This window comes from Hyla sarda, chromosome 1 (assembly GCF_029499605.1).
Source record: "Hyla sarda isolate aHylSar1 chromosome 1, aHylSar1.hap1, whole genome shotgun sequence".
NCBI classification, from domain to species: Eukaryota; Metazoa; Chordata; class Amphibia; order Anura; family Hylidae; genus Hyla; species Hyla sarda.
This window is the reverse complement of record NC_079189.1, coordinates 404,869,949-404,942,037: the sequence shown is the minus strand read 5'-3', so window position 1 is coordinate 404,942,037 and position 72,089 is coordinate 404,869,949. Positions and strand designations below refer to the sequence as shown.

The 72,089-nt window shown below is 43.1% G+C and overlaps 3 protein-coding genes across 3 annotated transcripts; all 3 read left to right on the top strand.

Annotated features, from left to right (window-relative positions):
- The first annotated feature begins 17,012 nt into the window (after nucleotides 1–17,012).
- LOC130368989 (olfactory receptor 6M1-like) lies at nucleotides 17,013–18,054 on the top strand. Its single transcript, XM_056573602.1, has 2 exons — nucleotides 17,013–17,917; nucleotides 18,033–18,054. The coding sequence occupies exons 1-2, from the start codon at nucleotides 17,013–17,015 to the stop codon at nucleotides 18,052–18,054; spliced, it is 927 nt and encodes a 308-aa protein (XP_056429577.1).
- An 18,264-nt stretch (nucleotides 18,055–36,318) lies between these two features.
- Nucleotides 36,319–37,370, top strand: LOC130368948 (olfactory receptor 6M1-like). Its single transcript, XM_056573485.1, has 2 exons — nucleotides 36,319–37,224; nucleotides 37,311–37,370. The coding sequence occupies exons 1-2, from the start codon at nucleotides 36,319–36,321 to the stop codon at nucleotides 37,368–37,370; spliced, it is 966 nt and encodes a 321-aa protein (XP_056429460.1).
- A 4,320-nt stretch (nucleotides 37,371–41,690) lies between these two features.
- Nucleotides 41,691–70,228, top strand: LOC130368900 (olfactory receptor 6B1-like). The gene is made up of 4 exons (XM_056573353.1): nucleotides 41,691–41,803; nucleotides 42,185–42,308; nucleotides 68,744–68,804; nucleotides 69,273–70,228. Exons 1-4 carry the CDS (start codon nucleotides 41,691–41,693, stop codon nucleotides 70,226–70,228), a joined length of 1,254 nt encoding a protein of 417 aa, XP_056429328.1.
- Nucleotides 70,229–72,089: the final 1,861 nt, after the last annotated feature.

Below are 72,089 nucleotides of genomic sequence, written 5' to 3'. Positions count from 1 at the left end.
AAAAGATTATCCCTTTTTTGTGGATAATTTTATATTTGTAGGTCTGGTTGGAAGTAGTAGTATTAAAGGTGATGACAGACTGGTGTGTAGTAGTAGCCAGCGGACAGCAGGAGGTTTTAAAACTGGTGTTTTTAAAATTAGCTCCCTAAGGACAACATACTTTTTTAAATTTTGCACTCTAAATTTTTCCTCCTCCTCTAATAGCCATAATGTTTTCATTTTCCACCTACAGACCCACATGAGGGCTTGTTTTTTGCACCCCTAATTTTACTTTGCAATCTTAATACAAAATCTATGGTGAAAAAAAAATATTTGTGGGTCAAAATGGAAAAAAAAATTAAAATTTTACTTTTGGTGGTTTTCGTCTCTATGTAGTGCACTTTTCAGTAAAATTTTGTAGGTCCATATGACTAAGATGATACCCAACTTGTATAGGTTTGTATTGGTTTTAAAACCATCCTCTTCTGACCTCTAAAACTCTTTTATTTTTAGATATACAGGAATGTATGATGGATTCTTTTTTGTACCGTGATCAGTAGTTTTTAGTGGTACCACCAGTGCTTTTGTTGTGATGGGACTTTTTATTCATTTTTTTATTATATATATATATAATATATATATATATAGTGACCAAAATTACACAATTCTGGATTCTGTTTTTTTTTTGCATGTAGGCCATTGACCTTGTGGTTTAATCAATGTTATATTTTAATAGTTTGGACATTTATGCACAGGATCATACCACATATGTTCATGTTTATTTTTGTTTACATTATTCTATTTAAAAAAAAATAGGAAAAGGGAATTAACCCCTTAAGGACGCAGCTCATTTTCATGTTAGGGACGCAGCCCTTTTTTGCAAATCTGACCACTGTCACTTTATATATTAATAACTCTGGGATGCCTTTACCTTTCATTCTGATTACGAAACTATGTTTTCGGGACATAATCTACTTTAACATAGTGGTACATTTTCATTGTTATTTGCATCCTTTCTTAGTGAAAATCCCCAAATTTCATGAAAAATTTTCTAAATTTTAAACTCTCTGCTTGTAAGGAAAATGGATTACACATACATGATTCACATATACAATATGTCTACTTTACATTAGAGGGCTTCAAAGTTCAGCAGAATCAGAATTTTTCAGGGACCAGTTCAGTTTGAAGTGGATTTGAGGGGCTTTCATGTAAGAAATACCCCATAAATTACCCAATTATAAAAACTGCACTCCTCAAAGTATTCAAAATGATATTCACTTGCATGTTCTTTTAGAGCCATTTTTATTTATTTTTACAAGGGGTAAAAGAAGAGAAATCCCCCCAAAATTTGTAACCCCATTTCTCTTGAGTAAGGCAATACCTCATATGTGGATGTAAAGTGCTCCGTGTGTGCACCAGAGGGCTCAGAAGGGAAGGAGCGACTATGGGATTTTGGAGAGTGAATTTTGCTGAAATGGTTTCCAGGAACCCCTGTTCTACTACCTTCCGGGAAGGTAGGCTGCTGCAAAGCAGGTGGTCTTCCCCAGGCATGTTTGGCTCCGGAATTTCCATTTCTGCCACCATGCTGACTGCCAACCATGCTACCGCCTTGCTTGCTCAGCTGCTGCCTCACGGGCAACCTGCAACCCTCTTCTCCTAATAATGATGAAGCCCCTTCTGCACCCGGCTCCCAATTGAGATCCGCTTCATCATCATCAACAAGTGTCTGTATTTCACTGATGTCATCCTCAGGTTCCTCAACAGTGTCTGCTTCAGGACTCTGAATGCTGTCAACACCGCCTCCCACGTCACTCTCCTCATCACTACTTGCCCGCCTAGGGGAGGAAGTGGCAGATGTCTTTTCCACTCCTTGGCTGGGCATTAGCTGCTGACTGTCGTCTATTAGATCGTCCTCAGTGAATAGTGGAGCTGAACCCACAGCATAAGATACTTCGTTTGGGGAGGGAACAGCATAGGACAGAGGCAATGGGAGGACAGGGACTGCTCCCGGGCCATGCCAACTGAGGTTGTGTCTGTGGAACCCACCGACTGTTGACTGGGGGACTCAGATGTCACTTGCGATGAAGTAGATGACCGCGTTAACCAATCGACAACGGCAGATGGGTTGCTGTTTGAGACACGACCGCCAGCTGATAACGGGAGCTGAGGCCTCTCGCTGCGACTTCTGCTGCCACTCGCCCCTAGTCTAATGCGACCTCTGCCTGAAGGATTTAGGCCTCTTCCACTTCTCTGTGCCTGTCCTGGCCCTTCTCTGCCTGATATACTTAGTGTATATGTGTGGGGAGTACAATACACTTCACTATGCTTAAAACAGTATTTGTCTAGAACAGCAGCAGGTGTGCACTTTTGGCTGGCCTTTCACAGTATCTAGGCCCTTGACAGATTAATAGGTACAAAATAGTACACTACTTAGATGTAGGTATGTGGTATACACTGATGAGTGCACAAAAATGCTCTACAGTATACTTAAAAAGTATCTGAGTACAACACCAGCCGGTGAGTGCTTTTGCCTGAACTTTCACAGTATGTAGGCCCCTGACAGATTAACAGGTACAAAATGGTACACTACTTAGATGTACGTATGCGGTATGCACTGATGAGGGCAGAAAAATGTGCTACAATATCCTTAAAAAAACATATTTTGTAAAACACCAGCAGTAAACAACAGTGTTGCAGCCAAAAAAAGCTGTGTACTAAACACAAAATTGCACTCAGTCAAAGACTATTAGTAATGGACTGCTGGGTATTATACCGTCTACAGACTAGTATAACCAGTAGATATATTTTTGTGGAATAAAGACACTGAATTGCCCTGAAAAATTATTCCTGCCTCCTCTGCTAAGGTTTATGAAGTTGAGGTAGCTTATTGAAATGTATGAAGCAACACACAGCTATGTGCCCCTCTCTATAACACTATGCCGGAGAAAGTGACTGGGAGGTTAATGCCTGCAGCTGCAGTAAAAATCCTGAAAAAAACAATGCTCTCTGTCACTAGCAACGCTGATGTCACTAGCAGGATGTTAAACGCTGCTGGACTGCGCTTTTCTCTGCTGTAACACACACACAGGCTGTCACGATTCGGCTCACAGGTTGTGGATCCACTGTGTCAGCGAGGGATTGGCGTGGACCGTGCTGGTGGACCAGTTCTAAGAGGCTACTGGTGTTCACCAGAGCCCGCCGCAAAGCCGGATGGTTTTGCTGCGGCAGTAGCAACCAGGTCGTATCCACTAGCAACGGCTCAACCTCGCTGACTGCTGAGAAGGCGTGGGACAGAAGGACTAGGCAGAGGCAAGGTCAGACGTAGCAGAAGGTCGGGGCAGGCGGCAACGTTCGTAGTCAAGATGGATAGCAGGAGTTCAGGTAACACAGGCTTGGACAACGCTAAACGCTTTCACTGGCACAAGGCAACAAGATGCGGCAAGGGAGTGCAGGGGCAGTGAGCAGATATAGCCTGGGAGCAGATGGAAGCCAATTAAGCTAATTGGGCCAGGCACCAATCATTGGTGCACTGGCCCTTTAAGTCTCAGAGAGCTGGCGCGCGCGCGCCCTAGAGAGTAGAGCCGCGCGCGCCAGCACATGACAGCAGGGGACCGGGACGGGTAAGTGACTTGGGATGCGATTCGCGAGCGGGCGCGTCCCGCTGTGCGAATCGCATCCCCGACGGCCATGTCAGTGCAGCGCTCCCAGTCAGCGGGACTGACCGGGGCGCTGCAGGGAGAGAGACGCCGTGAGCGCTCCGGGGAGGAGCGGGGACCCGGAGCGCTCGGCGTAACAGTACCCCCCCCCCCCTCAGGTCTCCCCCTTTCTTTGTCCGGTAACTGCTTCCCATGGGATGAGGACACCGGGAATGATTGAAGGGTTTCCTCAAAGGCAGGCCGTACAACAGGAGTGGGAATGGGGAGGGAGGGCAGAGGGTGAAGCTTGGCACGGGGCAGGGTGACAACAGGACGGGGGCCATGAGGAGGCACTGAGGCTTGCCTGACGGGACTGGGAGGGGGGAGAGGCATTTCTTGTGGCAAGCAGAGTCCCAGTTCTTGATCTCCCCGGTGGTCCAGTCAAGGGTGGGAGAATGAAGCTGGAGCCATGGCAGACCGAGGAGGACCTCAGAGGTGCAGTTGGGAAGGACGAAAAATTCTATCCTTTCGTGGTGGGGTCCAATGCACATTAAGAGGGGTTTTGTGCGGTAACGCACGGTGCAATCCAATCTAACTCCGTTGACCGCAGAAATGTAGAGCGGCTTGACGAGACGGGTCACCGGAATGCAGAATTTATTCACCAAAGAATCCAAAATGAAATTCCCAGAGGCACCAGAGTCCAAGCAGGCCACGGCTGAGAGGGAGGAGTTGGCTGAAGGAGAAATCCGCACGGGCACCGTGAGACGTGGAGAAGCAGACTTTGAACCAAGAGACGCCACACCCACGTGAGCTGGGTGCGTGCGTGCGTTTCCCAGACGTGGAGGACGAATAGGGCAATCCACCAAGAAATGCTCGGTACTGGCACAGTACAGACAAAGATTTTCTTCCCTACGGCGATTCCTCTCTTCCTGGGTCAGGCGAGACCGATCCACTTGCATGGCCTCCTCGGCGGGAGACCCAGGCGTAGATTGCAAAGGATACTGTGGGAGAGGTGCCCAGAGATCTAAGTCTTTTTCCTGGTGGAGCTCCTGATGTCTCTCAGAAAAACGCATGTCAATGCGGGTGGCCAAATGGATAAGTTCTTGCAGGTTGGCAGGAATCTCTCGTGCGGCCAGCACATCCTTGATGCTACTGGATAGGCCTTTTTTAAAGGTCGCGCAGAGAGCCTCGTTATTCCATGATAATTCGGAAGCAAGAGTATGAAATTGGATGGCGTACTCGCCCACTGAAGAATTACCCTGGACCAGGTTCAGCAGGGCAGTCTCGGCAGAAGAAGCTCGGGCTGGCTCCTCGAAGACACTACGGACCTCAGCGAAGAAGGACTGGACTGTGGCTGTGGCAGGATCATTGCGGTCCCAGAGCGGTGTGGCCCAAGACAAGGCCTTTCCTGAAAGAAGGCTCACTACGAACGCCACCTTAGACCGTTCTGTAGGAAACAAGTCCGACAACATCTCCATATGCAGGGAACACTGAGACAGAAATCCACGGCAGAGTCTAGAGTCCCCATCAAATTTGTCCGGCAGGGACAAGCGGAGGCTAGGAGCGGCCACTCGCTGCGGAGGAGGTGCAGGAGCTGGCGGAGGAGATGGTTGCTGCTGTAGCAGAGGCAGAAGTTGCTGTAACATGGCGGTCAACTGCGACAGCTGCTGTCCTTGTTGGGCAATCTGCTGCGATTGCTGAGCGACCACCGTGGGAAGGTCAGCGAGACTTGGCAGCGGCACCTCAGCGGGATCCATGGCCGGATCTACTGTCACGATTCAGCTCACAGGTTGTGGATCCACTGTGTCAGCGAGGGATTGGCGTGGACCGTGCTGGTGGACCGGTTCTAAGAGGCTACTGGTGTTCACCAGAGCCCGCCGCAAAGCGGGATGGTCTTGCTGCGGCAGTAGCAACCAGGTCGTATCCACTAGCAACAGCTCAACCTCGCTGACTGCTGAGAAGGCGTGGGACAGAAGGACTAGGCAGAGGCAAGGTCAGACGTAGCAGAAGGTCGGGGCAGGCGGCAAGGTTCGTAGTCAAGATGGATAGCAGGAGTTCAGGTAACACAGGCTTGGACAACACTAAACGCTTTCACTGGCACAAGGCAACAAGATCCGGCAAGTGAGTGCAGGGGCAGTGAGCAGATATAGCCTGGGAGCAGATGGAAGCCAATTAAGCTAATTGGGCCAGGCACCAATCATTGGTGCACTGGCCCTTTAAGTCTCACAGAGCTGGCGCGCGCGCGCCCTAGAGAGCGGAGCCGCGCGCGCCAGCACATGACAGCAGGGGACCGGGACGGGTAAGTGACTTGGGATGCGATTCGCGAGCGGGCGCGTCCCGCTGTGCGAATCGCATCCCCGACGGCCATGTCAGTGCAGCGCTCCCGGTCAGCGGGACTGACCGGGGCGCTGCAGGGAGAGAGACGCCGTGAGCGCTCCGGGGAGGAGCGGGGACCCGGAGCGCTCGGCGTAACACAGGCTCTGCATCCTATGATCCTTCTTCAGTGTATTGTAATGAAGTGAGGAACCAGATTTATGGCTGCAGATTATATAGGGCTGTGACATCACAGGGGTGACTGGCTGCTGATAGGCTGCATCCTGCATGTGATTCAGCATTCCCTTCCCGCCTTTCCAGCGTTCTTTGCCCCACATACTGACATGTGGATCCAACATTTTAGATACCCTGGAGCCTTAATGAAGCGATTTGCGCAATAGAATCACGGTGATGTTTGCATTCGTTGCGAATCGAATATTTCCTGAAATTCGTAACGAATTAGGGTTCGTCAGCTTCGATTCGCTCATCTCTACCTATGGTGCCAGAACAGCAAAAAAAAAAAAAAAACAACACATGGAACACTATTTTGGAAACTACACCCCTCGAGGAACGTGACAAGGGGTACAGTGAGCCTTAATTCCAGAACAGATGTTTGATGATTTTTCGTTAAATTCGGATGTGTAAATGAAATAATTTTTTTTACTTCTTTTTTTGCCCAAATTTTACATTTATACAAGGGGTAATAGGAGAAAATGACCCCCCAAATTTGTAACCCCAGTATGGAAATACCCCATGTATGGGCATCAAGCGCTCTGCTGCCGCACTACAATGCTCAGAAGTGAAGGAGCGCCACTGGGCTTCTGGAGAGAGAATTTGTTTGGAATGGAATGGGGCCATGTGCATTTACAAAGTCCCCATGGTGCCAGAACAGTGGACCCCCCCCACATGTGACCTCATTTTGGAAACTACACCTCTCACAGAATTTAATAAGGGGTGCAGTGAGTATTTACACCCCGCTGGCATTCGACAGATCTTTGGAACAGTGGGCTGTGCAAATGAAAAATAAAATTTTTCATTTTAATGGATCACTGTTCTACAAATCTGTCAGACACCTCTGGAGCGTAAATGCTCACTGCACCCCTTATTACATTACGTGAGGGGTGTAGTTTCCAAAATGGGGTCACATGTGGGGGGTTCCATTGTTCTTGCACCATGGGGGCTTTGAAAAACACACGTGGCCTTCAATTCTGGATAAATTCTCTCTCCAAAAGCCCAAAGGTGCTCCTTCTCTTCTGAGCATTGTAGTGCACTAGCAGAGCACTTTTCATCCACATATGGAATATGTTCTTACTCAGAAGAAATGGGGTTACAAATTTTTTTTTCTTATTTTCCCTTGTAAGAATGACAATTTTAGGGTAACACCAGCATTTTAGTGACATTTTTTTATTTTATTTTCCCATCCAACTTTAACGAAAATTCGTCAAACACCTGTGGGGTGTTAAGGCTCACTATACCCCTTGTCACGTTCCGTGAGAGGTGTAGATTCCAAAATGGGGTCACAAGTTGGTATTCATTATTTTGCGTTTTTGTCAGAACCGCTGTAAAATCAGCCACCCCTGTGGAAATCACCAATTTATGCCTATAATGTACATGGTGCGCTCTCACTCCTCAGCCGTGTTATGTGCCCACAGAGCATTTTTCATCCACATATGGGGTATTTCCGTATTCAGGAGAAATTGCGTTACAAATTTTGGGGGTCTTTTTTTCCTTTGACTTCTTGTGAAAATGAGAAGTATGGGGCAACATCAGCATGTTAGTTTATAAAATCTTATTTTTTTAAACTAACAGGCTGATGTAGACCCCAACTTTTTCTTTTCATATGGGGTAAAAAGAGAAAGAGCCCCCCAAAATTTTTAAAGCAATTGCTCCCGAGTACGGAAATACCCCATATGTGGCTGTCACGATGCCGGCTGGCAGGTAGTGGATCCTCTGTGCCAGAGAGGGATTGGCGTGGACCGTGCTAGTGGACCGGTTCTAAGCCACTACTGGTTTTCACCAGAGCCCGCCGCAAAGCGGGATGGTCTTGCTGCGGCGGTAGTGACCAGGTCGTATCCACTAGCAACGGCTCACCTCTCTGGCTGCTGAAGATAGGCGCGGTACAAGGGAGTAGGCAAAAGCAAGGTCGGACGTAGCAGAAGGTCGGGGCAGGCAGCAAGGATCGTAGTCAGGGGCAACGGCAGAAGGTCTGGAAACACAGGCAAGGAACACACAAGGAACGCTTTCACTGGCACTAAGGCAACAAGATCCGGCGAGGGAGTGAAGGGGAAGTGAGGTGATATAGCGAAGTGCACAGGTGTAAACACTAATTGGAACCACTGCGCCAATCAGCGGCGCAGTGGCCCTTTAAATCGCAGAGACCCGGCGCGCGCGCGCCCTAGGGAGCGGGGCCGCGCGCGCTGGGACAGAACAGACGGAGAGCGAGTCAGGTAGGGGAGCCGGGGTGCGCATCGCGAGCGGGCGCTACCCGCATCGCGAATCGCATCCCGGCTGGCAGCGGAATCGCAGCGCCCCGGGTCAGAGGACGTGACCGGGGCGCTGCCGCGGGGAGAGTGAAGCGAGCGCTCCGGGGAGGAGCGGGGACCCGGAGCGCTCGGCGTAACAGTACCCCCCCCCTTGGGTCTCCCCCTCTTCTTAGAGCCTGAGAACCTGAGGAGCAGACTTTTGTCTAGGATGTTGTCCTCAGGTTCCCAGGATCTCTCTTCAGGACCACAACCCTCCCAGTCCACTAAAAAAAAATTTCTCCCTCTGACCTTTTTGGCAGCTAAAATTTCTTTGACCGAGAAGATGTCCGAGGAGCCGGAAACAGGAGTGGGAGGAACAGACTTGGGAGAAAAACGGTTGAGAATGAGTTGTTTGAGAAGAGAGACGTGAAAGGCATTAGGGATACGAAGAGAGGGAGGAAGAAGAAGTTTATAAGAGACAGGATTAATTTGACACAAAATTTTGAAAGGACCAAGATAGCGTGGTCCCAACTTGTAGCTAGGGACACGGAAGCGGACATATTTAGCGGAGAGCCATACCTTGTCTCCAGGGGAAAAAACGGGGGGAGCTCTTCTTTTCTTATCCGCGAACTTCTTCATGCGTGATGAAGCCTGTAAGAGAGAATTTTGGGTCTCTCTCCATATGATGGAAAGGTCACGAGAAATTTCATCCACAGCGGGCAGACCAGAGGGCAAGGGAGTAGGGAGGGGGGGAAGAGGGTGACGGCCGTACACCACGAAAAATGGGGATTTGGAGGAAGACTCAGAGACCCTGAAATTATACGAGAATTCGGCCCATGGGAGGAGATCTGCCCAGTCATCCTGGCGGGAGGAAACAAAATGTCGCAAATAATCACCCAAGATCTGGTTAATCCTTTCTACTTGTCCATTGGACTGGGGATGATATGCAGAAGAAAAATTTAATTTAATCTTGAGTTGTTTACAGAGAGCCCTCCAGAATTTAGACACGAATTGGACGCCTCTATCCGAGACAATCTGCGTAGGCAATCCGTGAAGACGAAAAATGTGTACAAAAAATTGTTTAGCCAACTGAGGCGCAGAAGGAAGACCAGGAAGAGGGATGAAATGTGCCATTTTGGAGAATCGATCAACGACCACCCAAATAACAGTGTTGCCACGGGAAGGGGGTAAATCAGTAATAAAATCCATACCAATCAGAGACCAAGGCTGTTCGGGGACAGGCAGAGGATGAAGAAAACCAGCGGGCTTCTGGCGAGGAGTCTTATCCCGGGCACAGATAGTGCAGGCTCGCACAAAGTCCACAACATCCGTCTCCAGAGTCGGCCACCAATAGAAGCGGGAGATGAGTTGCACAGATTTCTTGATACCCGCATGACCTGCGAGATGGGAGGAGTGACCCCATTTGAGGATTCCGAGGCGTTGGCGAGGAGAAACAAAGGTCTTTCCTGGAGGAGTCTGCCTGATGGAGGCAGGAGAAGTGGAGATCAGGCAGTCAGGTGGAATGATGTGTTGCGGAGAGAGTTCAACTTCTGAGGCATCCGAGGAACGAGAGAGAGCATCGGCCCTAATGTTCTTATCGGCAGGACGAAAGTGAATCTCAAAATTAAATCGGGCAAAGAACAGAGACCACCGGGCCTGGCGAGGATTCAGCCGTTGGGCAGACTGGAGGTAGGAGAGGTTCTTGTGGTCGGTGTAGATAATAACAGGAGAACTTGATCCCTCCAGCAGATGCCTCCATTCCTCAAGTGCTAATTTAATGGCTAGAAGCTCTCGATCCCCGATGGAGTAGTTCCTCTCCGCTGGAGAGAAGGTCCTAGAGAAAAAACCACAAGTGACAGCATGCCCGGAAGAATTTTTTTGTAGAAGAACAGCTCCAGCTCCCACTGAGGAGGCATCAACCTCCAATAGGAAGGGTTTGGAAGGGTCAGGTCTGGAGAGGACGGGAGCCGAAGAAAAGGCAGACTTGAGTCGTTTAAAGGCGTCTTCTGCTTGAGGAGGCCAGGACTTGGGATCAGCATTTTTTTTGGTTAAATCCACGATAGGAGCCACAATGGTAGAAAAATGTGGAATAAATTGCCTGTAATAATTGGCGAACCCCAAAAAGCGTTGGATAGCACGGAGTCCGGAGGGGCGTGGCCAATCTAAGACGGCAGAGAGTTTGTCTGGATCCATCTGTAGTCCCTGGCCAGAGACCAAATATCCTAGAAAAGGAAGAGATTGGCATTCAAACAGACATTTCTCAATTTTGGCATAGAGTTGGTTGTCACGAAGTCTCTGAAGAACCATACGGACATGCTGGCGGTGTTCTTCTAGATTGGCAGAAAAAATTAGGATATCGTCCAGATATACAACAACACAGGAGTATAACAGATCACGAAAAATTTCATTGACAAAGTCTTGGAAGACGGCAGGGGCGTTGCACAGTCCAAAGGGCATGACCAGATACTCAAAGTGTCCATCTCTGGTGTTAAATGCCGTTTTCCACTCGTCCCCCTCTCTGATGCGGATGAGGTTATAGGCGCCTCTTAAGTCCAATTTAGTGAAGATGTGGGCACCTTGGAGGCGATCAAAGAGTTCAGAGATGAGGGGTAAGGGGTAGCGGTTCTTAACCGTGATTTTATTAAGACCGCGGTAGTCAATGCAAGGACGTAGGGAGCCATCCTTTTTGGACACAAAGAAAAATCCGGCTCCGGCAGGAGAGGAGGATTTACGGATAAAGCCCTTTTTTAGATTCTCCTGGACGTATTCGGACATGGCAAGAGTCTCTGGGGCAGAGAGAGGATAAATTCTGCCCCGGGGTGGAGTAGTGCCCGGGAGGAGGTCGATAGGGCAATCATAAGGCCTGTGAGGAGGTAGAGTCTCAGCTTGTTTTTTGCAGAAAACATCCGCGAAGTCCATATAGGCCTTAGGGAGACCGGTTACTGGAGGAACCACAGAGTTACGGCAAGGGTTACTGGGAACCGGTTTTAGACAGTTCTTGGAACAAGAGGACCCCCAACTCTTGATCTCCCCAGTGGACCAATCCAGGGTAGGGGAATGAAGTTGAAGCCAGGGAAGTCCAAGGAGAATTTCCAAGGTGCAATTGGGGAGGACCAAAAGTTCAATCCTCTCATGATGAGATCCGATGCTCATAAGAAGGGGCTCCGTGCGGAAACGTATGGTACAGTCCAATCTTTCATTATTTACACAATTGATGTAGAGGGGTCTGGCGAGACTGGTCACCGGGATGTTGAACCTGTTGACGAGAGAGGCCAAAATAAAATTTCCTGCAGATCCAGAGTCCAAGAAGGCCACTGTAGAGAAGGAGAAGGCAGAGGCAGACATCCGCACAGGCACAGTAAGACGTGGAGAAGCTGAGTAGACATCAAGGACTGTCTCACTTTTGTGCGGAGTCAGCGTACGTCTTTCCAGGCGGGGAGGACGGATAGGACAATCTCTCAGGAAGTGTTCGGTACTAGCACAGTACAGGCAGAGGTTCTCCATACGGCGTCGTGTCCTCTCTTGAGGTGTCAGGCGAGACCGGTCGACCTGCATAGCCTCCACGGCGGGAGGCACAGGAACAGATTGCAGGGGACCAGAGGAGAGAGGAGCCGAGGAGAAGAAACGCCTCGTGCGAACAGAGTCCATATCTTGGCGGAGTTCCTGACGCCTTTCGGAAAAACGCATGTCAATGCGAGTGGCTAGGTGAATAAGTTCATGTAGATTAGCAGGAATTTCTCGTGCGGCCAGAACATCTTTAATGTTGCTGGATAGGCCTTTTTTGAAGGTCGCGCAGAGGGCCTCATTATTCCAGGACAATTCTGAAGCAAGAGTACGGAACTGTACGGCATACTCGCCAACGGAAGAATTACCCTGGACCAGGTTCAACAGGGCAGTCTCAGCAGAAGAGGCTCGGGCAGGTTCCTCAAAGACACTTCGGATTTCCGAGAAGAAGGAGTGTACAGAGGCAGTGACGGGGTCATTGCGGTCCCAGAGCGGTGTGGCCCATGACAGGGCTTTTCCGGACAGAAGGCTGACTACGAAAGCCACCTTAGACCTTTCAGTGGGAAACAGGTCCGACATCATCTCCAGATGCAGGGAACATTGGGAAAGAAAGCCACGGCAAAACTTAGAGTCCCCATCAAATTTATCCGGCAAGGATAAGCGTATCCCAGGAGCGGCCACTCGCTGCGGAGGAGGTGCAGGAGCTGGCGGAGGAGATGACTGCTGAAGCTGTGGTAGTAACTGTTGTAGCATAACGGTCAGTTGAGACAGCTGTTGGCCTTGTTGCGCTATCTGTTGTGACTGCTGGGCGACCACCGTGGTGAGGTCAGCGATAACTGGCAGAGGAACTTCAGCGGGATCCATGGCCGGATCTACTGTCACGATGCCGGCTGGCAGGTAGTGGATCCTCTGTGCCAGAGAGGGATTGGCGTGGACCGTGCTAGTGGACCGGTTCTAAGCCACTACTGGTTTTCACCAGAGCCCGCCGCAAAGCGGGATGGTCTTGCTGCGGCGGTAGTGACCAGGTCGTATCCACTAGCAACGGCTCACCTCTCTGGCTGCTGAAGATAGGCGCGGTACAAGGGAGTAGGCAAAAGCAAGGTCGGACGTAGCAGAAGGTCGGGGCAGGCAGCAAGGATCGTAGTCAGGGGCAACGGCAGAAGGTCTGGAAACACAGGCAAGGAACACACAAGGAACGCTTTCACTGGCACTAAGGCAACAAGATCCGGCGAGGGAGTGAAGGGGAAGTGAGGTGATATAGGGAAGTGCACAGGTGTAAACACTAATTGGAACCACTGCGCCAATCAGCGGCGCAGTGGCCCTTTAAATCGCAGAGACCCGGCGCGCGCGCGCCCTAGGGAGCGGGGCCGCGCGCGCCGGGACAGAACAGACGGAGAGCGAGTCAGGTAGGGGAGCCGGGGTGCGCATCGCGAGCGGGCGCTACCCGCATCGCGAATCGCATCCCGGCTGGCAGCGGAATCGCAGCGCCCCGGGTCAGAGGACGTGACCGGGGCGCTGCCGCGGGGAGAGTGAAGCGAGCGCTCCGGGGAGGAGCGGGGACCCGGAGCGCTCGGCGTAACAGTGGCCCTAAACCGTGTCCTTGAAATACGACAGGGCCCTGAAGTGAGAGAGCGCTATGTGCATTTGAAGACTAAATTAGGGATTTGCATAGGGGTGGACTCGGATGCAAGTGTTACAATTGGCTCCGCTATCAAAAATATTCTACGCCAGTGATTCCCAAACTGGTTGCCTCCAGCTGTTGCTAAATTCCCAGCATGCCTGGACAGTTAATGGCCGGAAATGCTGGGAGTTGTTGTTTTGCAACAGCTGGAGGCTCCGTTTTGGAAACACTGCTGTTTGATACGTTTTTTATTTTTATTGGGGGAGGGGGGACAGTGTAAGGGGGTGTATATGTAGTATTTTACTTTTTATTGTGTGTTAGTATAGTATAGTGTTTTTAGGGTACATTCACACAGGCAGGAGTTTACGGTGAGTTTTCCTCTAGGAGTTTGAGCTGCAGCAGAAAATTTGCCACAGCTCAAACTTGAAGCAGGAAACTCAAAGTAAACCCCCGCCCATGTGAATGTACCCTGTACATTCACATGGGGGTAGGAGGGGTGTGGGAAAACCTCCAGCTGTTGCAAAACTACAACTCCCAGCATGCACTGTGCATGGTTGGAGTTATACTTTTGCAATAGATGGAGGCACACTGGTTGGAAAACCTTCAGTTAGGTTCTGTTACCAAACTCTGTATTTTCCAACCAGTGTGCTTCCAGCTGTTGCAAAACTACAACTCCCAGCAAGTACTGATTGTCAAAGGGCATGCTGAGAGATGTAGTTTTGCAACAGCTTTCTGGGCATGCTAGGAGTTGTAGTTTTGCATAGTGGTCTCCAAACTGTCGCCCTGCAGATGTTGTTAGGCAACCCGTTATGGGACCTCCGACGCCGACGCCGCTCACATCACGGTTCCCCTGCTCTGCCCGGGTTACCGTGGGTGGGCAGAGCAGGGGAACCGAACTTTAACCCCCACCCCTGATCTGCTATTGGTCAGTCGCTTCTAACCAACCAATAGCAGGGATAGGAGGGGTGGCACCCCTGCCACCTCACTCCTATCCCTTTCGGGGGATCAGGGGTGTCTTGTACACCCCCAATCCCCCTTATTTTCCCGGTCACCAGAGACCCGTATGAAAAGGAATCGCTGTAGTTTGCCGGTCTGAATTGACTGGCGTTGTATGATTTCAGCAGGCATCCCAGTCTGGTCCCGACCGGCTAGCAGCGGGATCCAAAACTCCCATGGGCGTACCTGTACACCCTACGTCCTTAAGGGCTCAGGATTCAGGGCGTATGCATGCGCCCTGCATCCTGAAGAGGTTAATTCATATTTTTATTAGGGAACAGGTTAATTCACATATATTAACTTTTTTTTTATTTAACTTTTTTTTTTTTTTTTTTTTTTTTTTTACAATTTTTTTATTCCCCATAGGAAACTGTTACTTGGAATCTTCATATTATATACACTGTTCAATGCTATTGCACATCATTAATCAGTGTTATCGGTGCTCCATTGCTTCAGGCTGCCATGGCTTCCTGGAGCATTGGAGCACCGATTGGATGGTAAGAAGTCAGGTAAGGGACCTCCAGGCATCCTCTCAGCTGACCAGGACACAGGTTTTTCCCATTTTAGATGCTGCAATCAACTCAATCATGTTTTCTAAATAGTTAATGCTGGCCATAGGCTTGATCAACGATGTCCGGAATTAGACGTGGGTCCTGGTTGCTTATAGCACCAGGTATGAATCGTGCTTAGCTTCTGAGCGTGGTTCATTCAGTGGGAGCCGGCAATGGGCATAAAAGTGGTTAAAGACTAGGGATTATGAACACAGTTTTTCAAATTTTTCAAAGCCTGGCTTAAGGTAGCAGCGGCAAGTGTGATGGCAGACTAGAGAGAATTGAATTATTCAGCGTAAAGCAGTAAAAGGGGGACTGGTAAGAGTAGTAGTAACTAGCAGACAGCAGGAGGTTTAAAAGTTGAAATTATTTAACATTTTCAAGGCCTGTCTGAAGGTAGCAGCAGCAAAGGTTATGGCGGACTAGAGGACTTGTAGTACCAGTGGACAGCAGGAGGTTTAAAAATGTAAGTTTTTCAAATTCTGCTCTGCATGCACTGTGCATCACACCGACAACTGCATGGAGTGGCCCTCCCTATGCAACATAGCCAACTGACAGCAAGCAGTGGTACAGTTGTGTTAGCTGTAGCCACCAGACAGCAGGCATTGGTGGGCAAGGGATACTTGTAGCCAGGCCTTGTGATGCCTCTTCACGTGTTTACGTAGAGGCCTAATTCCTAAAGTCGGACCCTGGCTGTACCTTACTTTCTCTCTGCAGATACAACAATGTGCCTGGTTTCCTAAATCTAGTAAGATAGTAAGGAATTTCCACACAGCAGGATGCGGAAAAGAGCTAGGTACACTACCATCCGATTACAGATCCGGCACCAACTTCACCTGCTTCTGAGCTGCTCAGACCAACAAGCCTGCTGCCATCCTCATCCTCAAACTCCTCTTTGTTCTCCCCTTTACTCCCCTCAGTATGAACTTGTGATGATCCTTGTTCCCCCTCCGCATATCCACAGAAGGATAGCATTAGAAGAGAAGTTGTGTCATGGTCAGTCTTTAGAGTATGTTGCTGAGGAGGGGAATGTGGTGGCCGAGCATAGCACTAGTGGGACTAGTGGTAGAAGGCATAGTGGGAATACTGTGCATTATTGTGGATATGCGGAGGGGGAACAAGGATCATCACAAGTTCATACTGAGGGGAGTAAAGGGGAGAACAAAGAGGAGTTTGAGGATGAGGATGGCAGCAGGCTTGTTGGTCTGAGCACGTGGATTCCTCACCATGTAACTGAAGATGGTGAGGAATCCACGTACAGATGGCTCACCATCATATTGTCAGTTTTATTTCCCTCCTCCTAAAAAGGCCCTTAAATGAGTCCACCAGTCCACAAGTAGTTTAATACTCTACCATTGTATAAAGACTTTTATGGATATTTTGATATAAGGCATAGTCCCAATAAAGTATAAGTACTTATTGTTAACTGTGTCTATGATTAATTTTGAGAAACAAACACTACATGGGGTGAAAGTGGCTCATACATTTAGCAGCCATGTTTGGTACTGAAAAAAATAGATACTACTGATATCTAACATATTATGAGAATATTCAATATTCTATTTTTATAAAACTCATTTTACAAAATATAAAATATATTTCAATATTTAAAGGTTTATAATGATCAGGAAATCTCTATAGAAATAAGGGTCTGTATAATTGCAATTCCCGAAAGCAAACAACAGTGGTGAACTAAGATATAAGATGCGTAAATCCCACAGCTTAGAGTCAAGAATTGAAAATGGATCGCTGGATTGATTGATAGCTATATATTTTAGGGGAATTTATTTTACATCTATTTAAATTTCAGTTAATTTGTAAAAATCCATGTTATACATTATCTAAACAACAGATTTCCAAAACATTAAAACACACTTTCTTTACCAATATTTTATGTATATGTTCAAGATGATTTGGTATTTAGAATAAATTCACCTTACTCCAGGCCTCAATGGCGTTTAATAACTTGACAAGTGATCTGGAATTTCGTATCCTCAGCTTCTCTGCACTCTTGGCTACCCCCATTCTATCTTTTTGTATTGTACTAGCCATTTACATCTTCAATGTTAGTGGAAATTCTCTCATTATTGTGGTCACGCGGATGGACTATAACCTATACAAACCCATGTATTTCTTTCTGGGCAGCCTAGCACTTGTGGACATGTCCTATACAACGGTGACTTTACCTAAATCATTGGAAATTTTTCTCTCCCCCCAAAAAACGATTTGCTTTGTCTGTTGCATGATGCAAATGTATTTCTTCTGTTCGGTTGGAGTAACTGAGTCTTTTCATCTTGCAGCAATGTCCTATGATCGCTATCTTGCCATTTGTAATTCTTTACAGTATAACCGTATTATGACAAATAGAGTTTGTGTTTTTATGGTATTAGGTTGCTGGATTAGTGGTTTTAGCAGTGTCCTTTTGCCGGTTATTCTGATCTCTAGGTTACAAATTTGTAATTTACACATCAATCATTTCTTTTGTGACGTTTCTCCAGTTATTCAGCTGTCATGCAACAAAACAAAAAATCTTGAGATGTTTATTTTTTTCACAGCTTCTACAGTTATTCTTGGAACCTTTTCAGTAATAGTGTTTTCTTATGTTAAAATTGTCATAAGTATTCTGCATATTTCCACTTCTTCAGGCAAAAAGAAAGCTTTTTCAACATGTGTCTCCCATCTCATAATTGTTCTCATTTACTATGGAACTCTCATTTTTATGTATGTACGTCCCAAATCTAAAAGTAATTTAGATCTTGACAAACAAACTGCAGTTTTTTATTCTGTCGTCACTCCAACTCTTAACCCTCTCATCTACACCCTAAGAAATAATGAAATTAAAAACTCACTGAAGAGGTTGTTTAAAAAAAAATCAGTTTTATTTCTATAAATGTATAAGGTATATTTGATTATTTGTACCATGGTTGTCTGCTCTGACCTCTCTAACCTCCTCTAATATCTTCTATTCCAGGTTTAACAACTTTATCTCATAACTCATAAACTTTTTACATTTTTACCACACCTGTTGCCCTCCTAAATTAATGTGAGGGTCTGACTTTGTGGTCTGAAATAATTTTTGTCTTTCAGTATAGGGTCTGAATTATTAAGGGTGATTAAGATAGGGGTGTGAATTAATTTTTGGGTGAACTTAATGGGTCCGAATTAATCTGGAGGTTTCAATCTGGGATCATCTATTAGTATCTAAAAACACTGAAGGAGTGTTCTAATCCAAATTTATCTCCCATCCACAGGACATGGGACAACCAGTTGATCTGTGAGGGTCCAACTGCTTAAACCCCTCCTCATACTGAAGACAGAGAACAGACACATGTACTGCCAGCACACAGGGCTTGCGAACATTGCCAAGCAGCTTTTCCACTCACCTCGTAACTATTTTCCTTGTAGATTATAAGGAATTGCACATGTGAGCAAAAACTTTACCAGTGTGCAATACTGTGCCGCAGTTCACATGTTTAAGATGACAGGGTCCTGTCCTGAAGATCTCATTTATTTCAATGGTACCTTCAGAGTAGGACTACGCAGAAAAAAGTGACGTGTCACTTCTTTATCTATGTGGTTTAACCGTATGGATTGTGTTGTTTTTGACCATTTGAATACACAAGTTCTCTTGGGCAGGGCCACTTCTCTTTCTGTGCTTATGTTTATTGATCTGGCTTATTGTGCGTGTCCTATATTCAAAAGTTATCTAATCCATCAGCATTATGCTGAGCATATGGATCTACATATATTTGTGAGAAAAGATTCAGTATATTGGTTGAAATATTTGATCTTTCCATGTTTAGGGGTCCAGCGGGAGATTCTATTATTGAGTGACACTGTCTGTTGAACCCTTGAAAATAAAAAGAGCAGAAATTTTAATTAATAAGTTAAAACTTATACTGAATATTTTTCCACATAGATATATATCAATGTGCTAAGCTGTTTCTGCTGTATAACAGGATGCCAATAGATTAGATAACATTTTTATGGTGATTGATTTTCTTGAATCCCTTAAGGGCGTGGTCTGTCTTGGCCTTTATGCAGCCTGTTTTGGCTATTTCAAATTTGAGCAATGTTACTTTATGCATTAACCCCTTAAGGACCAAGCCCATTGCGGCCTTAAAGGGCTATTCTGGCTTTAGACATTTTATCCCCTATGCTTTGGTGTAATTCCCCCTCCCTTGTCTATGGGAGGGGGTGTAATGGTTGCTACGCCCCCTCCCATAGACATGAAGGGAGGGGGTGTGACGTGACGTCACAAGGGGGCATGGCATTACGTCACGTCTCCAGTCCCAAAAACTTCCGGTTTCTGAGCCTGAAGATGCAGCTCCGCACATAATGCGGGTGCTGTAGGGAGATTGGGAGGGGTCCCAGTGGCGGGCCCCCCGCAATCACACAGTTTATCCCCTATCTTTTGGATAGGGGATAAAATGTCTAAAGCTGGAATACCCCTTTAAGGACCAGGCCAATTTTATTTTTCTATTTTAGTTTTTTCCTCCTCGCCTTCTAAAATTCATAACTCTTTTATATTTCCATCCACAGACCCATGTCAGGGCTTGTACTTGTACTGGCATCACTTATTTTACCCAAAAAATATTATTTGTGCAATAAAATTTAAATGACCGCAATTTTGCAAATTTTAGAGACTTTCACATTCACGCTGTAAACTTTACAGTAAAAAGTACATGCCATCTATATTCTGTGGGTCAATATGATTTAGATGATACCCATGAGTACATTCTTTTCTATTATTGTACTGCTTTAAAAAAAATCTCAAACTTTTTTTTTTACAAAAAAAGTATGTTTAAAATCACCCTATTTTGACAACCTATAACTTTCAGTATATGGGGATGTATGAGGGCTCATTTTTGTGCCATGATCTGTAGTTTTTTTTTATTATCACCTTCATGTATATATGACTTTTTAGTCGCTTTTTATTAATTTATTTGGGAATGTGATGTGATCAAAAAGCAGCATTTTGGACTTTTAAAAAAATGTTTATGCTATTCACTGTACAGGATCATTAACACATTAACATTATCTTTTACGCACGCAGTGATTTCAAATTTATTTATTTACTAACTGAGTACCCGGCGTTGCCTGGTTTTTCCTTCCTAATCCTTGTCGGGGAGGAAATAAACAAAGGAGGAAGCTTTTGACTTCATATCCTGTCCTCATATATTGTTGTCATATCCCAACCCCATATCCCGTCCTCCTATCCCGTCCTCCTATCCCGACCTCCTATCCCGACCTCCTATCCCGACCTCCTATCCCGTCCTCCTATCTCGACCTCCTATCCTGACCTCCTATCCCATCCTCCTATCCCATCCTCATATCCCATCCTCCCATCCCTTCCTCCTATCTCAACCTCCTATCTTGACCTTCTATCCCGACCTCCTATCCCAACCTGCTATCCCGACCTCCTTTCCCGTTCTCATATCTCGACCTCCTATCCCGTCCTCCTATCTCATCCTCCTATCTCGACATCCTATCCCGACCTCCTATCTCGTCCTCATACCCCGTCCTCATATCTCATCCTCCTATCTCGACCTCCTATCTCAACCTCCTGTCCCGACCTCCTATACCGACCTCCAGTCCCAACCTCCTATCCCGACCTCCTATCTCAACCTCCTATCTCAACCTCCTATCCCGACCTCCTTTAACAACCTCCTTTCCCGTTCTCATACCTCGACTTCCTATCCCATCCTCCTATCTCAACCTCCTATCTCGACCTCCTATCCCGACCTCCTATCCCGACCTCCTATCCCGTCCTCATACCCTGTCCTCATATCCCATCCTCCTATCTCGACCTCCTATCTTGACCTCCTATCTCGACCTCCTATCCCGACCTCCAATCCCGACCTCCTATCCCGACCTCATATCTCGACCCGTAATGTGTACCAGGTATTGAAATATCTCCAGCCGTACAGAAGTTATGTGGGAACATACATTTCCCATTGATTTGCATGGGACTTTAAACAAAAACCCTGACTCTCACAAATGGGGGTAGTTAAGGGTTAAATTAACCATCCTATATTTTAAGTGGACATTTAAGTAACATGTGACCAAGTATTATCAAAATATCTCCAGCCATTTGGAAGTTAGGCAGTAACACATATTTCCCATAGACTTGAAAGTGACTTTAAAAAAAAACCCTGACCCTGGCAAATGGGGGTGAGTAAAGGTTAAATTACCTATCCTATGTTTATTGTTGACATACAAGTAACATGTGTGCCAAGTTTCATGTTAATATCTTTAGCCGTTTGGACACGATGCTGGAACAGACACACACACACACACACACACCCATACACACACCCATGCACACACACACATTTGGGGAGATTTATCAAAACCTGTGCAAAGGAAAAGTTACCCAGTTGCCCATAGCAACCAATCAGATCGCTTCTTTCCTTTTGCAGAGGCCTTGTTAAAAATGAAAGAAGCAATCTGATTGGTTGCCATGGGCAACTGGGCAACCATTCCTCTGGACAAGTTTTGATAAATCTCCCCCATTGACCCTTATTTACTAAGAGTGTTGTGTAGGTTTCTTTGTGGGTTTTAATTCCCTACAATTTATTTTCCACGGTATTTACTAAGGTTTCCCTACATTTTCCACTTTCCCTACACTTTGCTTTTGTTTACACATGTTCTGATCTGTCGGGTTTTCCTCAGCTGAAATCCACCACATTTTCTGTGGGTACCTTGGTAAATATGTTGGGGTTTTGTGAAAATGTCGGGATCAAGCTCCTTTTCGGAGACCACACACCCTTTTCTCGGTGGCCACACCCCTTTTTGGATTTTCTTAGCAACATGGAGAGTTAGTCGGGGTTTTTTCAATTCTGGCGCAAATTCTGGCGCAAAATCTGACGCAGACAGAATTTCTGGCACAATGTGACAGAATCTGGCGCACAACCCGACAAAACATGTCGGGTTTGCAATAGTAAATGAGGGCCACTGAGTTTTACATTTATAGATTTATTGCTTTTTGGTGGTAAAAGGGGGAAAAAGGGGTATTTACATTTTTATTGGGGGAGGGGATTTTTCTATTTTTTTAAACTTTTTTTTTCATTTGTTTATTACACTTTTTATGTCCCCATAGGGGACTATTTAAAGCAATCAATTACAGTAATTGCTAATACTGTTCAGTGCTATGCATAGGCATAGCACTGATCACTGTTATCAGCGGGAGAGCGGCAGAGGCAGGTAAGGGGACCTTGGGCCGCCATTTCAGATGATCAAAGTCCCCCGATCCGATCATCCATAATAACGCCTGCATTGCCGCAGATGCCGTGATCTGTATGGATCACAGCATCTGAGGTTGAGGGGTCAATGGAGGACATCAGCGCGATCCCTGATGTCCACTATTACTGGCAGGTCACTGGCTGGTTATAGCAGCCAGGACCTGCCGTGCATGATGCGAGCACTGGTCCTGGTGTGTTAAGTGCCAATGAATCAGGTCTTACATTTAAGTCCATTATCCTTAAGGGGTTAATAACTCTGGGATGCTTTTACACATATCATATGCCTACTTTATGTTGGTATGATTTTACTTTTTGAATACTGGACACAGAGCATTTTGGCCTTGAGGACACAAAAATTTTTCATATTTGCATCTTCACTTTTTCCTTCTTGCTTTCAAAGAGCCGTAACTTTTTTATTTTTTCGTCCACAGACCCATATGAGGGCTTGCTTTTTGTATATATTGTACTTTGTAATGACACCTTTCATTTTACCATAAAATGTCCACCAAACCAAAAACAAAGTATTATTTGTGGGGGGAAATTTTTAAGAAAACACAATTTTGTTTTTAAGCAGTGCATTTTATGGTAATAATTATATATTATCTTTAAAACGATACCCAATTCATATAGATGGACATTTATCAATGGGTTTAGTCAGGTTTTCTTTACTATAATTGTCGCAAAATCGTCCCAACTGCGACTACATGTGTTTTCGCGCGACAATTTGCATGAAGAACAAGAAAAGCAAGAAAATTAAAACTTGCTTACGTAGTAAATTTTTCAAAATGGATTTGCTTTAGTCGGGAATTTATCAACTGCGACAGTCGCAACTGCGCAACAAGGTTAACAAGGTTAAAAATTTACTAAATTTACTCCAGATCAAACATGGAGCAGAAAAAGCTACTACCAAAGTAAAAAAGGAAAAATTCCTTACGTGGAAGAAAATTATCAACAGGCTGAAAACAGTTGATAAATAAGTCACACATAAGCAAAAAAAAAGTAAGGAAAAAAATTACTAAAAAAAAAAGAATACATAAGCAAACATTGATAAATGTCCCTCATAGTTCTTCTATTATTGTACTTCTTTCTTTTTATTAAACAAAATCGGTATATTTAAAATTGTCCTTTCTGCCACCTAACTTTTTTAATTTTCCCTATAGAGGTTGTATGAGGGCTCATTTTTTGTGACATGATCTGTAGTTTTTATCAGTACAATTTTTGTTTTGATGGGACTTTTTGATGGCTTTTTATTCATTTTTTTCTGATATTTTGTGTGATTAAAAATTTGTATTTTAGTTTATCATGCGGGATTATAAACATTATATTTTAATATTTCAGACAATTACGCATGCAGTAATTGTCAAATATCATAATCTTTGAATTTTTTTTTTTTTTTTTTGTAAAATGGGAAAATAAGAGCAATTTAATTTTTTATTAAGGGAGAGGGTTTTATGTCATTTCGGAGACAGTTTTTTACACTTTTTTTTTGTCCCCACAGGGGACTTTCATATGCAATCATTAGATTGCATTCACTGTGAAATGCGGTGTCTATTGCATACCATTTCACAGTGTGATAGACAATCCACTGATACAGCCTAGCTAAGCCAGGCTGCATTAGTGTATTGGCAATCGACAGCAGGAGGAAAGTAGGAGGACCCTCCTCTGCCATCTTAGATTATGGGACCCCCTTGATCAAGTCGCCGGGGTCCCATAGACTCCTCTGAGCTACCGCAGATGTTTTAATTCCACTTTAGATACCCTGAACATCATTGATCATGGCGTCTAAAGAGTTAATGACACACACTGTGATGAAGCAAGTGCAGCTCCTGCACACGCTTCAGAGTTACTTGACACTCCATGGTGTACAGATACTCCCCGGTTTGTTAAGTCCCAGCCAGCAAGGGTGTACTTGTACAACCTGTGTCCGGAAAGTGTTAGAGGGCTTAAAAGTTTTCAGAATTTTCACTAAAATTAAAAAATCTGAACTTTTTAGGGATTAGTTCATTCTTAAAATGTATTTGAGGGGACCCTTATGTATAAATTAGAGATGAGCGAATAAAATCTGATAAATCGGAATTCGTTAAGAATTTCATGAAAAATTTGATTTGTACCAAATATTGCCGTGATTCTATTGTGCAAATTGAATCATTAAATTCCATTTAGTGCGTTCCAGGCTCCAGGGCATCTAAAATGGTGGATCCACGTGTGAGGACATGGGGCAAGGAATTCTGGGAAAACGGGAACAAGGGTAGGCAGGATGACCCTGAATCACATGCAGGATGCAGCCTATCAGTAGCCAGTCACCCCTGGGATGTCACAGCTCTATATAATCTGCAGCCATATTCCGGCTAGTCACTTCATCCTTACACTGCAGAGAGATAGTTAGGGAAAGACAGCCCTGTGTGTTACAAAGAAAAGATTTTTCCAGCAGCGATTTACCTCCTAGTCAAGTCAGCGTTCTGTTGGACAGAGAGCAGTTTGTTTGTCCCAGAAAAGCATTTTTACTGCAGCGATCCACCTCCCAAGTCACTGTCTACAGCGTTCTATTATAGAGAGGATCAGAGAGCAGTGTGTTGCACAGATGAACAGTAATGATTCAGCTCAAGCACAAATCCTGCCTAAAAGCACTGATAGGGAATGGAGAGAGATTGTGAAAGGGCAATTTTGGCTGTAGTACACAGCGACTGTGTGCTGCAGCACTGGTGTCTACTGCTGGCGCGCCCCCCAAAAAAATTATGCGCACTTTAGCGCATTTTTCTGCCCTCATAAGTGCATACCACATACGTACATCTAAGTGTTGTACCATTTTGTTCCTGATAAAGTCTCAAGGCTTAAATACTGTGAAAGGAAAGTTGAAAGTATTCACCGGCTGGTGTTGTACACATACTTTTTTAAGCGTACTGTAGCACATTTTTCTGCCCTCGTAAGTGCATACCACATACATACATCTAAATGGTGTCCTATTTTGTACCTGTTAAAGTCTCAAGGGCCTAGATACTGTGAAAGGCCGGGCAAAATTACTCAATGGCTGGTGTTGTACACAAATACATTTTAAAGCGTACTGTAGCGCATTTTTCTCCCCTCATAAGTGCACACCACATGCGTACATCTAAGTGGTGTACTTTTTTGTTCCTGTTAAAGTCTCAAGGGCCTAACAACTGTGAAAGGACAGGCAAAAGTACTCACCGGCTGGTGTTGTAAAGAAACACTTTTTTTAAGCGTGCTGTAGCGCATTTTCTTCCCTCATAAGTGCATACCACACATGAACATCTAAGTGGTGTACCATTTTGTTCATGTTAAAGTCTCGAGAGCCTAGATACTGAGAAAGACCAGGCAAAAGTACTCACAGGCTGGAGTTATACACAAATACTTTTTTTAGGCGTACTGAAGCGCATTTTTCTCCCCTCATAAGTGCATACCACATGCGTACATCTAAGTTGTGTACTATTTTGTACCTGTAAAAGCCTAAAGGGCCTAACAACTGTGAAAGGACAGGCAAAAGTACTCACAGGCTGGTGTTGTAAAAAAAATACTTTATTTAAGCGTGCTGTAGCGCATTTTTCTCCCCTCATAAGTGCATACCACATGTGAACATCTAAGTGGTGTACTATTTTGTTCATGTTAAAGTCTCGAGAGCCTAGATACTGAGAAAGGCCCGGCAAAAGTACTCACAGGCTGGAGTTATACACAAATACTTTTTTAAGCGTACTTTAGCGCATTTTTCTCCCCTCCATAAGTGCATACCACATACCTACATCTAAGTGGTGTACTATTTCGTACCTGTAAAAGTCTCAAGGGCCTAGATACTGTGAAAGGCCAGGCAAAGGTAGTCACTGGTAGTGTTTCTCGGGAATATTCGCAATTCGAAATTTAATTTGCGAATATTGTGAATATAGCACTATATATTTGCAATTACGAATATTTGCTTTTTTTCACAGTACACATCACAGTGATCCCTGATCATCTCTCTCTGCTCTTCGCATATGCGCATATTCGCGAATAGTGAGCCCTTCCTTCTTTAATGGTATAGGGAACTAACGGGCTAGTGCATTAACTCTGTGATTTTTTGCCCATTGTGGTCTATGGGGATCTCACGGTATGTAAAACTGTAAGATAAGCAGGAGGGACTTTGCAATACAGTGTATGGGAGACCCGTGCGGTGGTTCAAGTCCCGAGGTGGGACAGATTGTTACAGTGTTGTGGTTCAACATTTTTACACGTGATTGACAAATGTAGGTCAATTGGTAATTAAGAAAGCCTTTGAACCATGGGAACTAGGTCAATTGGCAATTAACTGAGTGTTTGAACCGTGGGAACTAGGTTAACGGGGTACCAAATCTGGGTATTGGGGTTAATTGAAACTGGATGTAATGTGTAAGGCTGGGTATGAATAAATGAATGGGAGGTTAAGGAACGTAGAGGGAGATTCATGAAAAGCAGTGTAGAGTTGCCCATAGCAACCATTCAAATTGCTTCTTTCATTTTTAACAAGGCATTTGAAAATTGAAAGAAGCAATCTGATTGGTTGCTATGGGCAACTGGGCAACCTGTCCTCCTATTGCCTCTGTCCTATGCTGTTCCCTTTCTCATAGAAATATCTTATGCTGTGGGTTCAGCTCCACTATTTAGTGAGGACGATCCAGAGGACAGTCAGCAGCTACTGCCCATCCAAGAATTGAAGGAGACATCTGCCGCTTCCTACCCTAGGCGGGCAAGTAGGGATGAGGAGAGTGGCGAGGGAGGTGGTGTTGCATTCAGGCTGGGGTTCCTAGAGTCAGCGGCAGTAGCAGTCAATCAGTGCAGACTGTTGGTGGGAAATTCAGCTACTCGGTGGTTCAGAAGTTTTTCATCAAGCATCCGGAGGAGGTTAACCTGGCCACATGCAAGATGTGTCGGCAGAAGGTGAAGTGTGGCTAGGGTCCCAATGTTGGCACCACGGCCCTGCGTCAACATATGCAGCGTTACCATAAAGCGGCCTAGGAGAACCATGGCTCAGATGTGTGGTCCAGCCTGCTGCATCACCCAGTGGCACGCCGCTCCCTGTTTCAGCCAGCCAAGGCTCCACCACCTCAGCCAAAGGGAGCTGTGTGTCATACCCATCTTCTGTCGCTTCAGATGCTCTTGCCTCTCCTATTACTAGTCAGTCATTCCGCCAGCAATCCATCGGCGAAGGCATATCCAAGAGATAACAGTATGCCCCCACTCATCCAACGGTGCAGAAGTTAAATGTGCTCGTGTCCATGTTGCTGGTGCTGCAGTCCCTTTTCAAGTGGTGGATTTGGCACCTAAGATAACTGATGGCTTGTGCTGTGCCGAGGTGGAAAGTCCCAAGCCATCATTTCTTTGTGAAAAAGGCAGTACCAGCCCTGCATAATTTTGTGGAACAGAAGGTGGTCCAGTCCTTGAGTCTGTGGGTGTGTACCAAAGTGCACCACCGACTGTAGCTGTAACTACAATCAGGGACAATACATGTTCTTTACGGCTCACTGGGTGAATGTGGTTCCTGCACAGCCACAACAGCAACTTGAACAGGTCACGCCTCTTCCACCTCCACGCTCTCTGGCCGTTGGTCCTGTGACAGTGTGCGACTCCGCCTCCTCATCCTCCACCATGTCCACAGCCTCCACTGCACGGACAAGTCTCAGTACCCCTATAGCATACCATGTGTGCATGGCACAATGGTGTCACACTGTTCTTCAAATGATTTGCCTTGGCGAACGGTGTCACACAGGGGAGTAACTGCTAAAAGTCATTAATAAAGAAATCGAATCATGGCTTACTCCACAAAAACTGGAAATGGAAACCATGGTGACCGCAAAAACGGGAAGGACATCTTGTCTGTGCTGCGACAAGGAAGCCTGAGACATGCGCCCTGCATGTTCCCCCATCTGCAAGACATCTTAACAAAGGGAAGGAAACTTTGCATGCACTTCAGCCACTCGTAAACCGTGAAGCACACTCTCCTTGAGCTGCAGCGTATTCCACAACATAGTCTGATTTGCGACGTTTGCACATGTTGGAATTCCACCCTCCATATGCTGGACCGACTATATGAACAGAGAAAAGCCATCACTGATTTCTTGATGATCCAAGAGGATAGGGGGACTCTCCTGTGCAACTGCAACGTCAACCAGTGGCAGCTCATACGAGTCCCTCCGAGTAATTTGCACAAATGGCACGATGCATGCTCACTTGCTTGCGTAGTTACTGAAGAATTGTCACCATTTGGCAGGGGGATAACTTCTGGCTCTCCACCTTATTGGACCCTCGCTTTTTCACAACCACTGAGAGGGAGGACAAAATGACCTACTACAGAGACATCCTATGTGGTCATTTGGCCGATGCCTATCTGAGCCATCGTCCATCCTCTCGCAGGTATGAATCGGGGGGACCTCAGTGCTCACCTTCCACTGCCATGGCTGCTGGGGAGGGGTGGGGTGGAAGGAGCAGCAGAAGGAGTCAGCAGCAGCAGAATGAGTCTACAGTCGCTCATGAGCAGCTTTCTTCACCCGCATTGTGAAGCAACTCATCAGCAGCAGGTAGACCTAGAGCAGGACCTGAACCAGCAGGTGATGGCATACCATGACATGACCATGCCAACACACCTTGAAGATCCACTGGACTTCTGGGCAGTCAAACTTGATTTGTGGCAGCAACTAGCAGAGTTTTCTCTGGAAAAGCTGTCTTGTCTGGCCAGTAGTGTGCCATCAGAGTGGGTGTTTAGTGAACACGCCTGTCCACGATAAATGTGAAGTGACTGACCTTTGTGAAGATGATGTGAGATGAAGATTTCATTCTGCCACCACATGTTCTCTTCATGCTGATGCCAGCTCCAAGCTGTCTCATGCTGTCACTATATGTGCTCCTCATGCTGCTGCCAACTCCAGGCTGTGTCATTCAGCCACTATGTGTTCTCCTCATGCTGCCGCCAGCTCCACGCTGTGTCATTCAGCCACTTTATGTTCTTCACATGCTGCCCCCACCTCCACGCTGTGTCATTCAGTCACTATATGTTTTCCTCATGCGGCCGCCACCTCCACGCTGTGTCATTCAGCCACTGTATGTTCTCCGCACGCTGCCGCCAACTCCAGTCTGTGTCATTCAGCCACTATATGTTCTCCTTATGCTGGCGCAAACTCCAGGCTGTGTCATTCAGCAACTATATGTTCTCCTCATGCTGCCGCCATCTCCCCACTGAGTCAATCAGACACTATATGTTCTCTTCATGCGGCTGCCACCTCCACGCTGTCTCATTCAGTCGCTATATGCTTTCCTCATGCTGCCCCCAACTCCAGGCTGTGTCATTCAGCCACTATATGTTCTCCTCATGCTGCCGCCACCTCCATACTGTGTCATTCAGCCACTATATGTTTTCCTCATGCTGCCACCAACTCCAGGCTGTGTCATTCAGCCACTATATGTTCTCCTCACGCTGCCGCAAACTCCAGGCTGTGTCATTCAGCCATTACATGTTCTCCTCATGCGGCCGCCACATCCACGCTGTGTCATTCAGCCACTATATGTTCTCCTCATGCTGCCACCAACTCCAGGCTGTGTCATTCAGCCACTATATGTTCTCCTCATGCTGCTGCAAACTCCAGGCTGTCATTCAGCCACTATATGTTTTCCTCATGCTGTCGCCACCTCCGCACTGTGTCATTCAGCCACTATATGCTTTCCTCATGCTGCCACCAACTCCAGGCTGTGTCATTCAGCCACTATATGTTCTCCTCATGCTGCTGCAAACTCCAGGCTGTGTCATTCAGCCACTACATGTTCTCCTCAAGCTGCCTCCACCTCCACACTGTGTCATTCAGACACAATATGTTCTCCTCATGCGGCCGCCACATCCACGCTGTGTCATTCAGCCACTATATGCTCTACTCATGCTGCCGCCAACTCCAGGCTGTGTCATTCAGCCACTAAATGTTCTCCTCATGCTGCTGCGAACTCCAGGCTGTGTCATTCAGCCACTATATGTTCTCCTCATGCTGCCGCAAACTCCAGGCTGTGTCATTCAGCCACTACATGTTCTCCTCATGCTGCCACCACTTCCACACTGTGTCATTCAAACACTATATGTTCTCCTCATGTGGCCGCCACATCCACGCTGTGTCATTCAGCCATTATATGTTCTCCTCATGCTTCCGCCAACTCCATTCTGTGTCATTCAGCCACTATATGTTCTCCTCATGCTGACACCAACTCCAGGCCCTTGTCATTCATCCACTATATGGTCTCCTCATACTGATGCCACCTCCAGGCTCTGTCATTGTACTGCCATGTGACTGCCAAGTTCTCCTTTTTTCACCCACCTTCATCCCCGGGTACTGGTATTTCCTGCCACCACTCTGTCACTGGGTAACTTTCAGGACTCCTGATGCTGCTGCCACCTACAGGCTGCCTCATTCTGCCACCATATGTTCTTCTCATGCTAATGCCACCTCCAAGCTGTCTCATACTGTCACCATATGTTCTCCTTATGCTGCTTCCACCTCCAGGCTGTGTCATTCAGCCACTATATGATCTCCTCTTGCTGCCGCCTCTCCAGGCTGTGTCATTCAGCCACTATACGTTCTCCTCAAGCTGCCGCCAACTCCAGGCTGTGTCATTCAGCATATGGTGACAGTATTAGACAGTATGAGACAGCTGGTGACAGTATGAGACAGCTTGGAGCTGGCATCAGCATGAGGAGAACATATGGTGGCAGAATGAGACACCCTGGGGGTGGCAGCAGCATCAGGAGTCCTGAAAGTGACCCAGTGAAAGAGTGGTGGCAGGCAATAGCAGTACCCGGTGATGAAGGTGGGTCAGAAAAGGAGAACTTGGCACTCACATTTCACATGGCAGCACAATGACAAAGCCTTGAGGTGGCATCAGTATGAGGAGACCATATAGTGGCTGAATAAAAAAGGCCTGGAGTTGGCGGCAGCATGAGGAGAACATATTGTGGCTGAATGACACAGCGCGGAAGTAGCGTAAGCATGAGAAGAACATATAGTGGTTGAATGACACAGCCTGGAATTGGCGGCAGCATGAGGAGAACATCTAGTGGCTGAATGACACAGCCTGGAGGTGGCCACCGCATGAGGAGAACATATAGTGGCTGAATGATACAGTGTGGAGGTGGTGGCAGCATGAGTGTAATAGATGTATACATGTGTATATATATATATATACTTGTATATGCTTATGTATATTTATGCATAAAATGTTCATTTAAGAGCCACCCCTCCCCCTAATGCTATTTTGATCCTTCCTGTCTGACCTCCTCCCATCGTGTAGAGTCTTTAAACAAAGAAGCCCACCAAACTTTTCAGGCAAGGCATACCTTCCCCCCCTAGAAAGGGGTGGGAACTTATGCTAAATAAAGAGGTGACATAGCCAAGTGGACGTTGTAATAAAGGGGAAGAAGCATTTGAAACTGACATAGGCTATGTTTGATTTACTTTGGTATACTTCGGTATATAAATTCTGTATACGGATTTGGCCGGGAGTAAGATAGTTACAAGAGCACTGATAAAATCCATATCAGGTGGCGCCGATCAAAGTGGGGCCTGGGTTTTTTCGATCATAATGCAGTCGCGCCGATGGGGCATCATTTTGAACCAAAAGAGAAGGCACAGGGGAACAGCAGGCAGTGGATTATCTTCGGAAGTGTGGTAAGGACACCTTCTATTACATCTCTCCTTTTGGTTTATCTTGATGCCTTAAGTTGACTGGTTTATGAAGAAGCCGAGACAGGTAATAATCTCGCCCAGTGTCACGAACCTTGTACCTGTCATAAAGTAACTATCTACTGCCCCAGTGTGTATGAAATGTGAGTGAGTGAGTACGCAGGATCCTGGCGGGAGGGACTGGGTCATAATCGAGGAATGAATTGCAAAGTAAAGTGTTGTAAGTAGCCAGTTGCATGTCTGGGATGAGTAGGCTTGGCATGGCTAAGACAAGGTGTATACACAGTCCATTTTAAGCAGGCGGCAGGTCTAGAACGGAGTGGCACAGGATGCCAGGTATACTGTTATAAACAGATGCTGGATTTGAGCCTAGGAGAGGGTGTATACACTGGACTTTCTGCAATATTCCTGGGACCTGTCCCATTGCAACTGATGGTATATGTGCTATATGTGTCATGTCATGTCTTCTTTAATTCAGTCTTTGAGAGGGAGTAAATCTACCCTTTCTAATATTAGACTTAGTTGAAAAGAACTGAAATTAAATGTATTAGTGTTTTAAAGATATCTCCTAAAGGCAGGAGGGTTTGAGAGGTTTTTAGTTTTGCAACAGCTGGAGGCCCATGAACAGATCCCACCAGGTAGGGGGGCAGTGGGCTCTATATGTAGTCAGGGACAAGTAGAGGGCTGTGGATTTTGCAGATGTAACCTGACCTCACTGATAGAATTGCTGACAGGAAAGGGGGGAAATTAACTGTAGAGAGTTGTGCTAGAGTAAGGGAAAAATAAAGTTTTGATGGAAAACATGGTGAGTTCAGAATGGAATGGATGAATTATAGATATTAAGGCAGTTGCAAGTTTGAAATATATTGATGGTTGATGGACAAGAGTATTCATATTTAGCAGTGTTATATACAGTCATATACAGCAGTGTTATATACAGTCATATACAGCAGTGTGATTCTTGAGAACAATTGGGATTTGACTTAGTTATATTGTAGTCATCTGAATGGGTATAAATAGACAGAAGATGTTGTTGGCTGAAAGTATGATGAAAATATTTAGGTAATGAAATTAACACCGATGTACAAACATACATTTTTTATAAACTATTGATAGGATAGTGAGAAATATCATATGTTCAATGAAGAGAGCCTTTGTTTTAGGGCGTGGGATACCATGAATGGAAAATGGACATTGAGTGAGGGAAATGAAGGCATGTGAGGGGGGGGAAGGGAATGTGAAAATAGAACTGTCTGTATAATGCTATCATTATGGAGCTAAGAATCCCTTATGGAGTGATATTTGTTACAGCTGTGGCACACATCAACTGCACTCTAAAATCTCAACCCCAGATAATGTTAAGATTTTACCTTTTTTCATCCCATGCTCTCTCTCTCTCTCTCTCTCTCTCTTTTTCTGGAGATAGCCATGAGGCTGCTAGTCTCTGCCCCATGCTTACTCCGTATGGGGGGCAGCCATGGTACCACCCCCAGAAGTGAAGTTCCTCCCCCAGCAGCCATTTTAGCTCACCCAATTATTCCCACCTCCACTCCCCGGCAGCCATCTTAGCACACCTAGTATAGTGAAGTATGTATGATGTAGAATAACCCCTTAAGGACCAGGCGTTTTTCGTTTTTTGCACTTTCGGTTTTTCCTCCTTACCTTTAAAAAATCATAACTCTTTAAATTTTGCACCTAAAAATCTGTATTATGGCATATTTTTTGCACCACCAATTCTACTTTGTAATGACATCAGTCATTGTACCCAAAAATGTACGGCGAAATGGAAAAAAAATCATTGTGCGACAAAAATTGAAAAAAAAATGCCATTTTGTAAGTTTTGGGGGCTTCCATTTCTACGTAGTACATTTTTCATTAAAAATGACACCTTTTCTTTATTCTTTAGGACCATACAGTTAAAATGATACCCTACTTGTACAGGTTTGATTTTGTATTACTACTGAAAAAAATCATAAATACATGCAGGAAAATTTATACGTTTAAAATTGTCATTTTCTGAGCCCTATAACTTTTTTATTTTTCCATGTTCAGGGAGCTCTGAGGGCTCATTTTTTGCGCCATGATCTTAAGTTTTTGTCGGTACCCTTTTTGCATTGATCTGACTTTTTGATCGGTTTTTATTCATCTTTTCATGAAATAAAAAGTGACCAAAAATACGCTATTTTGGAGTTTGGAATTTTTTTGCGCGTACGCCATTGAACGTGCGGTTTTAAAAGCAGTATATTTTTATAATTCGGACATTTCCGCACGCGGTGATACCACATATGTTTATTTTTATTTTTATTTACACAGTTTTTTTTTTATTCTTGGAAATGCCAGGTGATTCAAACTTTTATTAGGGGAAGGGATCATCGAAAGGCTTAATGATTTTTTACACTTTTCTTATGCCATATTATAGCCCCCAGGGGGGGCTATAACATTGCATGTACTGATCTTTACCACTGATTGATGCATCTCCATAGAAAGACATCAATCAGTGTTTTCGGCGATTGAATGCTCAAGCCTGGATCTCAGGCTTGAAGCATTCATTCGGCGATCGGACTGCAGGAAGGAAGGTAAGAGACCTTCCTCCTGAAGTACAGCTGTTCGGGATGCCACGATTATACCGCGGCGATCCCGAACAGCTCCCTGAGCTAACCGGCACATTTTACTCTCACTTTCAGCTATGCGGCTCAGCTTTGAGCGTGCGGCTAAAGGGTTAATAGGGCGCGGCACCGCGATCAGTGCCGCACGCTATTAGCGGTGGGTCCCGGCTTCACTATGATGCCAGGCCCGCCGTGATATGATGCGGGGTTACCGTGTAACCCCGCGTTATATCACGGGAGCCGGACTAGGGGCGTAAGTTTACGCCCTTGGTCCTTAACAGGTTAATGCACTAGGAATACATGGAGTATGACCAGTGAAAGTTTTCTGGTGAAGCTGTTTATGTAAGTGTTTATGTCGTAATGAATCTTTTTTAAATTGGTAAAGAACAAAGGAAAAAATCCAAGTGGTATTCATTGAACCTAATTGAAGATATTTTATTAATTTCTGAATAAGTTTTGTTTTCACAGGTGTGCAAGATGGATGAAAAAAAAAAAGAAATGTATAAGGAAATGCAATTAATGGTATGATTATATTATAGGAGTAACCAGAGAAGAAGTTTGGGCACGGAAAATAAAATTAAACGTGAAATAAATGTAAAAGTTTTCACTATTTAATTAATGAATATTACCTTAAGCATTTAAAATCAGCTAATGGTTTATTGATTAGAAATAATGCGTATTGAAGGGGATTTTTCCAAATTTTTTTTGAAAGAGCTCTGTATATTTATTATTCTTTTACATTTTTTTGGGGTGAGAATGTGGGTCTTGTGTTTTGTACGTAGAGTATTTGTAAATGTTGGTATTGTTACATGCTACATATGTATTGTATGTCTCCTTGTAAGGTAACACAGGGATCAAGGCAGACACCTAGACGTTCGATTGTGATTGAGGAATGACCAAACCGGAGGGAGAACAAAAAGCCAGACTCAAAGGGGTGGGGACCAGTGACATAGAGGAGTGGAAGGAGAAAGGTGGGGCTTATAGGAAGATTGACAGAACAGCCTTGGTCTTCTGAAACACAGTCACATTAAATTGAGGAAACTACATCTCTGCTGTTTAACCTTGAATGTGTTATAGTACCTACATAGTGACAGGTAGTTGACAGTTTGTTGACAGGTATTCTTTAACTTAATTTCCAATAAGGTTGGTTTGGGAGTTGATACAAGGTGCGACTTATATCTTTACCTCAATGTTTCCAGTTGCTCTTATAAATCTGTTGAACACTTTTAAGACATAACATAAAAATAGTTAGATACTGCTTACATCTAAAATATTTTAAGCAAATTGAACATTATAATATATGACTTTGCTTTATAACAAAATAAAACCTTTAGAGAAACTTTAAAGAAATATGGAAAATATATTTCAATACCCAAAAATGTATAATGATAACTGCAAATCTCTGTGGGTCTGTATAATTGCAATTCCCAAAAGGAAAAATGATGGCGATCAAAGATATAAAAAGAGCAAATCACACAGCTTAGCGTGAAGAGTTGAAAGCCGATTGCTGTATATTATGATTTATTTTAATAGGGCTTCTTTCACATCTATGTGAATTTAATTCAATTTGTATATATAAGCAAGAAAACATAGAATTCCAAGTTATGTAAAAAGATGCGCCAAACGCTAAGAGTGAAATTCTGTACAAATACATTATGTATAATGTTCAAGATGGTCTCATTTTTACACAAGTATTCAGTGTGATGAATCCCCCCTTACTCCAGGCCTCAATGGCGTCTAATAACTTTACAAGTGAACTGGAATTTCATATTCTTGGATTCTCTTCAGTCTTGGCTACCCCTTTTTTATCTTTCTTTATTTTACTAGTCATTTACATCTTCAATGTTAGTGGAAATTCTCTAATTATTGTGGTCACGCGGATGGACTATAACCTATACAAACCCATGTATTTCTTTCTGGGCAGCCTAGCACTTGTGGACATGTCGTTTACAACGGTGACTTTACCTAAATTAATGGAAATTTTTCTCAACCCTCAAAAAACTATTTGCTTTGTCTGTTGCATGATGCAAATGTATTTCTTCCTGTCGGTTGGAGTGACTGAGTCTTTTCATCTTGCAGCAATGTCCTATGATCGCTATCTTGCCATTTGTAATTCTTTACAGTATAACCGAATTATGACAAATAGAGTTTGTGTTTTTATGGTATTAGGTTGCTGGATTAGTGGTTTTAGCAGTGTCCTTTTGCCAGTTATTCTGATCTCTAGGTTACAATTTTGTAATTTACACATCAATCATTTCTTTTGTGACATTTCTCCAGTTATTCAGCTGTCATGCTGTAACACAAAAAATCTTGAGATGTTTATTTTTCTTACAGCTTTTATTGTTATTCTAGGGACATTTTCAGTAATTGTGTTTTCTTATGTAAAAATTGTCATAAGTATTCTACGTATTTCAACATCTTCAGGCAAAAAGAAAGCATTTTCAACATGTATCTCCCATCTCATAACTTTTCTCATCTACTACGGAACTATTATATTTATGTATGTACGTCCCAAATCGAAAAGTGATTTAGATATAGACAAAAAAACTGCAGTTTTTTATTCCATCATTTCTCCAACTCTTAACCCTCTCATCTACACCCTAAGAAATAATGAAATTAAAAACTCACTTAAAAAAGTATTTAAAAAAAAATATTTCCAAAAATAAAAATAAAAACTTGGCAGTTGGCACTCACCAAGATAGCTTTTTCTCTCTATTCATAGAATACATATTGCACTCGAGAGTCAGAGAGTGTGACTGATAAAATAAGTGTTAGCACATAGGCATGGTAGAGCTTAAAAAGGGTGGATTGCAGATTCCAAAAATGTTAATCTTAAATTCATTTAGACCCAAATAAATTTATATAACAGGCCAATCCCCAAACTTAATTTTGATCTCTGGCCAAGCCCCAAAATAAATTAAGACCCAAGACCTAAATGAAGGCCCCTAATCTCCAACCTTACTTAGCTTACAGAATCCTAAATGAATTCTAATTCCTGTCAGACAAAAGTTAAAGGGGTACTCTGGTGAAAATTATTATTTTTTTAAATCTACTGGTGCCAGAAAGTTAAACAGAGTTGCAAATTACTTCTATTTAAACATCTTAATCCTTCAAGAACTTATGAGCTTCTGTATGCTCCACAGGAAGTTCTTTTCTTTATAAATGTATTTTCTGTCTAACCACAGTGCTCTCTGCTGACACCTTTGTCTGCCTTAGGAACTCTCCAGAGTAGGAGCAAATCCCCATAGCAAACCTATTCTGCTTTGGTCAGTTCCTGACATGGACAGAGGTGTCAGCAAAGAGCACTGTGGTCAGACAGAAAATACATTAAAAAAGAAAAGAACTTTCTGTGTAACATACAGCAGCTGATAAGTACTGGAAGGATTAAGATTTTTAAATAGAAGTAATTTACAAATCTCACCACCAAAAGAAAGGCCACACAGTAACCATAAATACGACCACATTAGTATCTTTATTAAACATATCATTAAAATTAGACATACAGTATTAAAATCAGAAAGGCAATACAGATATCAGAAAAGACAGGTGAGAAATAAACTCAGAAAATGGACTTACATATTGTATCAGGGACACAAAAATATATCAGTAGGGGAATAAGGTGCATAAAATATCTGGAACACTGCATAAAGCCAGCAACAAAAGATATATCAGCACAAACAAACCCAATATTAAGGAAAGTAACAAGTAGAAAATGACCAAAGTATCAGATTGTGTACCCTGTGTGGAGATATCTCACCTCAGCCCTGGGGGTACACAATGGCCCTAATTTAATAAGAATGCAGTGTAGGTTTCTTTGTGGGTTTTAATTCCCTACAATTGACTACAACTCCCAGCATTCCCTTACAATAAAGGACATGCTGGGAGTTGTAGTTGTGCAGCAGAGGGCAGATGACAAGCTTGTCACCCTCCCCACAACTAGGAGTTGTAGTCATGCAAGCCAGGGAAGTGAACGGTAATGGACTCCGCTCCCTGGCCGGCGGTGATCAGAAAATCACTATAATCATGGGTCCAGGCAGGAAATTAGAAATTTCAGTAAATTCAGTGGCGCCATGGTAAAGAGCCCAGGCTTACATAACACTGCAGCCACCTGGGCTGAGGGATAGCAGGGACAGTTCCTATACATCTCCTGGCCCGGCTGCGGGAGTCCCTGGCAGCTACAATTTGCCCAGCCCGGGCTCTTTTTAACATATAATGGAGTCGCAGAGTGTTTAGTCCCTACTTTAAGATCAAATTTCTCGCCAGGTTCAGTGATTGGCTGCTCGGTCCCGGCCAATCACAGGACCCAGCGGTAAATATGAAATTACAGTAGGGGATATAGAAACTCCGCGGCGCCGAGGTATGTTAAAAGGAGCCCGGGCTGGCATCACTCTGCAGCCGCCGGGCTCAGTCTGATTCTACCTCTGCTACCCTAACCTAATGACGGGGACGGGGAAACTGCTTTACATCCCCCCCCCCTTGTCTCCTGCCCACGCCACACATCTCCCGCCCGCTACCTGCTACAAGACTACAATTACCAGCATGCCCTCACTGTAAGGGCATGCTGGGAGTTGTAGTCTTGCAACAGGTAGCTGGCAGGAGATGTGCAGCGCATGCAGGTGGGAGAAGTGGGGGGGATGTAAAGCAGTGTCCCCGTCATTAAGTTAGGGTAGCAGAGATAGAATCAGATGGAGCACGGTGGCTTCAGAGTGATGCCAGCCCGGGCTCCTTTGTACAGTTGTTATATCATATTTCCCGCTGGAGCTGTGACCACTGCCACCAGCAGGAAGTATAAAAATCTGCTCTCCAAAGCCACTTTGTAAGCCAGCTCCAGGCTGGCTTACATTTTTACATTAACGCTATTTTGGAGGGCTTGCAACTTTTTGTGTGACTTTCGCACTTGATAAATCCCTGACCACTGCAAAGTGAAAAATAAAATTTACCTTTGTAAGCTCTTTTGTAGCTTTTTGCTTATAGCCAAAAGTGGCACAAAATTTTGCTTAGGTGCTAATGCGACTTTTTGTGCAACTTTTGTAAGCAAAAAAAGAGATCTAAATCCCGTCATCACTACAGCCGAAGCAGCGGAACTAAGTAAGAAAAGCTTCCTGCCCAGGGGACTGCTTACAAGGTGGTGGGGGTAACTTCCAAACTTTATATCCTTACCATCCCTGTGCACAGAAATATCCCTCGGGGATGGTAAGGATGAAGATTTTACCATTTATAGCACGTTGCCAATCCTTATATATGGTAAAATCTAATGCTTGGTTCCCTTTAAAAGAGGTTATCTGAGCATTAAAAAGACAATTAGATTTTGCTGCGGGCAACATGAAAATAAAAAAAAACATACTCATCTACCCTAGTTCCCTGGAGCTCTCGCTATTTCCTACTTCCAAGACAAACTGCTTGCAGGAGTGACACTGCTGTAAGCACTCCATCTCAGAAGCTCACAAATTACTGCGCAGAATCGGAAGACAACTTAGTGGGAGGTCTGTGGAACTGAGGTAAATAAGTCCATATACACACAGAAGAACCACCTGGCACTACTGCAATTGATAGGAGATGTAAACCTCCCCTGAAAGGTCTCTCAAAGCTGCTCTTTTCAATGCCTGTTTCTGGCGGTGCTCAGCCGAGCACCGGCAGAAACAGGCATTGAAAAGAGAGGCTGTGAAAGACCTTCCAGGGAGAAGGGAAGGCTTATATTTAAAGGACATCTTCAGTGCTGGGCAAAAAAACTTTTTATTAACCAAATTTAATAGGTCTTTGAGAGACCTTTCCAACGATGTCTCCCCGTCAAAATTGGCCCAGCCGTTCTCCTGTTATCAGCACACGAATTACTGAGAAGTGAAAGTGAAACTACGTCTCCCATCATGCCTTGTGCTTACTTCCTGTAAGCTGCTGCCCTCCCCCTGTTCTATCCCCCGAGCAAATTATTATATTGTAACGCCCACATCTCCCTCCCCTATGCATATACCCTCCCCTTCTGCTCATCTCCCCCTCCCCATGCTGGCTCCTATCCAGTGATGAAGCAGGCTACCTCCGTGCTCACTGTAGACAGACAGTCTGCATAGCTAGAATCAGCAGTGTCGGCACTGGAAAGTGGATAGTGAAAGTAAAAATGGTAAAAAAACATAATTGTTTGTCTATAAAACTGTCCTGATAGGGGTCCCTCCATCTTTTTCACAACTACAACTCCAAGCATGCCCAGTTATTTTTTATGCTGTTTGGGCATGCTGGGAATTCCAGTGGTGCCTTCAGCTGTTGCAAGACTACAAATCCCAGTATGCCCTGACAGCTTTCTGCTGTATGTGCATGCTTGGAGTTGCAGAGGTGACTCCAGCTGTTGCAAGACTACACATCCCAGCATGCCCTGACAGCTTTCTGCTGTATGTGCATGCTTGGAGTTGCACTTGTGCCTCCAGCTGTTGCAAGACTACAAATCCAAGCATGCCCTGTCAGCTTTCTGCTGTTCATGCATGCTTGGATTTGCAGCGGTGCCTCCAGCTGTTTCAAGACTACAAATCTCAGCATGTGTTATCCAGTGTATACAGCAGAGCTGGGTGTGGGATCGAGTGTTTACAGCAGAGTCGAGTGTGGGATCATATGTATACAGCAGAGCTGAGTGTGTGATCGAGTGTTTACAGCAGATCAGAGGCTTTGAGAGGCTGATTTTATTTGCAAAAATCTCATATTCGTAATATTCGCGTTTTACTTTCGCATATGCGAAAAATTCGCGGATGCAAAAATCAGCATATGCGAAAATTGCCATATGCAAAATTAGCATATGCGAGAATCCGCACGCTGTATTAGAGCCTTCTTTACACCACACAAGCTGGAAGCAGAGAGGGGTGATCACTGTGATGTGTACTGTAAAAAAAAAAAAAAAAAAAAATATTCGTAATTACGAATATATAGTGCTATATTCGCAAATATTCGCGAATTGGCGAATATGCGATATTCGCGAAATAAAATTTGTATTGCGAATATTCGCGAGCAACACTAGTGGAGATACATAGATGACATTTTTGTTATCTGGGGAGGCACATCCATGGAACTCAAAACTTTTTTTGATTTCCTTAATGACATTGATCGTGACATCAAATTCACGATGGTGTCATCTGACAAGGGGATCCAATTCCTAGATACTTGGACGTTCATCGAGGATTCTAGACTCAAAACCGATTTGTTCATTAAACCGACTGACAGGAACAATTTATTAAGGTATGAAAGCTCACATCCAAAAAATATGATTAAATCCTTACCCCTTAGTCAACTAATGAGGGTCAGGAGGATTGTTGATAACCCCTCCAGCCTTGAGAGTAGATTGGGAGAAATGGGTCAAAAATTCACTGATAGGGGATATCCCAAAATATTGGTGAATAGACATATCCATACAGTTAAATCTATGGATCGTGATACTTTATTGCTTCCGTCAACAGACACTACTCCACAAAAAAAGAAGATAGGTCAGATCCCCTTTGTATCTACATACACCGATGACAGTACGAAGATTGGTAGGATTGTAGCCTCGCACTGGAATATTTTGAAAAACTCTTTTGAGACTATACCTGAATTCACCAGTGCCCCTTTATTATCTTATAGGAGGGCACCAAACATCAAAGATAAGTTGGTAAAAACTGATGTCAGCAATTTTAGAAAGGATCTAGCATCCGAGTTAAAATCCGGATGTTTCCCATGTATGGAATGTGATAATTGCACCATGATGGTAAAAGGAAATGTTTTCACTCACCCCACTACTTGACAGACGTTTAAAATAAAATACCATCTCACCTGTAGGAGTGAATATGTAATTTATGTACTTACCTGTCCTTGTGCAAAATTATATGTAGGGGAAACGACAACCCAATGTAGGATCAGGTTAAATAACCATAAATCTACTATTAGGACATGGAAGATAGATCTCCCCGTACCACGCCATTACCTAGAGTGCAATCATAGGGTTGATCAATTAAAATTCTCCATTATAGATCATGTACCGGTTTTAAAGAGAGGGGGTGACAGGGCGAAAATATTGAAACAGAAAGAACTAAGATGGATTTCTAAACTGAACACATTGAGACCAGTTGGTATGAATATTGATTTTTCATTAAAACCCTTTTTTTGAGTCCCTGAAGCAAAATTATGTATGTTGGTAGCCATACTTTACATGTATAGTTATGTATTTTTTTGTGTACTATTGATATGATTTTAATCTGTTTTACAACATCATCACATTTAACACTTCTTTTTTGTTCTTTCTTCTTAGATATCCTCTGGAAGAACCTTCCAACTGCCCCTATCCGACGTCATTAGGAATAATTTTTTCAAGTCTACGTGATCAATACATATTAACCTGCTGTGGACCCATTATTGCCGTTTTTGAGATTAATAAAGAGCCGTTTGCTTTAATGATATAGTAATTACTTGTTTTGTGACATGTTTTGGAATGAGTCAAGGGAATACATATTATCTCCGCAAGTGGGGTTGTGAAGATGTGAGTTATGAGAGGGTTACACTTCCGTGAACACATACATCATACCCCTATGTTAGGGATGATGATGTGGGACATGGAGGATTGTGTATCCCCCATGTACACATGAACTTCTTTATTTAATTGGGTGACATATATCTATGGCTAATACTTTTGATTGAGGTCCCCTTATATTTATATATATATTGAGTCTATGTTCCCCTTTTGACCTTTTCTTACCTTTTTTTGATTCCCCCATTTGGGTTATGCAAATGTCTCTTTATTATTATTTTTCCAGTATTTCTGGTTCGGTATCTGCAATTACCTTCTTTGTTGCTCATTGGGTCCGTTAGACAGGCTTATGTTTACACTTTACGTCTATATGACATGTCATGTGACCGCTGGAGTGAGCGGTCATGTGACCGTGATCATGTGACTTGTTTACTTACTATGCGGGTGCATAGCAGCGGCCCCTCGCGATCGCGAGCCGCCATCCGCTTCTGCGCAGAGTGTTTGTTTACAAACACAGGCCGCATGTTTCCGGTAATGACGTTCGGGATATGGTGGTAAGTGAAGGGGACCGGACAGTAGGATATCGGAGGTCAGAACTCTTATTGTATACACTTATATAGGTGGAATTTCACTGTATATATTAGGTGCATGATTGTATTAACACTTGATCTGGTGGACTATGTATTATTTTATGTTGATTATGCATTATATTATTAATTCGTTTTTGTATACATGGGTGGCCACACCCCCTGAAGGATATGAGGTCATTACTTGATACCATATAAATACTGGCTTGTTACACTATATCACCATGCTTGATAAAGATCCTGATTGTGGATCGAAACGTTGCATCTCACTGATGGGTGAATACATTTATTTCTTTGGAATATAATCCCTGAAGTGCCGCTTCTTCATTGTATTCTCTATTGTATCTCAGTAGTCTCCTGGAATTTGTAGTTCACCAACACCTCTATTGTATCAGTAGTCTCCTGGGAGTTGTAGTTCACCAACACCTCTTTTGTATCAGGAGTCTCCTGGGAGTTGTAGTTCACCAACGCCTCTATTGTATCAGTAATCTCCTGGGATTTGCTGTTCACCAACACCTCTATTGTATCTCAGTAGTCTCCTGGGAGTTGTAGTTCACCAACACCTATATTGTATCTCTGTAGTCTCCTGGGAGTTGTAGTTCACCAACACCTCTATTGTATCTCTGTAGTTTCCTGGGGGTTGTAGTTCACAACTCCTATATTGTATCTCTGTAGTCTCCTGGGAGTTGTAGTTCATACACCAGTGTTTCCCAACCAGGGTGCCCCCAGATGTTGCAAAATTACTACTCCCAGAATTCCCTGGTTGGGAAACACTGGCATGCACACACACATAACAGGGACTACAACTCCCAGCATGTGTCATTCAGTAGTCCCCCCCCCCTCCACCAGCCCCTGCAGTGTAATATGTCTCTTTCACACACACGTCCTCCCCCTCCCTGCTCTGTGGTTTGCTCTGTGTTTCCCCCATGAAAACTTGAAACCTCCCCATGCTAAGTGATGTCCTGTGTAGACAGAGCAGGGGAGTGGGGAGGAGCTGTGTCCGTCCTCATTCTCCCCCTGCTTGAATCTTACAGATAGGAGACAGAAAGAGATTACAGATAGGGGCATTTCTGAGGCTGAGCCTATGGTTGCCTCAGAAAGCACCCGCTTATGCATATGCATAAGCAGGGAGGACCCGGTGGAGGCTAGGGGGAGCACAAACACTGCTGGGAGGACTACTGGGCTATGCTGGCAACTCTAATATCTCAGAAACGGCTGCATATAGGTAAATATATCTAATTGACTGAATTGTATAACTTTTGTTTGGGGAACATTTGGGCAGGGATTTTTGACCACTACAGTTGTCCTTTAATATCAATTGTGGTAGTGCCACGTGGTTCTTCTTTGTGTATATGGACATTGCTCTTGATATCACCCAGCTAGAGCACACTGCTTTGGAGAAGCACACACCAAACAATATGGAAATGGACAGAGACCCCTCTGAACCCGAAGTCGATACGGCGCTTATCGTGGGTTGAATAGATGCAGGCACGTTTTTCACATTTTTTGAGACAAAAGATGTTTTGCAAATGTTCAGCCAAAAATCCTTAGAACAGAAGGTCTCGCCACTTTCGGAAAAAGAAGTTTGCTTAATTTGGACAGTCAATTCTCTAAATTCCTACAGTGAATGTAATAGAGTGCCAGGGGGACTACGGTCATATAAAGAACCATCTCAATATTTTGAGGACAAGGAGTTCTTACAAGAATGGAGAGAAGCTCCCCTGGATCACTCTTTAAATTTAATGCGACACAATTGAATTGACACAAGAATTTTGCCGTGCTAAAATGGAACTTAGAACACGGGGTACGGAAGATCAATTTGCAACATTCCTCAAGAAATTAGAAAATAAATTAGTTACTACTCAAGCTGAGACAAAAGACCGGAAGCGAGATACGTTTTTTAAGGGACATATTGGATTACGGGTGTGGGCTAATTTTTGTTTGGGGGAATCGCAAACAGTTGAGATAGAGGAACAAACCTAAGAAAAAGCAGAACAATTTGTGGACAACTGATTCAGACTCTAGGCGTTCAGATGAACAGCCTTGCTCCACAACAGATACAGTTAATGCCCTGAGAGGTGGACCCCCTTTAGAAGGAGGGTCAGGAGAGGGCAGAGAAAAAAAGATCTACCCGCATAACCAGAAGCCAGAACCGTAAGCAAGTCTCCTGGAGACAATAGGAGAGGGTAAGAAATATTTGGATTAATCTAACTAACACCGAAATACCAGAGGACTGCTTAACTCTGTTAGCCAGAGGACTTAATTTTTGTATGGTAGAGACTTTTGATGAACCAAATTTCCAAATAGACCAGTTTAAGTCCGTTCAAAAAATGGGACTTAAAACATTTTTTTTTTCAAAAGAGATTGCCCCAACATCTCCCTTAAAGTCTGATGAGAAACCATTGAATGTAGGACCATTAGGTTTTAATGTAACTACATATCTGGAGGAAGATGTTATTAAGGGGGCTAAACTTCTTGTTGAACTAAATGATGACTCTGGTTTAATACAGACTAACAACAGTAATGTGGAAATGGTATTTAGTGGTGGAAATAAATCTTAACCCCTTAAGTATTCAGCCCATTTTTTCCTTAAAGGGGTACTCTGGTGAAAACCTTTTTTCTTTTAAATCAACTGGTGGCAGAAAGATAAACATATTTGTAAATTACTTCTATTAAAAAATCTTAATCCTTCCTGTACTTATTAGCTGCTGAATACTACAGAGGAAATTATTTTCTTTTTGGAATGCTCTCTGATGACATCACGAGCACAGTTCTCTCGGCTGACGTTATTATAATAATAATTATGCTTTATTTATTGTTGTCCTTAGTGGGATTTGAACCCAATTCCCCAGCACTGCAAGGCAGCAGTGCTAACCACTGAGCCACCATGCTGCCCTTAGCATACATCTGCTATGCATGGTTGCTAAAATGGACAGAGTTGTCAGCAGAGAGCACTGTGCTCGTGATGTCATCAGTGTTCCAAAAAGAAAGGAATTTCCTCTGTAGCATTCAGCAGCTAATAAGTACTGGAAGAATTAAGATTTTTTAAGTAATTTACAAATATGTTTAACTTTCTGCCACCAGTTGATTTAAAAGAAAAAAGGTTTTCACCAGAGTACCCCTTTAACCTCTTAAGGACCCAGGACGTACGGGGACGTCCCCGCACCCTGGGCCTTAAGGACCCAGGACGTCCCCGTACGTCCTGGCGTTTTCCGGTCTCTGCCGCTCGCTGGGCAGAGATCGGAACTGGATGCCTGCTGAAATCCTTCAGCAGGCATCCAGGGCAAATGCCGAGGGGGGCCATGTAGGCCCCCCATGTCGGCGATCGCCGCAAATCGCAAGGGAAATCGCCCTTGCGATCTGCGGCGATACCGGGCTGATCGGGTCTCTGGGACCCGACCGCCCGGTAATTTCGCATGATCCCGGCTGTCACAGACCACAGCCAGGACCATGCTAACGTATAGGAGCGAGGTGGCAAGCCTGCCACCTCCTCATATACCCTGCGATCTGTCGGTTAGTTAACCGACCAATCGCAGGAGGGGGGGGCGGTTACTTCCTCCCGTCCTGCCCGGCCCCTGAAAGTCCGGAGAGGACGGGAGGAAGACCGGAGGACGCGGCGGGGGACGGGGAAGTGCTGGGGACCGGCCCCGGTACTTACCTCGTCCCTGAAGACCCGGATCCAGACGAGGAAGATGGCGGCGGCGGCGACAGGTGAGTTCCTCTTCAGCCGCGGTCGGGCCCTTTACAGCAATGCACGTCGCCGTAAAGCGACATGCATTGCTGTAATAGGACCCTGTAAACTACAACTCCCAGCATGCCCAGACAGCCCTTGGCGTCTGGGCATGCTGGGAGTTGCAGTTTTGCAACATCTGGAGGTCCACAGTTTTTGGACCACTGTGTCCTTCCAGATGTTGCAAAACTACACATCCTCAGCATGCCCTTACTGTCCAGGCATGCTGGGAGTTGTAGTGCTGTAACATCTGGCCCTTCAGATGTTGCAGAACTACAATTCCCAGCATGCCTGGACAGTTTTGGCATACTGGGGGTTGTAGTTTTGCAACATCTGGAAGGGCACAGATTGGGAACCACTGTATTAGTGGTCTGCAAACTAGTCCTCCAGATGTTGCAAAACTACAACTCCAAGCATGCTGGGAGTTGTAGTTTGGCAACATCTGGCTCTAAAGATGTTGCCAAACTACTACTCCCAGCATGCCTGAGAATGTTTGGGAGTTGTGGTTTTGCAACAGCTGGAGGCACACTGGTTGGGAAACATTGTTTCCTAACTCAGTGTTTCCCAACCTGTGTGCCTCCAGCTGTTGCAAAACCACAACTCCCAAACATTCTCAGGCATGCTGGGAGTAGTAGTTTTGCAACAGCTGAAGGTCCCCCCTGTGAATGTACAGGGTACACTCACATGGGCAGGCGGCTTACAGTGAGTATCGGGCTGCAAGTTTGCAATGCAGCAAATTTTGCGCGGCAGCTCAAACTCGCTGTAACCCCCCCGCCCGTGCGACTGTACCCTAAAAACACTACACTACACTAACACAAAATAAAATAAAAAGTAAAAAACACTACATATACACATACCCCTACACAGCCCCCCTCCCTCCCCAATAAAAATGAAAAACGCCTGGTACGCCACTCTTTCCAAAATGGAGCCTCCAGCTGTTGCAAAACAACAACTCCCAGTATTGCTGGACAGCCGTTGACTGTCCAGGCATGCTGGGAGTTTTGCAACAGCTGGAGGCACCCTGTTTGGGAATCACTGGCGTAGAATACCCCTATGTCCACCCCTATGCAAATCCCTAATTCAGGCATCAAATGCACAGGGCGCTCTCACTTTGGAGCCCTGTCGTATTTCAAGACAACAGTTTAGGGTCACATATGGGGTATCGCCGTACTCGGGAGAAATTGACTAACAAATCTTGGGGGTCTTTTTCTCCTTTCACCCCTTATGAAAAGGTGAAGTTGGGGTCTACACCAGCATGTTAGTGTAAAAAAAATAAACTTTTTACACTAACATGCTGGTGTTGCCCTATACTTTTCATTTTGACAAGAGGTAAAGGGGAAAAAAGCCCCCCAAAATTTGTAACGCAATTTCTCCCGAGTACGGAGATACCCCATATGTGAGCGCAAAGTGCTCTGGGGGCGCACAACAAGGACCAGAAGGGAGAGTGCACCATGTACATTTGAGGTGATTTGCACAGGGGTGGCTGATTGTTACAGCGGTTTTGACAAACGCAAAAAAAAAAAAAACCCCACATGTGACCCCATTTCGGAAACTACACCCCTCACGGAATGTAATGAGGGGTGCAGTGAGAATTTACACCCCACTGGTGTCTGACAGATCTTTGGAAGAGTGGGCAAATTAAAAATGTTGTACAGCCCACTGTTCCAAAGATATGACAGACACCAGTGGGGGGTAAATGCTCACTTTACGCCTTCTTACGTTCCTCAAGGGGTCTAGTTTCCAAAATGGTATGCCATGTGGGGTTATTTTGCTGTCCTGGCACCATATGGGCTTCCTAAATGCGACATGCCCCCCGAGCAAAATTTGCTGTCAAAAAGCCAAATATGACTCCTTCTCTTCTGAGCATTGTAGTTCGCCCGTAGTGCACTTCAGGTCAACTTTTGGGGTACCTCCATACTCAGAAGAGATGTGGTTACAAATTTTGGGGGGTATTTTCTGCTATTAACCCTTGCAAAAATGTGAAATTTGGGGGGGAAACACACCTTTTAGTGATTTTTTGTAATTTTTTTTTTACGTATGCAAAAGTCGTGAAACCCCTGTGGGGTATTAAGGCTCACTTTATTTCTTGTTACGTTCCCCGAGGGGTCTAGTTTCCAAAATGGTATGCCATGTGTTTTTTTTTTGCTGTCCTGGCACCATAGGGGCTTCCTAAATGCGACATGCCCCCGAGCAAAATTTGCTCTCAAAAAGCCAAATATGACTCCTTCTCTTCTGAGCATTGTAGTTCACCCATAGTACACCTCAGGTCAACTTATGGGGTACCTTCATACTCAGATGAGATGGGGTTACAATGTTTGGGGGGTATTTTCTGCTATTAACCCTTGCAAAAATGTGAAATTTGGGGGGAAACACAGATTTTAGTGAAATTTTATTTTTATTTTTTTACATATGCAAAAGTCGTGAAACACCTGTGGGGTATTACGGCTCACTTTATTCCTTGTTACGTACCTCAAGGGGTCTAGTTTCCAAAATGGTATGCCATGTGGGGGATTTTTGCTGTTCTGGCACCATAGGGGCTTCCTAAATGCAACATGCCCCCCAAAAACCATTTCAAAAAAACGTTCTCTCCAAAATCCCCTTGTCGCTCCTTCGCTTCTGAGCCCTCTATTGCGCCCGCCGAACACTTTACATAGACATATGAGGTATGTGCTTACTCGAGAGAAATTGGGCTACAAATATAAGTATACATTTTCTCCTTTTTCCCCTTGTAAAAATTCAAAAATTGGGTCTACAAGAACATGCGAGTGTAAAAAATGGAGATTGTGAATTTTCTCCTTCACTTTGCTGCTATTCCTGTGAAACACCTAAAGGGTTAAAACGCGGACTGAATGTCATTTTGAATACTTTGGGGGGTGCAGTTTTTATAATGGGGTCATTTGTGGGGTATTTCTAAAATGAAGACCCTTCAAATCCACTTCAAACCTGAACTGGTCCATGAAAAATTGTGAGTTTGGAAATTTTGTGAAAAATTGGAAAATTGCTGCTGAACTTTGAAGCCCTCTGGTGTCTTCCAAAAGTAAAAACACGTCAATTTTATGATGAAAACATAAAGTAGACATATTGTATATGTGAATAAAAAAATAAATTATTTGGAATATCCATTTTCCTTACAAGCAGAGAGCTTCAAAGTTCGAAAAATGCAAAATTTTCAAATTTTTCATAAAATTTGGGGATTTTTCACCAAGAAAGGATGCAAGTTACCACAAAATTTTACCACTATGTTAAAGTAGAATATGTCACGAAAAAACAATCTCGGAATCAGAATGATAACTAAAAGCATTCCAGAGTTATTAATGTTTAAAGTGACAGTGGTCAGATGTGCAAAAAAAGGCCGGGTCCTGAGGTGTAAAATGGCTTGGTCCTTAAGGGGTTAAGGACTCAGTTTTATTTTTGCCTTTTCGTTTTTTCCTCCCCGCCTTCTAAAAATCATAACTTTTTAATATTTTTATCCACAGACAAGTATGAGGGCTTATTTTTTGCACGACTAGATGTCCTTTGTAATAACATCACTCATTTTACCATAAAATCTATGGCGCAACCCAAACAAATACTATTTGTGTGAGGAAATTTATAAGAAAACCGAAAGTTTTGTTTTTACACTGTACAATTAACGGTAAAAATTACATGTTTTCTTTATTCTCTGGGTCAATGCGATTAAAATGATACCCATGATTACATGCTTTTCTATTATTGTACCACTTCAAAAAAAATCGCTAACTTTTTAACCAAAATAGTACATTTAAAATCCCTATATTTTGACAACCTATAACTTTTCATTTATCCGTATAAGCGGCGGTATGGGGCTTAATTTTAGCACTGTGATCTGTACTTTTTATTGGTACCACATTTGCATATATAAAACTTTTAGTAAACAATTTTTTTTTAACTAAATGTGACAAAATAGCAGCAATTTTGGACTTACGTTTACGCCGTTCACCGTACGAGATTATTAACAACATATTTTGATAGTATGGACATTTATGCACGTGGCGATACCAAATATGTTCATTAATTTTTTTTTACACCTTTTGAGGAGAAATTGGGAAAATTTAAATTTTTATTGGGGGAGGGGATTTTTTATTTTATTTTATTTTTATTTGTAACTTTTTTTTACACTTTTTATGTCCATTGGGGGCTACTTATTGCAATCACTTGAATGCAGATACTGAACAATGCTATGCATAGGGCATAGCACTGATCAGTATTATCGGCTATCTTTTGCTCTGGTCTGCCCGATCGCAGCCAGAGCACAAAACCCGAGGAAGACGACAGAGGCAGGTGAGGTGACCTCAGTCCACTGTTCTGGATGAACAGATCCCAACGGCAGCACTGCGGGCGATCCGATCATCCCTATTAGTGACTGCACTGCCACTGATGCTGAGCTCTGTATTGATTATGGCATCTGAGGGGTTAATAGCACACATCAGCGCAATCGCTGATGTGCGCCATTACTGGCGGGTCCCTGGCTGCTGACAGCAGCCGGGCCTGCCACACCTGACACGCGCGGGGGTGGGGGGGTGCAGTGCTCGCGGTCATGTACAGGACATGTATGTACGTACCAATGCACCAGGACGTGCATTTACATCCTGCATCTTTAAGGGGTTAAACATTTTGTTCTCCCCTTCAACCAGGAGTTACTTTAGACTTATTCACAACCTTAGTGAAAAAAAGATGTGGTTCCCAACCTGGGGTACAAGTACCCCCAGGTGTACTTAGCAGTTCTCCAGGGGGTACTTGAAAAAAATCAGTAATGGCAGCCACAGCCATTGGTTACTGGTCTGGACCACTTTGAAAGAAATGGTAGGCTGACGTCACTGCACGAGGAGCCGAGCAGGAGAACAGCAAAAGGGAAGTGCGGGTACTGGCCTGCTGTGGGCAAGAACTACCATCAGCTTTGTTGCTCCACTGCCCCTGCAGACTGGGAACCTACTGCTATGAGCCGTAATAGGTCCCCAGACCAGAGGAGCAATGGAGCACCAAAGCAAGACAGTATGGGGGCCTACAACTATATTTGAGGGCACAGAGGGGGCCTAACAACTTTATGGGGACACTATGTGGGTACTATTACTGTGTAAATAGGTGGGTATTGTACTGTAGAAAGAAGCCTAAAATGTTTGTTTGGCTGGTTCTGTGGAGAAGTCTTGTATACGAGAAATCATAATGGTGGTCTAGGCCAGGTAGTGAAGAAAAGAAAAGTAAACTCCAGTTAGACAAGACGTCACCTGTAAATTAGGGGACTGGGGATACAGGGAGAGGAACTGGGGCCTGTTATAGAGGAAAGTAAACCATATGAACTATACTATACTATAACAAAATGTGGGGGTACAATTTTTTGGGAATAAGCTGTCAAGGGATACTCAGGCAAAAAAGGTTTAGAACCACTGCCCTAGTTTACTCTACATAAAAGAGCAATTTACCCCAGAGAGAATAGAGGGCACTTAGGTGGTTGCGCTCCCCCAAATAATTCATCTTATCAAAAGCGGATATAGGAGGCAACATAGTTGCATTAACAAGAGAGCAGTACAAGGAAGAGGCTTTGAGGCAACTAAATGACACTCGGGTTTATACTATGTTAAAGGAGGATCCCACCACTAGGTACCATTTTCATCTACAGTCTTTACTAAGACGTCATGTGGAAAGAGGTACCATTTTGAATAAAACTGCCATCAGACTTCTACCTAGAAAACCATATTCAAGAAAAAGATGTCCGGCACAAGACGTGCAGATAAAACTTGCTTTATTATCACTTGGCAAGGAGTTACAATACAGATCAGAAACGTCTGATGCATTGGCAGATGCTTAATCGTAGACTAAGTTCCAGATATAACATGCTGTTAAAATAACCAAATACAAGGTCACGTGTCATTACATCACGATAAAACCTTTAGATTTTTGTATAAAACCAGACCTGGATTTTTAGATTCATGCATGTTTCCTATAAAAAAAGGATCACTTCCATTTTTCAAGTCTGAATACCGGCATATATAGAGTAACTCGTTAACTTCATTATTCAAGATTGGTATATTTTCAAATTCCTGGATGAATTTTCAGTGATACAAATATTATCAGTATCCACACTATGTATCACACCACCTGGTCCCCTTCAGGATCTGAGATAGAGCAGACCGGAGCAGAAGATGACCGATAACACTGATCAGTGATCAGCATAGCACTGAACAGAATTAGCAATCAAAGGATTGCTATAAATAGTCCCCTATGGGGACTATTAAAGTGTAAAAATAAAAGTAAAAAAAGTTTTAAAAAAGTTTTTAAAAAATGTAAAAAATCCCCTCCCTCAATAAAAATTTTAAATGTTCTTTTTTCCCATTTTACCCCCATAAAGTATAAAAAAAAATAATTAAATATATTTGGTATTGCCGCGTGTGTAAATGTCCAAACTATTAAAATATAATGTTATTGATCCTGTACGGTGATCGGCGTGAACATAAATTAAAAAAAGAGCAAAATAGCTGCTTTTTTTGTCAAATGTTATTGAAAAAATGAATAAAAAAATGTGTAAAAGTTTTATATACACAAATGTGCTATCAATAAAAATTACAGATCATGGAGCAAAAAATTAGCCATCATACAGCCGCTTATACGGAAAAAACTAAAAAGTTATAGGTCATCAAAATAGGATTTTAAACATACTAATTTGGTTAAAAAGTTTGCGATTTTTTTTTTACGGACAACAATATTAAAGAAGTATAAAATCATGGGTATCATTATAATTTTATCGATCCAAAAATTAAAGAGCACATGTCATTTTTACCATAAATTGTACTGCGTGAAAACAAAACCTTTCAAAATTAGCAAAATTGTGGTTTTCTTTTTAATTTCCACACACAAAAAGTATTTTTTTGGTTGCGCTATACATTTTATGGTAAAATGAGTGATATCATTATGCAGGACAACTGGTCACACAAAAAACAAGCCCTCATATTAATCTGTGGGTGAAAACATAAAAGAGTTACGATTTTTAGAAGATGAAGAGGAGAAAATGAAAATGCTAAAATAAAATTGGCCTGGTCCTTAACCCCTTGGGGACGGAGCCCATTATGACCCTAAGGACGGGAGCATTTTTTGCAAATCTGACCACTGTCACTTTAAGCATTAATAACTCTGGGATGCTTTTACTTATAAATTTGATTCCGAGATAGTTTTTTCGTGACATATTCTACTTTATGATAGTGGTAAATTTTCGTCGATACTTGCATCCTTTCTTGGTGAAAAATTCAAAAATTTCATGAAAAATTTGAAAATGTTGCATTTTTCTAACTTTGAAGCTCTCTGCTTATAAGGAATATGGATATTCCAAATAAATTATATATTGATTCACATATACAATATGTCTACTTAATGTTTGCATCATAAAATTGATGAGTTTTTACTTTTGGAAAACATCAGAGGGCTTCAAAGTTCAGCAGCAATTTTCGGATTTTTCGCAAAATTTTCAAAATCGGAATTTTTCAGGGACCAGTTCAGGTTTGAAGTGGATTTGAAGGGTCTTCTGGTTAGAAATACCCACAAATGACCCCATTATAAAAACTACACCCCTCAAAGTATTCAAAATGACATTCAGTAAGTGTGTTAACCCTTTAGGTGGTTCACAGGAATAGCAGCAAAGTGAAGGAGAAAATTCAAAATCTTCATTTTTTACACTGGCATGTTCTTGTAGACCCAGTTTATGAATTTTTACAAGGGGTAAAAGGAAAAAAATCCTCTCAAAATTTGTAACCCAATTTCTCTCGAGTAAGAAAATACCTCATATGTGTATGTCAAGTGTTCGGCGGGAGCACTAGAGGGCTCAGAAGCGAAGGAGCAACAATGGGATTTAGGAGAGTGAGTTTTTCTGAAATGGTTTTTAGGGGGCATGTCCCATTTAGGAAGCCCCTATGGTGCCAGGACAGCAAAACCCCCACATCGCACACTATTATGGAATCGACACACTTCAAGGAACGTAACAAGGGGTACGGTGAGCCTTAACACCCCACAGGTGTTTGACAACTTTTTGTTAAAGTCAGATGTGTAAATGAAAAAAAAAATTTCCACTAAAATGCTGGTTTCTCCCCAAATTTTACTTTTTTACAAAGGGTAATAGGAGAAAATGCCCCCCAAAATTTGTAACCCCATTTCTTCTGAGTATGGAAATACCCCATGTTTGGACGTCAAGTGCACTGCGAGCGAACTACAACGCTCAGATAAGAAGGAGCGCCATTGAGCTTTTAGAGAGATAATTTGTTTGGAATGGAAGTCGGGGGCCATGTGCATTTACAAAGCCCCCCATGGTGCCAGAACAGTGGACTCCCCCACATGTGACCCCATTTTGGAAACTACACCCCTCACGGAATGTAATAAGGGGTACAGTGAGCATTTACACCCTACTGGCGTTTGACAGATCTTTGGAACAGTGGGCTGTGCAAACAAAAAAATTACATTTTTCATTTTCACGTACCACTGTTCCAAAAATCTGTCGGACACTTGTGGGGCGTAAATGCTAACTGTACCCCTTGTTACATTCCGTGAGGGGTGCAGTTTCCAAAATGGGGTCACATGTGGGTATTTATTTTTTTGGGTTTATGTCAGAACCGCTGTAAAATCAGCCACCCCTGTGCAAATCACCAATTTAGGCCTCAAATGTACATAGTGCGCTTTCACTCCTGAGCCTTGTTGTGCGACCACATATGGGGTATTTCTGTACTCAGGAGAAATTGCGTTACAAATTTTGGGGGTCTTTTATTCCTTTTACCTCTTGTGAAAATAAAAAGTAAAGGGCAACACCAGCATGTTAGTGTAAAAAATAATTTTTTTTACACTAACAGTCTGGTGTAGACCCCAACTTTTCCTTTTCATAAAGGGTAAAAGGAGAACAAGCCCCCCAAAATTTGTAGTGCAAGTTCTTCCGAGTACGGAGATACCCCATATGTGTCCCTAAACTGTTTCCTTGAAATGCGACAGGGCTCAGAAGTGAGAGAGCACCATGCGCATTTGAGGACTAAATTAGGGATTGCATAGGGGTGGACATAGGGGTATTCTATGCCAGTGATTCCCAAACAGGTCGCCCCCAGCTGTTGCTAAACTCCTGGCATGCCTGGACAGTCAGTGGCTGTCCGGAAATGCTGGGAGTTGTTGCTTTGCAACAGCTGGAGGCTCCGTTTTGGAAACACTGCCGTACAATACGTTTTTCATTTTTATTGGGGGAGGGGGCAGTGTTAGGGGGTGTTTATGTAGTGTTTTACTCTTTATTAGGTGTTAGTCAAGTGTAGTGTTTTTAGGGTACATTCACACTGGCGGGTTACGGTGAGTTTCCCGCTAGGAATTTGCGCTGTGGCGAAAAACTTAATGCAGCTCATACTTAAGGCAGGAAACTTGCTGTAAACCCAACCGTGTGAATGTACCCTGTACGTTCACATGGGGGGGGGGGGGGGCAAACCTCCAGCTGTTTCAAAACTACAACTCCCAGCAGCATGTACTGACAGACTGTGCATGCTGGGAGTTGTAGTTTTGCAACAGCTGGAGGCACACTGGTTGGAAAACCTTCAGTTAGGTTCTGTTACCGAACTCAGTATTTTCAAACCAGTGTGCCTCCAGCTGTTGCAAAACTACAACTCCCAGCATGCATGGTCTGTCAGTACATGCTGGGAGTTGTAGTTTTGCAACAGCTGGAGGCACACTGGTTGGAAAACCTTCAGTTAGGTTCTGTTACCTAACTCAGTATTTTCCAACCAGTGTGCCTCCAGCTGTTGCAAAACTACAATTCCCAGCATGTACTGATCACAGAAGGGCATGCTGGGAGATGTAGTTATGCAACACCTGGAGGTACGCAACTACAACTCCCAGCATGCCGAGACAGCTGTTTTCTGTGTGGGCATGCTGGAATTTGTAGTTTTTCAACATCTGGAGTGCTACAATTTAGAGACCACTGAACAGTGATCTCCAAACTGTGGACCTCCTGATGTTGCAAAACTACAACTCCCAGCATGCCCAGACAGCAAACATCTGTGTGGGCATGCTAGGAGTTGTAGTTTTGCAAGATCTAGAGGGCAGTATAGAGATCACTGTGCAGTGGTTTCTAAACTGAAGACCTCCAGCTGTTGCAAAACTACAAATTCTAGCATGCCCACACAGCAAACAGCTGTCTGGGCATGCTGGGAGTTGTAGTTTTGCAACATCTGGAGGGCTACAGTCTAGAGACCACTATAGTTGCTAGGCAACTACTCACCGGCTTCCGTCGCATCCAGGGAGCCGTCCTCTTCTGCCGCACGCAGCCGCAGATCTCCGTCGCCGCCCACCGATCGCTGTCGCTCCACAGCCTCCGGACGGGTAAGTGAACGCCGGCGCCGCTCCTCTTCGTTTTCCCCGTTCTGCCCCGCCTATTGTGGGAGGGCAGGACGGGGAAAACTAAAGTAAACCCCCCCACCCCAGATCTGCTATTGGTGGTCACGTCTAGAACACCAATAGCAGGGATAGGAGGGGTGGCACCCGTGCCACCTCACTCCTATCGCTTTAGGGGGATCGTGGGTGTCTTAGCCACCCGCGATCCCCCTTCTATTCCGGGTCACCATAGACCCGTAATGACCCGGAATCGGCGCAAATCGCAATGACCCCCCTGGGCATTTGCACGGGGTGCCTGCTGATAGATAGCAAGTTAAAGGGGTATTCCAGAATTTTTTTTTATTTGACTATGCTACAGGGGCTGTGGAGGTAGTGTAGTTCGTAATATAGTGTCTGTACCTCTGTGTGACGGTTTTATCACAATTCTTCTGTGATTTTAACTCCAATATTTATTTTTACCAGCATACAAAATGACTGTTGTCTCAGATTTTTCCAAGCTTGCAATGTGGCTGAGACCTGACTCACTAGTCAGCTGATGATAGGGAGCCTGTCTGCTTCAATGGGTGGAGGGATCAATCTGCAACTAATGCAACAGCTGTAGGCACCCTGATTAAAAACCACACTGATTTGAATGGATGCAGCTCATTTATGTTTCATTGGGTGGCGTGGCTGTTGTGTGGGAGGGAGGAAGATGGAATTGTGGGATTTGTAGTAAAAAAAAAAAGTCAAACAGGAAATACTGGTTCACAAACAGCTAGCCACAGTATTATGGTAATCTCACAACATAGCCATTTAGCCCAAAGACCAGCGCAGATCCTTCCTAAGCCTGTCCATTACTGTCTGCCAGGTACGTACTAAAATCACCTTATTATGGACAACCCCTTTAAGGTCACAATGGGCTTTGTCCTTAAAGGGGTACTCCGGCCCTAAGACATCTTATCCCCTGTCCAAAGGATAGGGGATAAGATGTCTGACCACAGGGGTCCCCTCCCATAGACTTGCATAGCAGGGGCAGGGGGTGACATCACTGGGTGGAGGAGACATGATGTCACAATACTCCGGTCCCGTGGTCAGCACCCGGCAGTTTGTGAGCTGGCAGTGCGGTGTGTAGCTCAAAGAGGTGAGTGCCGCATGCAAGATTGCGGGGGTCCCCAGTGGTGGGACCCCCGTGGTCAGACATCTTATCCCCTATCCAAAGGATAAGATGTCTTAGGGCCTGGGTACCCCTTTAAGGGGTTAACATGACCTCCTCTAACACCCATTTTAACTCTCTCGACACCAGACATGCGCAAGAAATCTGTGAATTTCTGGAGTTTATATTATCCCATAATGCTTTTACATTTGGCAAGAGATGGTATTGGCAAGTCTCTGGGACGGCAATGGGCACGACGATGGTGCGCTTATTTGCTAATCTATATTTGTCAGGTTTGGAAAAGAAATAAATATTTTCAGAAAAAAAAAACATTCACAAGTCTCTCTTCTATCTCTCGCTATCTGGATGACATATTTGTCATATGGGCAGGGACTGAGGCCCAATTTAACCTGTTTGCGGAGTATCTAAATAATAAGAGATTTACCTCTGTTTTTTGGAGTGATGCCATAGAATTTCTTGACGTAAGGGTGGAGATAGCAAATCAAGAATGAGTGACTGGTGGTTACTAGACATGTGCAATTCGGTTCGGCACGAATGTCTAAATTACCGAATTTTACCGTTTTCGTGCATTCGGACCGATCCGAATGCACGAAAACATATTTTGAACATTCCCGAATAGCCACGATAATACGAATAGTAAAGTAACGAATACATTCGTTACTTCCCGACCATAACGAATGCATTCGTTATCCGTAAACGAACGTGAAGAATTCGTTCTGATAACAAAGATTATAAAAAGGATACAGATAGTTAGATTTTTCGGATACATTCGGTATTCGGGTACATTCGGTAAATCTTTTTATTCTTTTTTTGGACTTTAGCGATCCTAAAAAATTATGGAGATACCTTTTTTATTAAAATTTCGTAGGGTATCATAAAAAAATCATAATAAAAAAGATACAGTGGTGATGGAAAAATTGTATCTAATGAAATGTATCATTTTTATTATGAAATGTTTATTCATTTTTAAACAGGGATCAATTTATGTGAGCGGGTAAAGCACTAAAAATGTAGCTGACAATAGTAAAAATGTAGTGTGTGCGTATTTTCACTTTTTTTTTTAAACATTTTTTAGGTAGTACTACTACTCCCAGCATGGAACACACTCTTCCATGATGGGAGTAGTAGTTACCTGTACTAATTGACAGATCGCAGGGGTCCCTTGCGATCCTCTTGTATAATGTATAGATGCGGCTGGCTGCTCTTCTATGGTCCCCTGCACTCACGTATATATACACATATTCATATTTCCCGCAGAGCTGTGATTGGCCAGATGGTTCCAGCCAATCACAGCTCTCTGTGAGAAATAGGAATATGTGTATATATACGGCAGTGCAGGGGACCATAGAAGAGCGGCCGCCGCATTCATACATTATACTGGAGGATCGCAGCGGCTGTCGGGAGTGATACCCGCAGTGATCTTCCCTTTACTACAAGTACTACCACTCGCAACATGGAGTACACTCTGCTCCATGCTGGGAACTGTAGTACCTGCATTAATAGACAGATCGCAGCGGGTGTCAGAAGTTACACTGGCTGCCATATGTCTATTAATGCAGGTACTACAGCTCCCAGCATGGAGCAGAGTGTGCTCCATGTTGGGAGTATTAGTACCTGCAGTAAGGGACAGATCCCAGCGGATGTCACTCCTCCTGACACCCGCTGCGATCGTCCTTATGTGAATGTCGGGATCAGCTGTTCTCAGGGCTACAGAGCCGGGAGAACAGCTGACGCTGAGCCGTAGGTATACATCGTATATCTACTGCCCAGCAAGAACTTACAGTGAGCCTGCAATGTGTATACAGTATACACATTGCTGGATCACTTAACCCCTTGCTGAGCTGTGCGCTATGCGCAAGCCCAGCAAGGGAAGAGTTAACTTACACTGCTGGACAGTGTAGGTTAACCCTTTGGGCTGTATACACTATATACAGCTATCTATAGATAGCTGTATACAGTGTATACAGAAGACGAAGTCCAGCTTACTTCCCTCGAGTCCCGGGCCGGGTTCGTGTAGCTCCGCCCCCTAGTGATGACGCCATTGGGGGGCGGAGCTACAGAAGGGAACAAGGCTAGTTAATCTGAAGCTCTGTTCACATTGTACGTTTTGTATAATGTGAACAGACCCTCCTGGCAGTGTCTACCCAGACAGGGAGACTCCAGCTGTTGCTAAACTACAACTCCCAGCATGCCCAGACAGCCAAAGGCTGTCTGGGCATGCTGGGAGTTGTAGTTTTGCACCAATTGGTGGCTCCCTGTTTGGGTAGACATTGCATCATGGGTGCTCTCCCCAGCGGACAGCGCCAAAAATGTCATAACCAATTTTTTGTGTTTTTTTCTTCTCGTTTCAGATCCGTGTATGCAGAGGATTACTGCGGATTCGATGGATTACAGCGGATTATTTTATTTTTTCCTTTAATAAAATGGTTAACGAGGGCTGTGGGGGAGTGTTTTTTTAAATAAAATAATTTTTCCAATGTGTTGTGTTTTTTTTTTTTTTTTTTATTGAATTTTCAGGGTTAGTAGTGGAAGCTGTCTTATTGACGGAATCCATTACTAGGCCAGGGCTTAGTGCTAGCCCCAAAACAGCTAGCGCTAACCCCCAATTATTACCCCGGTACCCACCGCCACAGGGGTGCCGGGAAGAGCCGGTACCAACAGGCCCGGAGCGTCAAAAATGGCGCTCCTGGACCTAGGCAGTAACAGGCTGGCGTTATTTAGGCTGGGGAGGGCCAGTAACAATGGTCCTCGCCCACCCTGGTAACGTCAGGCTGTTGCTGTTTGGTTGGTATTGTGCTGAGAATGAAAATACGGGGAACCCTATGCGTTTTTTTTTTTATTTAAATTTAAAAAAAAAACGCATAGGGTTCCCCGTATTTTCATTCTCAGCACAATACCAACCAAACAGCAACAGCCTGACGTTACCAGGGTGGGCGAGGACCATTGTTACTGGCCCTCTCCAGCCTAAATAACGCCAGCCTGTTACCGCCTAGGTCCAGGAGCGCCATTTTTGACGCTCCGGGCCTGTTGGTACCGGCTCTTCCCGAAACTCCTGTGGCGGTGGGTACCGGGGTAATAATTGGGGGTTAGTGCTAGCTGTTTTGGGGGCTAGCACTAAGCCCTGGCCTAGTAATGGATTCCGTCAATAAGACAGCTTCCGCTACTAACCCTGAAAATTCAATAAAAATAAAAAAAAACACAACACATTGGAAAAATTATTTTATTTAAAAAAACACTCCCCCACAGCCCTCGTTAACCATTTTATTAAAGGAAAAAATAAATAATCCGCCGTAATCCATCGAATCCGCAGTAATCCTCTGCATACACGGATCTGAAAAGAGAAGAAAAAAAAAACACAAAAAATTGGTTATGACATTTTTGGCGCTGTCCACTTGGGAGAGCACCCATGATGCAATGTCTACCCAAACAGGGAGCCACCAATTGGTGCAAAACTACAACTCCCAGCATGCCCAGACAGCCTTTGGCTGTCTGGGCATGCTGGGAGTTGTAGTTTAGCAACAGCTGGAGTCTCCCTGTCTGGGTAGACACTGCCAGAAGGGTCTGTTCACATTATACAAAATGTACAATGTGAACAGAGCTTCAGATTAATTAGCCTTGTTCCCTTCTGTAGCTCCGCCCCTAATGACGTCATCACTAGGGGGCGGAGCTACACGAACCCGGCCCGGGACTCGAGGGAAGTAAGCTGGACTTCGTCTTCTGTATACACTGTATACAGCTATCTATAGATAGCTGTATAAAGTGTATACCGCCCAAAGGGTTAACCTACACTGTCCAGCAGTGTAAGTTAACTCTTCCCTTGCTGGGCTTGCGCATAGCGCACAGCTCAGCAAGGGGTTAAGTGAGCCAGCAATGTGTATACTGTATACACATTGCAGGCTCACTGTAAGTTCTTGCTGGGCAGTAGATATACGATGTATACCTACGGCTCAGCGTCAGCTGTTCTCCCGGCTCTGTAGCCCTGAGAACAGCTGATCCCGACATTCACATAAGGACGATCGCAGCGGGTGTCAGGAGGAGTGACATCCGCTGGGATCTGTCCCTTACTGCAGGTACTAATACTCCCAACATGGAGCACACTCTGCTCCATGCTGGGAGCTGTAGTTCCTGCATTAATAGACATATGGCAGCCAGTGTATCTTCTGACACCCGCTGCGATCTGTCTATTAATGCAGGTACTACAGCTCCCAGCATGGAGCAGAGTGTACTCCATGTTGGGAGTGGTAGTACTTGTAGTAAAGGAAAGATCACTGCGGGTATCACTCCCGACAGCCGCTGCGATCCTCCAGTATAATGTATGAATGCGGCGGCCGCTCTCCTATGGACCCCTGCACGGCCGTATATATACACATATTGCTATTTCTCACAGAGAGCTGTGATTGGCTGGAACCATCTGGCCAATCACAGCTCTGCGGGAAATATGAATATGTGTATATATACGTGAGTGCAGGGGACCATAGAAGCGCAGCCAGCCGCATCTATACATTATACAAGAGGATCGCAAGGGACCCCTGCGATCTGTCAATTAGTACAGGTAACTACTACTCCCATCATGGAAGAGTGTGTTCCATGCTGGGAGTAGTAGTACTACCTAAAAAATGTTTTTAAAAAAAGTGAAAAACACGCACACACTACATTTTCATTATTGTCGGCTACATTTTTAGTGCTTTACCCGCTCACATAAATTGATCCCTGTTTAAAAATGAATAAACATTTCATAATAAAAAAGATACATTTCGTTAGATACAATTTTTTCCATCACCACTGTATCTTTTTTATTATGATTTTTTTGTGATACCCTGCGAAATTTTAATAAAAAAGGTATCTCCATAATTTATTAGGATCGCTAAAGTCCAAAAAAAGACTAAAAAGATTTACCGAATGTACCCGAATACCGAATGTATCCGAAAAAACAACCCGAATACCCGAATACCGAATGTATCCGAAAAATCTAAACCGAAAATATTGCCGAACCGAAATTTTTTTCCAAAACGAAAAAATGAAACGAAATTAAACGAAAATTTTTCTAGTGCACAAGTCTAGTGGTTACAGGAAACCCACGGCCAGAGGAAGCGGGAGGACCGCAAAACAAGGCTTGCTGCCATCACTCTGCTTAGCTTCAGCTGTGCGTTTTACTCTCCCTTCCGATGCCGGAGGCTGGCAAAGTTTAATGAAGGTTCAATAAAAGTCATTTTTTATGGTGAGTGCTAAACATTTTTCTACTATTTTGTATACTAAGGCATTGTTTTTTTTTCATGTTTTATGCACCCCATGACCTTGTCCAGACTACCTGAAGTCCTCTACATGGCGTTCAAACGTTTGCACAGTGATGCTTAGCAGTGGTGCCGCCCCGACCTTCCTCTATGCCTTAAACTTATAAAACATTTTTATACTTGTAATGTTTTATGTATCAGAAGGGATAAAAATGATACTTTAAAAAAAATTGTTTATGGAAACAGCACATTTCGGAATGGTCCTATTGCTGGAATATGCAAATTTGAACGTAGCATAACTCTATTTTCCACATTCTTTTTAAGTTCCAAATGTACTGTAAAGATTTCTTCACTTTCTAAAGTATCATAAAGTTAACTAAGTATCACAACTGTGATTACGAAGTTAAGTAAAACAAGTACAATCCCACTAGACTAAAAACTTTAGTATTTCTCTTTCAGCAAAGGAAATCTTTACTCTTAGGCAACTCTCCTGAGAAGCAATAACTGAGAGAGAATATAAGTTATAGATGAACACCAATGAGTAATGCAGAACATGCCTAACTATAAGTCAAAATCCTTCTGGTTCAGCATCTCAGGAGCGTTTTTTTATTTTTTTTGTGGAAGATTGTATTAATATAAAGAATGTTTTATATAAAATAGGATGCTGATACTGATTTATCTGAAAGTAAACTTTACATATTGGCACAACTTAACTCTTAAGAAATCAATTGAAGCTGATTCCTTACCTCTGTCAAGTAACTTCTTTTCCAATACACTTATGTTTCTTGTTGTGACATATTTTTAAATCATAATTTATATGGTCAAATATACATTTGCTGAAAGGTAATGTCAGTCAACGCGGCTTATTAGATTAATTTATTATGTATGTCAATATTGTAAATATGTTCTGTAGGATAAACTTAACAACCAGCAAATACTGTAAATACATAAAGGGAATCAACACAGTAAAGGAGGAGAGCATATTTAAAAGAAGAAAAACTACTACAAGAGCACATAGTTTTATACTAGAGGGGCAAAGGTTTCTGCAGTAATATCAGGAAGTATTACTTTACTGAGAGAGTAGTGGATGCATGGAATAGCCTTCTTGCAGAAGTGGTCGCTGCAAATACAGTGACGGAGTTTAAACATATGAAGCATAAGGCTATCCTTCATACAAGATAGGGATAAGCATAAGGCTATCCTTCATACAAGATAGGGATAAGCATAAGGCTATCCTTCATATAAGATAGGGCCAGGGACTATTGATAGAATTCAGATTATTGGGCAGACTAGATGGGCCAAATGTTTCTTATCTGCCGACACATTCTATGTTTCTATTTTTGCATAAATTTTTTCCCCACCTTCTAAGATACATAACTCAATTTTTCCATTTACAGATCCATATCGGTGCATGTTTCCTGCCTAATTAATTGTCATTTTACCATAAATTTACTTTTATCTTTGAGTGGTGAAAATGAAAACAAAAACTAATTTAGCAAATATTGAGTGGTTTTGTTTTTATGCTGTACACTTTATGGTAACATTGGCATATTAGCCCAGATTCACTTATCCCATCTTAACAGTTTAGTGTTGGCTTTTGTGACATATTTTCATTTTTCACACTTTTAGCAAATTAACAAAACTTTACAGGAAGAAACCCACATAATTTGCAACTTAAAGATTTATAATAAAAATGTACAGAAAAAATGCTGGGTTGTTTATTTACAAATCTTAAAGTGATCAGAGAAATCCAACAGAATTGTGTAGGTAAGGAAAATTACTTTTTTTTTGTCTTATAATTTTTTCTGTTAATTATTTGTTTAAACCCTACATTATCCCAAGATATGACAAATTAATAAATCTGGTGAAAAAAACGGCAGTATAAAACCCTACAACATTAGTGAATCTGGGCCATTATCTTTATTCTTCTGTTGATTACAGTTATAAGAATAAGCAATTTATATAGTTTTTGCTTTGTTTTACTACATAATTTTTTTTAAAATCTTTATAGCAAATACTAAAAATGCTCTTATTTGGAATTTTTTCCCACTGACTTCTTAGGAAAAACTGAAACAACACTAACAGTAACCAATTTCCGACAGGATCAATGAAATAAATAAACAACATTATTATTATTAAAATTACACAGATAAGGCATTTCTAAAGGTGACAGGGGTATTATTGACCTGGCAGGTCAACATCACACAATATTCACATGAATACATATGAGCATCTATTGAATACATAATAAAAATACTTGCTACCTAGGCTTTGTTCACAGATAGTATTTTGAGTCAATAATTTGGCCAATATTTTGCTCAGTGTTTTTTTTTGTAACATTGTTAAAAGATTAAAAAAAAATGTATATATATATATATATATATATATATATATATCATACTACAAATATACACATACACTTCATATTACAAAAAACAAAAAAGCTAAGAACCTTTCATATAGTCAGATAAAAAAAAAAATGGGTGCCAAGCATAAAAAATACCCCTCACCACCTCAGAAAGAGTATTGTCAAATTCTCCCATAGACTGAAATGTAAGCCATTAACCTAACATTACAAGAGTGAAATACTAAGCAGTAGGAACTGTATTCAGAACGTGAAAGGGAGACTGGGTGTCCCATCATTACCGGGCAATGTGTACAATGTATGAATGGTAATATAACTGCTAATTATGACTTCAAGGCAAACAATAAAAGAGTTGTTAAGAATTAGAAAAATGGAGCCTGTTTCTAAAAGTAAACTGTTTGTGTGTGATATAGCAGTTCAGTTTTCTTTGAAGTAAGTAGAGCCAAGTTTTAATACCGCACACAACATTAGGACAGGTATGGTGCTGTTTCTGGGAAATTTCCATTGTTTTCCATTTTTGTATAACATCTTTATTTTTGGATGGTATAACCAGAGTGTCACACTTAGTTAAATATGGCTCCAACCACCACTCAAAGTTAAATATTACAAGTTTAAAAAATACTTTATTTGACCTTCCACATGGTTTTGCCACATTTTTGTACTCCTAGTTTCACTCTGCTATTGTAGTGCAGCTTTGAGCTTTCTATGTTCCCATTTTTCACTTTTTCCCTAATGCAAATTTAAACACATAGGTAGTACGTCTATGAGGGTGTGTCAAAGCAACTAGGGTAGGCTACTGCAAGAGTCCTGTCTTTCAGTGTTGTTACCCAACTTTCAACCTTTCTTTCCTGCAGAAACAATGCAAGGCCTATGCAAGGCCTATTAGAGTCTGCATCTAGGGACAGTAATTGTTTCCTCCTCTATTTTCCATAGCAAAGCATCTGATATCATGTATCTGGATTCTGGATATAGCCAGATGAGGCTGAACCATTTCACTATTGTTTGAACTTGCATAATTTTATCACTTATGTCTTCCATAGCTCATGTATGTGAATTGCTAATTTTTATATACTGATTTATTTTATATACTGATATATTGGTTATGTGTGGATAATTTTTATTTGGCAGGAAATTTTCTTTAACCCCTTAACGATCAAGGACGTATATTTCCGTCCTTGGCCGGCTCCTGCGATATAACGCGGGGTCACGCGGTGACCCCGCGTCATATCAGGTCAGTCCTGGCATGTATCTGATGCCGGGACCCAGGGTTAATAGCGTGCGGCAGCGATCGCGGTGCCGCGCGCTATTAACCCTTTAGACGCGGTGTTCAAAGTTGAACGCCTCGTCTAAACCGAAAGTTAAACTTGTGTGAAATGTGGCTTATTGAACCCAATGTTTTAGAAATAAAGTTTTATGATTTTCAAAAATAAGACAGTTTTTTTTTTTATTTTATAATTTTTTTCATTAAGAAACTCTAGACCATACTCAAATTACACAGATAAAGCACAATAGAAACTATTTTTATAGGTATCCCTTTGGGGTTATATCTATGAACTTTAAACTGAGCCTCTTATTCATACTGCATGTGTTTTAGTCTGTATTAAACAGTAATCTTTATGCTTTATATAAAACCTAGTTGTTTTGTGCAAACAGACATGTCACCTTCTATTTCACATATTGGGAGATACTTCTATTAGACATCTCGCCCACAGAAACAGAAAAAATAATTTAAGGCTACACGTGTTTTGATCCTACAAAAAAATAAAAAAATACTTGGCCTCATTTACTTAGCTGAAACCAACCAGTTTTTGTCTGGTTATTTTGGCACAGACATGTCTGCGCCAGTCTGCGCCAGTGTGCGACAGTGTGTGCCTGTAAAATCCGACAAACCCGACATTACACTGTGAAAAGATGAAAAAGGGGGCGTGGTCTGTTCCAACAGGGTGTAGTTGGTCTGAAAACGGGCGTGGTTTCACAACCTGACCGATTTACTATTGAATTCACAGAAAATCCTGTGGATAAATGGCTGAAAATATCCACCTAGAAAAAAGCTGGTCAGAAAATGCTCCCAACTGTTCCCAATAGTAAATAGAGAGGAATCCTGCAAGTCTGGAACATCTTTTCCCACTAGTAAAAGCCCAACACTCTTAGTAAATGAGGCCCAATATGTTACCCAGTACCTAATCCTGACCATGTACATCTAATTTTTGTGACTCTATCACCTATATTTATTATAAAAATGCCTCTTTTTTATTAGCTTACTGTGTTAGAAATCCTCTCAGGGAAAGGGGGCAAGTCCCTCTCTGTGGTGGTGGGAGGTGATTGGTTTGTCTGCTTATGCAGCCTTGTTCATTAGTCATCTCTTGTCCATGACTCATGGACAAGCCTGACACTGCTGCAGAACTGGTTAGTGTCCCAGCAGGTATGGGGACCCCTAGTGGTGGGCTTTTCAGGGGCCGTTTTCTTTATTAAATAATAAAAAAAATTAACAATCATATTACAAAAGGTCTTTAATTTGTATCAGTAACAAAATATACCATTTTTTGGGATCTGACAGTGAACATTTAAGTTCAAGACTAAATGTAATTAAAACAGTCATGAATACTACTTATAATATTATGATGTCTTCTGCTCATATAGATTTTCCAGTATTTCACTGGTATTGTGAACTTTCTATCAGTGCATTACAACCCATTACATATTCAGAGCACTTAAAGCTAATTTCCAGCATAGTGTTTAATATGTTGACCTTAAGAGTCAAGAGGCATTGAATTTGTCCCTGTAAGGTTTTAATGCTCAAGAAAACTTTCTTCTAACAATGGCAAACCAGACTAATGTGAAAGAATTTATTATCCTCGGATTCTCCAATATCCAACAATTTCAAACATTTTTGTATGTGTTTTTCTTGCTTATTTACATCACTGCTCTCGCTGTAAATATATCTCTTATCATCATAATTCGGTTTGGTCAACAGCTCCATAAACCCATGTATTTCTTACTTGGAAATTTATCCTTTTTGGAATTAGGTTACATTTCAGTAACAGTTCCTAAAATTATAGTGGACATCCCAAGAGAAAGAAAAAGCATTTCTTTTTCTGGTTGCATGACTCAGCTTTTCTTCTTTACTTTCCTTGGTGCCACAGAGACCATTCTACTTGCAGTAATGTCCTTTGATCGATTTTTGGCAGTGTGTTACCCATTGCGCTACTCAAGCATCATGAGTCATAGGGTCTGCTTCATCCTAGCAGCTTCATCCTGGGTCCTAGGCTTCCTGACCACTTCATTTCCTATTATCAAAATATCACAGTTACATTTTTGCAGTGCCAATGTTATTAACCATTTCTTCTGTGAATCGGCTCCTTTACTAAAACTGTCTTGCTCTGACCCTTACTTCAAAGAACTGACCGTTATAATTTGTGCATCATCAGTCATCCTAAGCTCTGTTCTGCTTACTTTGATGTCCTATGGATATATACTTCAAACTATTCTGAGAATCCCATCTGTTACAGGAAAGCAGAAAGCAGCTTCTACCTGCGCTTCACACCTTATAGTGGTTACCACTTTCTATTCAACAATGTTTGCAATGTACATTAAGCCCACTGCTAGTCAAGGATCACTAAATAAGGTGATGGCATTGTTCTATGCTGTCTTTACCCCACTTGTCAACCCATTCATTTACAGCTTACGTAACAAGGAAGTAAAAGAAGCACTTGTACTGTTTTTAAAAAAAAGAGGATTATGAAACGGTGTTGCTGATTTTTCTGCTGTGCCAACAAGATCTATTTTACAGTATTTTCCATTTAAAATGATGCATATAAAGTGGAAAAAGCATACACTATTTGTTTATTTTAACCAAAACCAGGAGTGGGTCCAAAACACAGAAAAAGTTACAAATCTTTCCTGTGTAGTTTTTCTCTATGTTGGTTCAACTCTTGGTTCAGGCTAAAAATTAGCTCCAAATACTACACAAATATTGACCCAATTTCTACTTGTGTCTTTTAAAGAACATTTTGCATGTTGTACTGACATGTCAAGTAGAGATGAGCAAACTTTTGAAAAATTCGATTTGGCCGATTCGCCGAATTTTCCAAAATAATCTGTTTGGTCCGAATTGTATTAGAAACGCCTATTGCTGGCCTACAGAGAGCCTCAATAGGGGTGTAGAACAGTTTGCTTTGTTCTAACACGCACAGGGAGTGTACTGTATTATATATGTGAAATAATACTGTTATTCAGTATGACATGCAGATTACAGGCAACACTATTAGAATTACTGCATCAAAGCATCTGAATGTGGCAGCAGGGAGACCATATGGCGTCAAAATTGAAGAGAGAAAATAGATTTTTAATGTAATTTTTATTTAAATTAAATAGAATTTAATAACATTTTTTGAGTACCCATTCTGATGAGCATTGAGCTGGCAGTTCGCCGAGAGGCAAGCTACCGCCTATTCCAGCCTGTGCCTCTCACCGCCCCCGCCCCCTCCCACTGCCTCACTCTTTGTAGAACTGCAAATGTTTCATTTAACCCCTTAAGGACCAAGCCAATTTTCACTGTAGGACCCAGCCATTTTTTGCACATCTGACCACTGTCACATTAAGCATTAATAACTGTGGGATGCTTTTACCTTTTATTCTGATTCCGAGATTGTTTTTTCGTCACATATTCTACTTTATGTTAGTGGTAAAATGTTGTCGATACTTGCATCATTTCTTGGTGAAAATTTCCAAAACTTGATGAAAAAAATTAAAATTTTTAATTTGTTTTTACTTTGAAGCTCTCTGCTTTAAAGGAAAATGAATATTCCAAATAAATTATATATTGATTCACATATACAATATGTCTACATTATATTTCCATCATAAAGTTGACATTTTTTTTACTTTTGGAAGACATCAGAGGGCTTCAAAGTATAGCAGCAATTTCCAATTTTTCACAATATTTTCAAAATTGAAAACTTTCAGGGACCAGTTCTGTTTTGAAGTGGATTTGAAGGGCCTTCATATTAGAAATACTCCATATATGACCCCATTATAAAAACTGCACCCCTCAAAGTATTCAAAATGACATTCAAAAGGTTTTTTACACTGGCATGTTCTTGTAGACCCAGTTTTTGAATTTTTACAAGGGGTAAAAGGAGAGAAATCTTCCTAAAATATGTAACCCAATTTCTCATATGTGGATGTCAAGTGTTCGGTGGGTGCACTAGAGGCCTCCGAAGGGAAGGAGCGACAGTGGGATTTTGGAGAGTGAGTTTTTATGAAATGGTTTTTGGGGGGCATGTCGCATTTAGGAAGCCCCTATGGTACCAGAACATCAAACTCCCCCCCCACATGGTATACTATTTTGGAAACTACACCCCTCAAGGCACGTAACAAGGGGTCCAGAGACACCCCACAGGTCTTTCACGACTTTTTGTTAAAGTTGGATGTGTAAATGATTTTTTTTTTCACTAAAATGCTAGTTTTCCCCCAAATTTTAAATTTTTACAAGGGGTAATAGGAGAAATTGCCTCCCAAAATGTGTAACCCCATCTCTTCTGAATATGGAAACACCACATGTTTGGACATCAAGTGCTCTGTTGGCGTACTACAATGCTCAG

Excerpts from the sequence above, each read along its gene's own strand:
- LOC130368900 (XM_056573353.1), top strand. The coding sequence starts at position 41,691 with ATGGTGTCATCTGACAAGGGGATCCAATTCCTAGATACTTGGACGTTC. Across the intron at positions 41,804-42,184 it reads GACAGGAACAATTTATTAAG|GAGGGCACCAAACATCAAAG; the intron begins GTATGAAAGCTC and ends ATTATCTTATAG. Across the intron at positions 68,805-69,272 it reads CCTCTCTGTGGTGGTGGGAG|GTTTTAATGCTCAAGAAAAC; the intron begins GTGATTGGTTTG and ends TGTCCCTGTAAG.
- LOC130368948 (XM_056573485.1), top strand. The coding sequence starts at position 36,319 with ATGGCGTCTAATAACTTTACAAGTGAACTGGAATTTCATATTCTTGGA. Across the intron at positions 37,225-37,310 it reads TTAAAAACTCACTTAAAAAA|AATACATATTGCACTCGAGA; the intron begins GTATTTAAAAAA and ends CTCTATTCATAG.
- LOC130368989 (XM_056573602.1), top strand. The coding sequence starts at position 17,013 with ATGGCGTTTAATAACTTGACAAGTGATCTGGAATTTCGTATCCTCAGC. Across the intron at positions 17,918-18,032 it reads ATTAAAAACTCACTGAAGAG|GTTTAACAACTTTATCTCAT; the intron begins GTTGTTTAAAAA and ends CTTCTATTCCAG.